Genomic DNA, 64,599 nt, shown 5'->3' on the forward strand with positions numbered 1-64,599 from the left:
TGCACTCGTATGACTGAAAAATACAAGGATGCATAGACATACATAGTACGGTATTATACTATTATATTAAAATTGAGTATGAAATTCAGTCCCCTCCCCTATCTTTGGATAAATTTTCTAGAGCTGATGGATTGATACTCTGCAAAAGCCAGAAGGGTTTCTATCAAATTTCACAGCTCATTCTTAATCCCATTGGGTCATTTTTTAATTTAATGGTACTTTTAATCTAGATTCTAAATAGAATTATAACAACCCAACCCAACCCAACCCAACCCATAATATAATATACAATTAAGAATCTTGCTTAATCAAAAGGGAGATTTTCTTCATGGAATTGGATCAGGGATAGGTCACCCTAGAAACAAATGCCATGCCTAAGATTTGGGCTGCTCTTAAATTGCAAAAACAAAGTTATATTACACACAAAGATGTTAACTATTGCTACGAATCATGAATTGTCCCCCACATATGAACAATTAACCATATACAGAAAAGGCATTCACTAGTGATAAATAATCAACTAAACAAAAGAAATAATGAAATCAGTGAGTCTGCTTTACTAATTCTGCTCCAAACCTTCTACTTGCCTATCTTGTTTCTCTCCTTTTTGTTGGAAATCAACCAAAGACACCTTATTCAAGGGCCAAGGTTTGAAGCCTCCTCTAAGCATTTCTTCAACCTCCTCGAATTGCAATCCTTTGGTTTCCGGAACAAAGAAATAGATGAAGAACAATGCAATGAAAGCAAAGCAACCAAACAGCAGAAAAGTTTTGGCTGAGCCAAGGGCATGGGTTAAAGTTAAGAATGTTTGGCTCACAATGAGGTTTGAAATCCAATTAGCCATTGCTGCCATTCCACCACAAAGGCCTCTATATTTCAAAGGGTATATTTCTGAATTTATGATCCATGGAACAGTTCCCATCCCTGGTGAATAAGCAATGATGTAGAATGCTAAGCCAAGTAATGCGACGACGCCAAAATTGCTTGGGCATCCTCTAGTGAACCATTCGCGATGCTCCCCATGACATTCGCTTTTTGTAATTGTATTCGAAGCTAGACATGCACCTGGTTTAACCTGAATATATAACAAAATGTAATTGAGTAATTCGAAAACCATTCTCCCAAACATAAATTAGTTCACAGTTTGTTAATTAATACAAAATCTTAGCTAGAAAGGAAAAACTTACTTTGCTAACTCCATTAGCACAAAACCCACAAACTGAAGAAGCCTTCAAGCAACTCATGCAGTTCCAAGACGATGCATCATTGGCAGTCAAGTAACTTGAACATGTAGCATTCAGGCCAAAATGGGAGGACTCTAATTCACTAACCATAGGAGCATGGATTGCAGCTTGATCAAAAACCACGAACAACATCACAAGAGAAGCCACCATGCCAATTGTACTGATAATAAGCAATCTCCTCCTCCCAAATCTATCTACAAGGAATATCAATAAAATGGTACCAACAGCATTGAGACCTGATGTAATGAGAGAAAGCGCTAATGCCGTATTGTTCGAAGCAAAGCCAGCCAACTGAACTATGGTTGGACTATAATACATAACTGTATTGATACCCACAAATTGCTGAGCCACTTGAATACCAACCCCTGCGATAAGTCCTCTGCGGACTATCACATTACTCCATGCATTTCTTACTTTACTGAAAATGTTTCCTTTGCCAATGGAAGATTCCTCTGCTATTTCAGCTTCAATTGATAACCGCAAAGCTTCTACTTCACTGTCTACATCTTCAGGGTGATATATTTTCCTCAAAATTTTGACAGCTTCTACTTTTTTATTCTGTAGAAATAAGAAAGAAAATACATAATAATAATAATAGAAGGATATTCATCCCCCGCTCCCCCAAAAAAAAACCTAAGCATTTGGTACGAACCTTTCTATAGAGCCACCTAGGGGATTCTGGAAGTAGCCACATCAATATGAATTGAACAAAAGCTGGAACTGCTGCAACTCCAAGCATCCAGCGCCAGGTTCCCGGTACCTATGTATATAACAAAATCCTCCAAAGGATGGTTATCCAAGTAAGAGAAGGTATCATCCAAAGGATGGTTATCCAAATTGAATTGATATATATAGTGGTTTTCGGGTAGCATACCTTGGTGAAACCAAGATTAAGAAGGTATGACAAAAATTGGCCTCCTGTTAGTAGCAAACCATTTGTGCTAACAAGGGCACCTCTAATTCTAGCAGGAGAAACTTCTGAAATATATAGAGGTGTAGTCATGGAAGCCATTCCAACTCCTAATCCCACAAATATCCTCCCCAAAAGTATCACCCATGGAGCCCAAGCAAGAGCCATAATTACTGCACCAGCTATGAACAAAACATCAGCTATTAAGATCGAATATCTCCGTCCAAGCTTATCATTTGTCAGTCCACCAAGTGCAGCACCGACTATAGCTCCTGCGACGGCCATACTGACAATGGTTTCCTGCCAGCAGCACATAGATGAAGTGAGAAGTTATAACCTTCTTTTGATTGCCTCTTGTCTTATTAAGAAAAGTTATTTAAGTGTCATTTTCAAAAGCTATCAATATCTCTATGAAATGACAGGATTTACCCTCATTCAAGAAAAAAAGTATTATACTAAAAGGGAAAAAAAAAAAAAAAAGGTTGAGAAAGAGAGAGAGAGAGAGAGTTTTACTTGCAGAACTGTACTCCTATCGACAGATTGAAAATCATCTCGAATAAAAAGAAGTGCACCAGATATGACTCCTACATAGAAACAAAAAAAAAATGAGAGCTTGTTCAAATTACTGTTATCCATACAGGACTATGATTTGAAAAAAATCAAGTGAGCTTAAGTAAGTTGGGTGAGAGATACCACCTACTTTAATTACCAGAAAATTCTGAACTGGACAAGACAAATTATGTAATAGAATATGATACATTTTCTACTGACTTCGAAAATCAAATCAAGCTATGTTTTTTTTTTAATAGATCATATATTAAAAAGAATGAAGAGAACCAAAAAACAAAAACAAAGGGCCTAAGCTACGTCCCAAAAAAAAGCAAAATGTTTTCCCCACCTTCGGCAATGCCATTAGCAGGGAAAAACAAAAAGCCAAAATAATAAAAGACATAACGAAGTCAGGGATAAACCAATCTGAATCTCGGTCCTGAGCATCTAAAACAAAGTCATCCTATATTGAAGACCATTAATAGAGAGTACAGAGGCAAGTTAATATTTTTCCTTTCTTTTTGGTTGAAGGGATCAATTGCTTCATTCAAAGAAAAGAAAGAGCCTACAAAGAAATCACAATGTCCATCAACCAAGCGGAAACATCTAACATAATAAGCCCCAAGGTTGTAAGAATTTATTGAAATATCAGAGTGAGCAACAACAAATAAATGGTTAATTAGCACACCACTTAATAGACACACCAACAAAAATAAATAAATAGAAATAAAGGGAAACAGAACCCTAAAAGGAATGCAGCTAGCCCTTGCACCTAGACACAAAGGGGAGTAAAATGACTGCCCCCATCCCTCATGAAAGATGGAAATCCAACCCCTGTTGATGCTTCTGTGCACCATGCTGCCTTTCAAGGAACCCTCTCCCATAAATAAATTCCTAAAAGTTTTAAACCTATCTCCTAGAATTTTAAAGCTTAATCAATCAATCTAACTTTTTTCCCCTTTTTTGCTATAGAGTATACAGACAAAGTGGAAGTAAAAAACTTGTAACAAATAAGTTATGACCAGAGATTTAGAATCAGAAGAAAATTAACAAACATATATAATGCAACAAAAAATATAAAAATTTAGGTGATCAAGAACAGTTGAGAATACATATATATACCAGTGTCATAACCAAAGAGGAATCCTCCAATGCCTGCCGATAGGGCGAGATTCATGATGTAAGGCTGCTTCCAAGCTGTCAAACAACATTCTCTGAATTCTGTTTTATCTGGTTTTTGAACTCCACCTTCCACCATTGCATCCAATCTTTTTAAGATAAAGAGACACAACAATAATCCAACTTTTAGATTAAATTTTTATACAAAAGAAAATCGAGAAGAAAGTTTGATCTTATATCTCCGGAGCATAGTAATCCTTCACTAGTAACATCCAGACCTAGAGCCCTCTGGTTTTGTCGCCGGATTACTATGCTCCGGCGACTGCGATGCCGGCATCAAATGCTCCCCTGCAGATTCCAAAATTGGCTGGCTTCAACCAATTTCTACAAAATCTTCACTCCAACATGGCCAGAAAGGTGGCCAGAAAGGAGAGTGCGCCAAAGAGATTTTCAATTCTCAAGCTTTTGTTTTGCAGATTAATGGTCCCATCTTGACCTTCATTTAAATCCTCTCTCTCTCTTCCTTGTTCTCTTTGTTGCCCTGCCTTTTTTTCCCCCCCTCCTTCCTCCACTTCTATTCACAGAACTTTAAACAACGAAAATTGGGTCTTTTTTAAACAAAGCAGAGAAAGCATTATTTAAAAAAGCAGACTCATGCACATGGCCACCCTCCAGTCTGCGCAGCCCTCTTCCCTATTCTCTTCAAAGACGCCAGCCATCAGATGAGATGCCTTTGAAGTCTCAGATCTATTGCCAACGAAAGTGAGAGGAACCGGAATGGGTTTAGGGTTTCAAAATTACAGGTGGAAACCTGTAACTTGCGGTTAAACGTAGTAGCCATATGCTCCACAACTTCCGGTGAACGACCTCTAATGTCCAGCGATTAAAATCCTGGCCTTAGATGCTGGTATAACTAATCGGCTACTGTGAATCAGGGAAAAAAACTTTTTAGGGTTTTCAAAAAACAGAACTAGCTGCCTCTTGCTGATTCTTCTTCTTCTAATTGATAATAGCCCTTACCAAATTAAGTTAACGAGACTCCAGAACGCCAAGAAGGGAGTGAAGAGGGTGGGAAGTGAGAAATTCTCTAAAACAAGATGTACTTTGGTGGAGATCCAGCGGAAAAAAGGAAAAAATTGTGTACTTGTATCGCTTTTTTGTTCTTAATCCTATATTTAAACATTCTTATTTACGCTCTCACTCCATTAATCATTCCTTCTTATTAAATTGCTTCTTCCTATTCACATTTCTGAAAGTTGAAACTCAAAGAGACTCCATTGTATATTTGTATTTGTCGAAGGAGAAAGCAATAGGAAGATTCGCTTACTGAAGAACCGCTTTATTCTTCTCTGCAACATCTCTTCGGCATTTTGATTTAGTTTTTGGGGGTGGGGCTGGGTTGCAGGAAGGATACAGGTCGCTGGAACATGGTTACCACTCGTCGGAGATCTAAAGGTCACTCGTGAGCTAATTTGGCCATGGCTGGCGCTGATAAGCAACGATCAAAGGGGATTTTCCCCTATTTTCCTTTCTGGTTCCTTATTTCACGTTTAGGATTGAAGGGTTTCAAACCCTAATTTGGGGAAGAAGATGAGGGCAATTTGGCCATTTAAATCAAAATTCTAACGTTTAACGTCTACAATTAACCGAGCGGGTGTTTTTGTTACTTGGTTTGGAAAGCAAGGGAGGTACATGGAATTTCCCAAACTTCATGGGTAAAAGTGTACATAAGTCATACCTCAGGGGAGGTACGCGATATTTTCCCTAATAAAAATAGGGTGAGAAGGTGGGAGTTATGACTTTTCCAACTCTTTGTGAGAGACCCTCTCACATACACGGCTGTGATATACGGCTTGCACAGCCGTGTATGAAAACTTTTTTCAATGAAAATAATTTAATAATATATTATATATATTTATAAAAATATTAAATTAATCGCATTTTACAATTAGATAGTAAATTATCTAGATATTATTCAATCTCAAATGAAACAAAATATTTTACATGGTTAGTCTTATCCATTCATGGATAATTCAAAAAACCCAAAAAGGAAGAGATGGCTTCCGATAAAAGAGGGAAAGAGGGGATTGGGCTCCTGCTGAGAAGCCCCGACCCAGACGCCATGCACGTCGGGATCCAGAAAGACGGGGAAAAAGGAAAACAAAATAGTAGTTAAGGGATAGAGTCCCTCAATTAATGGAAAAGAGGATATCTATATCTATATATATATTTTCAATAGATCTGACTATCTGTGAATCTGTACTTTAAAAAAAAACAAAGATGAATTTCATTGATTTTCTACTATTGTAGTATCTAGGGGGAGGAAGATCTGGGTTACGGAAGGCAGAGATATAAACGAATGATCAAAATTCCGAATCCGTTTAGAGGTATCCATATTCGGCCAGAAAATATTCAGATCCGATCACATTTGATCCGTATCTGATCCAAATTCCGTCCATTTACATCCCTAGTTAGGAATTTGGAAATGAAAACATTGAGACTTTACCACATGTATATAAGATTGAATTTCAATTGGTAGAGATTTCCATCTTAAAAAAGTTTAGTTGTCCGAGGATGGGCAGGTTAGTGGAGTGTCTCACCCAGTCACCACAGCTCCGTAGAGGGGAAAGAGGGGAATATGGATAATTTGACAATAAAATGGGTGATTTTTTTTTTTTTTGATGATAAAAAAGAAATTTATTAAGCTAAAGAGAAGGATAAACATAAGTATTGTTTGTTTCTTGGGCCTTTTTAGCTAAGTTAAACACCACTGGTGAACAGAATGGATCCCCCAAATTGCTAAAGCTCAAATCCTGCCCTATAGAGTCAATATCCAAAAAATAGTGTAAGAGCGGCCAAGGCCAAAGCTTCGTAGTTGGAGATGGAAGAAAATCAGAGATCTGCCGATCCCAATTCTATATGGATACTATATAGGTGGGGTCCAGTTCCTCTACTTCTGAAGTTGGTACTTCCATCCTATTTCTGGGAGCTCATAGTGCACCACTTGGCTTGACATGCACCCAACGGTTGATGTTAAAAAAACTCAAAATATTTTGAAAACCACATGAGATGGTTGTTTGAACCACCTTGAACCCCAAACCAAACCCATCAACAATCCGAGCTCATTGACCCATTTCGTTTTCTCGAGCTCGGCACCGTTGGATATCGCATCTGTCAGGTGTCGACCACTCCACCCCTAACTGCATCACACTGCAGAGGATTTTTGGGAACCCAACTGGGTTAGGAAAAATTATTTGCTCCATTTCCTATCCGATCCATTTTCCCAAGTCCCTCTTATAGGAGGGGATGGACCCCACCCGGACAATGTGTTCAGGCAAGCAGTAGAGGAATTTTTATCTCTTCTAATTCTGACACCCTCCAATTCCCCTACAATGCCTCACATGAGAGCTGAAATGACCACTTACCCACTACTTGGACACACTTCCCAAGGCAGTGGGTAAGTGGTCATTTCACTCCCATGTGAGGGATTGTAGGGAGTTGGAGGGTGTCAGAATTATAGGTGATAAGGATCCGGCAGTAGAGTGGTCATTCCCATCACCACTATTAGAGGAACTTAGGGAAATGGACGGGTTAGGAAAATGATCCGTTGGCTTAGGGAGTCCTTTTTCCTTGGATAAAAAGGAGGTCTTAAATCTTCATATTGACCAAATCAACATGGAATCTCTCTCTCTCAGCCCCAAATTAGATACCAAATAAGTTATCGATAAAATGCACGATTGAAATGAGTAATGATGACCATGGTTCTAAGCAGCAGTATCGCATATTCGGTATGGATTGGTTGTATCAATTCAAATATTAGCCGATCTGTATCGATATCAATCAAAATGGCTACAGAGCATGGAATCAAAACTCGACCAAAACCTATCGAAACCACCAAATTATCTTGGTTTCGACAGGTTTCGAGACGAGTTATGAAGGGAATTTAAAAAATCCATAAACTCGACAGGTTTCGATGGTTTTGGTCCAAGTTTTGACCAAAACAATGGTTCGATCGAAACCTGGTCGAACCATAACTTCATTTGGTCGGAATCCACCAATTTGCATCCCTGCTGCTCCTTCTTATCCTTCTTCAAAAACAAACAGAAAGAAGGGACTATTTAAAGTCGAGAATAAAATCCAGATTTTGAATTTTTGAATAGTGGTTCCTTCTATTTAGGTTATAGGGGGTGGTTTCACAATCTGCAAAGGCAATGTTACTCAAAGATGACCAATCTGGATTCACATATTCACAATACAATCTGGGAAGAGAAGACATCTTGAAAAAGAAGCCATTTTTTCACCCAATTTTAAGAACCCATATCGGATTCTCTAACAGACGAAACCTTTGTCATGTTCTATGAAGCCAATTTAGACTCAAAACTAAGAAACCACATCGGGCCATTAATCTTTTAAGAGTTAACCAGGCCCACAACCCGGTTAAGGCCTAGATCATCGTACCCGATTATAGCCTGAGATCGATGGAGTTCGTTCTGACCTGACATGATTATCTAAACGGACGATCACAATTCAGGGCTTGAAGTTGATTAAGCATAGTTAGGTCCGGCCAAAACGAACCAAACCCGCCCGGTTGACACCCCTTAATAAGGACATCAGTACTGGTCGTGATTTAACATGTGGTGTACATATTATTTGGATAATATGTATAATTTAGGGTTCATTTACTTTAAAATTATGTGAACTAAGTATTTATAATACCACTTTAGTGTCTGTATCAGCGCGTACATTAGCAAGCTTGGGTCAATAACCACAAATACCATTTTGAGTGATTTTTTGGTGAAATTAATTCATAGATTGTGTTGGAAATGTCAAAAAAATATGCAACCTGCAAAAAATCAGACCTAAAAAGCCTTTTTTTGGGGGTCGAAACCTTGGTTTCTCCATCAATGGGAAAAAATCCCTGGTTTCGACCAAAACTCAGTCTTGACCAAATCGAAACTTGGTCAAAACCTAAGTTTTTTTTCCTTCATACGGAGAACCCATCAGGCCCCACATGGATATTATCAACCATTCTTACCCCCTCTCATCAATGTTATTGCAATCTATTTGCACAACATAAAATGCCTTATCTTAGGGGTTTAACCTGTGGTTTAAGTGCATGGTATTGGATTGGGGATAGATCACCCTGAAAAAAAATACAATAGTGATACAGATCGATTCGGATTGGACGATTTTGCTCTTGGTTTTCCTTAAAATTGATTGTTTTGACAACTTTAACCTTGATCTGTAACGTTCCACCGATACAGGCCGGATCAACTAAGTATCGGGATACACATTCAATGAGGGAGGGAAGGTATGTGGGATTAATTGATAAAGCCAACCAATGGGTAAACACACTAGCAATGTAGGTCCCAATAGAAAAATCTCCACCGCTCTCCCTTGAGCTCGCTTTGTTTGTTTCGGCGTAAAATTTTACTTGAAATTTTCACTTGTAAAAATTTGACTTATAAAAGTTTGCTTGTATACAAGTTTTCCAATGCTTGTTTTTTTTTTTTTTTTTTATAGAAACAAACATTGGAAAACTATTCAACATGTAAAATTTTACATTTACGAAGTTAAATTTACCGCATAAAATTTTATCCGAATTTTTCAGGTAAAATTTTACGCTGAAACAAACGGAACCGTTAAAAGTTATATTTTGAAACTCTTTTTAATTTAAAATAAACCAACATCCCTTTTCTAATGGTTAGAATATGAGACACTTTATAATGGTACTGATTTCTTGTGTTTAATATTCCTTGATTATGGATTTCATGTTGGATGGAGTTGGTTGTTCTTGATTTGCATGGATTCCAAGATCTTAAAACACAAAGAAGTTAATTATTTCCACTAATCATGAATTATTCCCCAAATATGAACAATTAACCATATACAGAAAAGGCAGTGACTCGTGAGAAATAATCAACCAAACAAAAGAAGTAATGAAATTAGTGAGTCTGCTCCAAACTTTGCACTGTCCCCTTCTCTTCTTTTTCTTCTTTTTGTTGGAGTTCACCCAAACAGACCTTATTCAAGGGCCAAGGTTTGAAGCCTCCTTTAAGCATTTTTTCAACCTCCTCAAATGGCAATCCTTTGGTTTCCGGAACAAAGAAATAGATGAAGAACAATGCAATGAAAGCAAAGCAACCAAATAACAGAAAAGTTTTGGCAGAGCCAAGGGCATGAGTTAAAGTTAAGAATGACTGGCTCACAATGAGGTTTGAAATCCAATTAGCCATTGCAGCCATTCCACCACAAAGGCCTCTATATTTCAAGGGGTATATTTCTGAGTTTATGATCCATGGAACGGTTCCCATCCCTGGTGAATAAGCAATGATATAGAATGCTAAGCCGAGTATTGCGACGATGCCAAAATTGCTTGGGCATCCTCTAGTGAACCATTCACGATTCTCCCCATGACAGTCGCTTTTTGTAATTGTATTCGAAGCTAGACATGCACCTGGATTAACCTGAATATATAACAAAATGTAATGAGTAATTAGAAAACCATTCTCCCAAACATAAATTAGTTCACAGTTTGTTAATTAATACAAAATCTTAGAAAAGAAAAACTTACTTTGTAAACTCCATTAGCACAAAAACCACACACCGAAGAAGCCTTCAAGCAATTCATGCAGTTCCAAGACAATGCATCATTGGCAGTCGAGTAACCTGAACATGTAGCATTCAGGCCAAAATGGGAGGACTCTAATTCACTAACCATAGGAGCATGGATCGAAGCTTGATCAAAAACCACGAACAACATCACAAGGGAAGTCACCATTCCAATTGTACTGATGATAAGCAACCTCCTCCTTCCAAATCTATCTACAAGGAATATCAATAAAAGGGTACCGACAGCATTGAGACCTGATGTAATGAGAGAGAGCGCTAATGCTGTATTGTTCGAAGCAAAGCCAGCCAACTGAACTATGGTTGGACTATAATACATAACTGTATTGATACCCACAAATTGCTGAGCCACTTGAATACCAACCCCCGCGATAAGTCCTCTGCGGACTAGCACATTACTCCATGCATTTCTTATTTTACTGAAAATGTTTCCTTTGCCAATGGAAGATTCCTCTGCTATTTCAGCTTCAATTGATAACCGCAAAGCTTCTACTTCACTGTCTACTTCTTCAGGGTGATATATTTTCCTTAAAATTTTGATAGCTTCTATTTTTTTATTCTGTCGACATAAGAAAGAAAATACATAATAATAACAATAGAAGGATATTCATCCCCCGCTCCCCCAAAAAAAAACCTAAGCATTTGGTACGAACCTTTCTATAGAGCCACCTAGGGGATTCTGGAAGTAGCCACATCAATATGAATTGAACAAAAGCTGGAACTGCTGCAACTCCAAGCATCCAACGCCAGGTTCCCGGTACCTATATATATATAACAAAATCCTCCAAAGGATGGTTATCCAAGTAAGAGAAGGTATTATCCAAAGGATGGTTATCCAAATTGAATTGATATATATAGTGGTTTTTGGGTAGCATACCTTGGTGAAACCAAGATTAAGAAGGTTTGACAAAAATTGGCCTCCTGTTAGTAGCAAACCATTTGTGCTAACAAGGGCACCTCTAATTCTAGCAGGAGAAACTTCTGAAATATATAGAGGTGTAGTCATGGAAGCCATTCCAACTCCTAATCCCACAAATATCCTCCCCAAAAGTATCACCCATGGAGCCCAAGCAAGAGCCATGATTATTGCACCAACTAGGAACAAAAAATCAGCTATTAAGATCGAATATCTCCGTCCAAGCTTGTCATTCGTCAGTCCGCCAAGTGCAGCACCAACTATAGCTCCTGCGACGGCCATACTTACAATGGTTTCCTGCCAGCAGCACATACATGAGATATAAGGATTAAATGATAAAGGGTGTAACTTTAAGTCACCAAGGTGGTGAAGCGAGAAGTTATAACCTTCTTTTGATTGTCCCTCGTCTTATTAAGAAAAGTTATTTAAGTGTCATTTTCAAAAACTATCAATGCTTATGTGAAATGACAGGATTTACCCTCATTGAAAAAAGAAATGTGTTAACACTAAAAGGGAAAAAAAGTGAGATTACCAATTTTGTTTACAACAAGATTAGATTTTCCCAATAATAAGTGGGGTATGTATGAGAGAGAGAGAGAGAGATTTACTTGCAAAACTGTATTCCTATCAACAGATTGAAAATCATCTCGAATAAAAAGAAGTGCACCAGATATGACTCCTACATGGCAACAAAAAACATGAGAGTTTGATCAAATTACTGTTATCCATAAAGAACTAAGATTTGTGAAAAATCAAGTGAGCTTAAGTAAGTTGGGTGAGAGATACAACCTAGTTTAAGGACAAAAGATCTCTGTTCGGGATTGTGGCTTACGCCAGCATTTCCTTTAGTCTATCACTCTCCTCCCCATATGAAAAGACACTTCTGCCCCCTTGTTTTGAGGATGACAAAGATAGACACATGGGAGTCCATACTCCCGGACAGAAACCTACTTCCCCAAGTTTAATTACCAGCAAATTAATTCTTGACTGGTCTAGACTAATTATGTAATAGAATATGGTAGATTTTCTGCTGACTGTGAAAATAAAATCAAGAAAGTTGAATTGAAGACTGATTTGCGTAATCTATTGGTGACCACCCTCTGTTGAGGACCATTAAGAGGATAGGCCTTGGTGCAACGGTTAAAGTTGCTCCAGGTTTGAGACTGGAAACAGCATCTCTGTGAAAGCAGGGGTAAGCTACGTACATATATTATGACCCTCCTTAGACCCTGCAGTAGCGAGAGCCTCGTGCACTGGGTATGCCCTTTTTTTAGAGAGGGATTGATTGCTCCATTCAAAGAAAACATAGAAATTGTAAAGAAATCACAATGTCCATCAACCAAGCAGAAACATCTAACAGAAATAAGCCCCAAGATTGTAAGAATTTAGGTGATCAAGAAAATTTTGATATGTACCAGTGTCATAGCCAAAGAGGAATCCTCCAATGCCTGCAGATAGGGCGAGACGCATGATGTAAGGCTGCTTCCAAGTTGTCAAACAGCATTCTCTGAATTCTGTTTTATCCGGTTTATGAACACCACCCTCCATTGCATGCAATCTTTTTAAAACAGAGAGACAAGTAATCCAACTTGAATAAACTATTATACAAAAGAGAAGAAAGTCTGATCTGATATTATCTCTCTTGAATAAAATCAGATCCTGGTTTTCTCTGAAATGTCATGACAGAATGCCCTTCAATTTCATGAAAAAATGTAAAAACAAATGATCCAATTTTGGTCGATTCATGCTGAGTTTTCTGGTCTGAGAACCAATTCTAAGGTTCTTGAGACTGATGATTACTCTGGCTTTTGAAAAAAGTAAAAGGGCAAAAAGAAAAAAACTAAAACTCTAAAAGAAGTTAATTAACCAACTACAACTCAATTTATAAAATTAATTCCATCATAACAAGTAATAAAAGAAAAATAAAGAACAAAGAAGACATCCAGGAACTAAACTAACAATCTAGAAATGTTACCAGATCACAGACAGGGAGATATGAGAGTTATTGAGAGCTGTGGATGATTATTGTTTATACATACATTCAATTACAGAGGTAACCTTGATTACAGAGAGAAGGTAGAAAGTATGGATAATGAACTCTAATGGATATCTTTAATAGAGGTGGAGAGAACTACTTGTACCTGATTTAAGGGTGAGACAGACTAACTCTCCAAATGTTTACTGTATGTCCAAAAAAGAGATGTTTCTCTCCAATAAACTCTCACTTCTGTCTCTCTTTATCTCTGTTCTGTGTAATATCATTTATTCTCTTCTCTATAAATGGATTACAAAGAGAGAAGAAGATATGTTAATTGGAAAGTTAGGATGGGTTGAGTTGGTGAAGAAGATGTGTCTTCTTGTTTTCTTCATCAAACACCTTTGATACAATTCATCAAACACCTTGGATCCAATTCATCAAACACATTTGATCCAATTCATATTTACCTCTTAAGGATTTAATTTGATTTTAAGAAAACTGAGAGAGCCATTAATTAACCTAATCACCCACCCTTAATAAGAGGAAGCTACTGTTTCATGCAATACTACTGTTCCAGGTTTCTTTCCATTTTTCACTTCCTCATCCTTAGAACTCGTCACTTCTTTTCCACATGTCTTTTCCATTTCTGGCTTTGCCTCAACCGCACAGTTGAGTGATTGCAGTCATTGCACACATTCAAGCAGTTCAGTTTCCCTATATTCGAAGCGAATAATACTCCGTTAATGGAGAAGAGGATAAGCTTTCCACCTCACTCCCACTGGAAAGAGAGAGAGAGAGTGAATGACGGTTTTCGTAAACTTGAATCTTGAACAACTAAATGGAGTATTACGTATCAGCCACAACGTGGCAGAGATGAATGAGGAAATTTATTGCACATTTTGGACTTATTATTGGATTAATGATCATTTCACAAATGGACCCACCTGCATTATAATTCCAAATTACCATTGTTAAAAAAAAATAAAAATTAGACATGTATAGGGATATAGGATCGTCTCCATAGAGCCCAGCATGTTCAGGAAGCATCCAGTCGTTGGGTTGTGCCACACATATCTCTAGCCTCTAGGCATGCGCCAAGATGTTTGCAACACAACTCCATGGCCCACCCTTGCCCTAGGTGCTAAGCTTCCTGGAAAGGAGCCGGAGCCTAGATTACGGGAAAGGTATTTGTACACTGGAGATTCTCTCATCAACTGCATCAAACAAGGTGTGTAGGAGCTTTGTCATTTTGGATTGGCATTTATGTTAATCTGACTGCATGTTATGCATGTGGTGCACATACACGGCCATGCATGAAGGAACAAATTTGGCTTTCCTACTACCCCAAATCATAGGCGCAAACTTGGAAGAATCCCTTTCCCTCTTTGGGTTTACAAATAACCTCTTAGATTTTAGTATTATCCAAAATACCCTTCTGGATTCTAAATCGACACCTACAATTGGGGCAGTAGGAACATAGCTACAACCCGTGGCAACAATCAATTTTCGTCCGTGCATGAAAACTTTTACCATAGATTATCCCAAAAATTGTATTTTGCAAGTTGTAAGTACCGTGGTCCTTTGCGATGAGGGTTTCCTCAGTCTTATTGACGACAGGCTATTGGGTCTGATAAAGTGGGGTATCGTTTTGACACCTCATCATGGGGTAGGGGTCATGCTTCATAAAATATTAAAACAATGAAGAGTCGCCACCTAGGTTTAGGGCCTAGGACCCACAAGATGTAGCCCTATCCATTATGAACGGAAACGGGCTACAGAACTCCATATGGTTTGGTCAGAGATTCGGGTAAGGGATCAGGTTACAAGCATGAGAAGGTGTTAGGCACCCATCTTGTCCGGCAAGAGCCAGTCTTTCTGTTATAGATGCTAAAAGGAGAGAATATTCTCTCTATATGAAGTTACATAATGTACATTATACATGCATTTATAGTATGTACACTAAATGATAAATCACAAAAAAAAACTACATTGTAAATGATGGAAATGTACTAAATGTACCTCTATGCGAGTGTACCTCGGATCTCAACGATTCCCTGGCTCAGGGGAGACGGATGAATGGGCCAACACGGGCTTTTCTGAACAGAGTAACAGCTCTTTTTGAATGTTCTTTGGTTATCTGTATGCGGACAGAATAACGGTTGCGAAGAAGATTTTCGCTATCCGTACACTGACGGGATAGCGAGATAGAGAGGTGGGAACCGCTCTTTTATTCAAGTGGGTAATCGACAGATCTACCCATACATTCGGAGTCTCGCTCCAACGAACACTCAAGAGGGGAAGAAATGGGGGAAAAAAGACTAAAAAACGAGCTGGGAGGGTCTCTTTGCCCGAAAACCTCTGATTTGGGGGGAGGGGGACCCTCTTATTTATAAGGAGGGAAGCCCCTTCAAAGGCCATGTGGAGACCACCATGGCGTCGTGGTGGCCCCTGCCACAGTGTTGTGGCTAACATCAGCCGGTCGACGTCAGAAACCCCCCGGCACCGTGATTTTGTACTTGGGTGTCGTGGGGGGCCTCCACAGTGCCGTGAGGAACTGTCACAATGCCGTGATCGGTGAGATTTCTCTCTTTTTCACTTTTTTGGGCCAAAATGGGCTTTTTTGGGTGTTGGGGTGTGTTTGGGCGCATGGGCCCTGTCTTTTTAGGTCTGGGAAGGGAGGAAGGTGTGGCGTTCATCGTCCGTATCTCGTCGTCATCATCGCCAAGGGGGGTGACAAAATTTAGTGTCTACACAAGTATATAAAAAATTAGGGAAAAAGAACTCTGAGGAGTGTGGCTTGTCGCCACCACTCCCATGAGTCTCTCTCTCCTCCCTACATGAAAAGACACCTCTGCCCCCTTGTTTTGAGGAGGAGAGATATAGACACAAGTATAGAAATTGCTTTCTTAAAATTAAAAGAAAAGGATTATGGAATAGATTTTCTCCTTTATTTCTCTCCTTCCCATTAAAAAAATTCTCCGACGACATGATCAGCCCAAATGCCCAATGTATGCTATAATAAAAAAGATCTTCCTCACTCTTACAAATGCGTTTTTAGTTTTATCCAGATGTGCCCAAAATTTTGTGGATGGGTAATGGTTTTTGGTATTGTTATCAGACGATCTGTATCAATATTGCTAGCCACTGATCTCAATACTATGTCGATATCGTATCAGTGAAACGGTACAGACCTGGAGTAAAACAGTAAAAAAAAAAATCCAATTTTTAAGTAAATCAGGGGTAAAAGAATAAAAAAAAATCTTATTTTTTAGGTAAACTAGGGGCAAACTTATCTGATTGATCTGTATAGATATCGTATCAGTTATGGATGTAATCAATACCCAATCTGATACCGTGCACCAAACCATGGAATGGGTAGACCCGAAACTCCCCTGCCTACATGCCTAATTTTACCCAAATGAAGTTTTTCAGGTGTCAAAATTAAGTTTGAAAAATCTAGGAACTATGCAAGGTACATGGATATGTTCATATGACTTAAAAATACAAAGATGCATGGACATACATAATTGGATATTTGATTAAAGAGAGAATGTTCTATGTGCCGCAGTGCAGCCTGCACCCAGGCACATGGGCAGTCTGTGCAGGGGGTAGGGTTGTCATTGCACCCACCCCCATGTGCCTGGGTATAGGCTGCACTGCGGCATAGAGAACAACACCCCTTGATTAAATTTGAGTATCAAAATTTGACACATGGCTAACATATAGGTGTAGAACTCATCCAATGGTCAATTGGGGAGAACCAACTCCACATGGATTACAATGTTGGACCATTCACATAGGCTCTGTTTGGTTGCAAGGGGAATTAAAGGGAAAGGAAGGAAACTTTTCATACTTAAAAAAGGAATTATTATAATCATTACCCCATGTGACATCATGTGACAATATCAAATAACTCTAAATCATTCCATATTTGGTTATTAAATTCCACTTTACTTTGCTTCTAATTTCCTTTGGTTTAAAATAAATACCAACAACTACCTAGCTCAGTTGGTGAGCCGTGGTGTGCTTCATGCCTATGCTCACCAGGAGGTCTCGAGTTCGAGTCTCCTGGCTGGTGGTACCTTATCCCCTCCCCGATTCAATCTCCCCTTATACAAAATATATATATAAAGCTCCCAATTGCACAAAAAAAAAAATGTAAAATAAATATTACATGTAAAATGTATATTTACTATTTATGGTAAGAAATTGAAATAGTTTATACAATTACATGGGGTAATGATTACAAAAGTTTCTTTTTTAGGTTTGAAAATTTTTCCTTCCCTTCCCTTTAATTTTCCTTACAACCAAACGGAGCCATAGTTCATTTGCCTGTTCCAAGATACAAAAGGGGACGACAAGGTGAATCACCCACATATGTTCTTCATAAATCACAAGTGGTAACAAGTACCTTTGTTTCCAAGGTGATTTTTAGGATTTTTAGCTGTTGGATAGATATTTCAATGGTTGGACTAGTCATATGTTGAATTTCAGCCTCAAAGTCCAGTAGAAGAGATAACAGCATAGTTTCTAGATTTCCTGTACCGACAGAAGGTGACCCAGTCCGACAGAAAGTACTAAATATTCAAGGGCTAACTTCCCGGTGGCATACATCTACCTATACTAGTCTGATTCATCATTATAATATGTTTTTGGAAATGGGTGACCGAGATCTTCAAGCTTCCGGTTCAGCTACATCGTTCTTCTGAAATTTCCTTCATTTTCAAGGCCATTCGGGGTTCCAAAGATTTTTTTGGATTTTGAATTTTAACACACTTTTTGAATTTTGACACACTTTTGCGTGTTCGTAAAGTCGTTTTAGAGCTTGTAATCTTCATCTTGAATTTTATGAAATCAACTGTTTCTTACTTATTTTCATTTATCTTCTACTTTGTGGATTTGAGGGTTCATTTGAGCTAAAATAATTTCCTTCATTTTCAAGGCCATCCGGGGTTCCAAAGTTTTTTTTGGATTTTGAATTTTAACACACTTTTTGAATTTTGACACACTTTTGCATGTTCGTAAAGTCTTTTTAAAGCTTGTAATCTTCATCTTGAATTTTATGAAATCAACTGTTTCTAATTTATTTTTATTTTTCTTCTACTTTGTGGGTTTGAGGGTTCGTTTGAGCTAAAATAATATCTAACACGCCCCCCCCCCCCCAACCCCCAACCCCCCAAAATACTTCTCGTGCGTCAAATTCAATTAGTCATCCTTCAGTTTAATGACATACCACTATGTTCATGAATTGTTTCATGTTGTTTTCAAAGCATGTGAGATTATGGAATTCATTTTGGCACCCTTGGGCGTTGAAAACAACAATATACTTAAGTGTGTTTTTTTTTGTGGGTAAATGACACCTAGGGTATCTAACGTTTAAACAAAATTATAATTTAGACTTTAGATATCCAATGTTTCACATATTGCGTTTGGTTGGGATATCTAAATCAGATTATAACAAAATCAGATCAGTTATAATCTCATTATTCAATTTTTTTTCTTTTTCTAATTATACCCTTTTAAATAAATATTTTATTTTTTAATATAAAAAACAATACCCACATCACCATCCCCTCATCTTCTTCTTCGTCTTCCTGCAACCCCACCGACCCCAACCCTACAGTCGTTGGAGTAAAAGGAGGCCACTGTAGTTTCTGCAAATCATCAAGTGGTTCTTTTGGAGGTTTTAGTCAGCTCTTCAAATCATGTAGTTTGATTTTTTATTTTATTTTTTAATCATCACTTGCTAAGGAAAACTGAGATTTTAGAGTTTAGACAGATAGAAATCTGGAGTCCAAGACTATATGAGGTGACTTATTGGATTAGGGTTTCCTCTTCAAAGTGGAAGAGGAAAAGAAAGTGTGAGTGTGATTAGAACGAGGAATTTGAATTCCTAGATATGGTGAGAGATTGGAAAGAAGAGCGAAGAAGTAGGAGGAATGGCTAACTAACTGGAAAACAACACAAATGGGACGATTGCAAGGGTGCGGCGGTAGGAAGAATAGGGGAGGGGCTTGAGGAGGGTGGGGCAGGAAGTTGCAGAGGTGAGCGATCGATGGCAGCAGGGGAGGACGAACAGGGGTGGGGTTGTGGGAAAGAAGGGGTGGGGGGGGGGGTGGTTTGGGGAAGGAAAAAAGGGCGGGGTAGACGGTGAGGGTAGGGCGTGATGGTGGGATTAGGTTGCAACGAGGATTAGCGGCAGATCAGCTTGAATAATTATGGATGAGATTTTGCTGCTACACTTGTAGGACAAGGCTGGCAGCGAAGGAAATGGAATCTTAAAGGGTATTTTAGAAAATACAAAAATCTAGAAAAGTATTTATGAAGCCCAAGGGGAAGTGAATTATTCCATTTCCTTGGCTGCAAGCCTTGTAGCAGGAACACGCCTTGTAGCAGGAACATTCCTATTACAAGTATAGCAACAAATTTTTTTCGAATAATTATCACCTCCAATTCGTGGGTACTTCCAATTCCTCAAATTCCTTTAATAGGGGGAGTGGACCCCACCTTGGGCAATATTTCGGGTTGGGGGTAGGGTGATCATTTCTACCCCCATGTGAGGAATTGGAGGAATTGGAGGGAATAACGATTCGATGGGTTTGGGTTGAAATCGTTATCCCCTCCAATTCGCTGCCCCCTTCAAGTCTTCCAATTCCTCACATGGGGGAAGAAATGACCACCCTGCCCTTTGCCCAATAACACTGCCCAAGGTGGGATCCACTCCCCCCTATTAGAGGAATTGAAGGTGCCTGCGATTTAGAGGTGATAATTATTCGTTGCAATAGGGGCTTTGGATCAATGGGGTTCAAGGAAGAAGAAGTATTAGAAGAGGGACGGTGATAAGGGTTCCACATAGGTTTTTTTTATTAAAAAGTAAACATAATTATTCAGAAGCGTAAAATTGGAAAAGAAAAAAAAATGAGTAATCAGATTAATTATAATCAGATTTAGGTATCCCAACATAATATGTGAAAAGTTAAGTATCTAAACTAAATTATTTTTTTTTGGATGAAAGTGTAATCACACAAACCACACACCAATCCCAAAAGATATCTAAACTATAGTTTGTTAAAATGTTAGGTGCCCTAAGTGTCATTTATCCTTTTTTTTTTCTTTTCTTTTTTTAAAAGTGTAATTACACAAATCACATAGCATTCCCAAAAGGTTAACAAACACTTAAGTAGATTATTGTTTTTCCCTGCCTAGCTGCTCCCTTTGTAGGAAAGGATAGGAGTGTAATCCGTTTTGCTCAATAGACTATCTTTCTACCCAAAAAAAAACTAGATTATTGTTTTCAATACCCAAGGGTACCAAAATGAATTTCATAATCTCCACCCAAAAAAAAATTGAATTTCATAAGCGCACATGCTTTAAAAAACAAAAGCATTGAGTCAATTAATGGATTTCCAATACGGCAATACCCATAGCACATGACATATTGTCTATGTCCACATATTGCTTAAATTTTGTTTTAAAAAAAAAAGTCAAATTTGCTTAAAACTATTTGAAGAATTATCATTATTGAAAAATAAAAGAAAGTAAAATATCCATGAGAAGGGCCCCACGGTGATATTGAGGGTTAAAACGACTACAACAATTTCATTTTTTGGATCTACCGATTAAAGTTATTGGTCTAGTTTTGGATTTATCGATTAAGTTATTGGTCTCCCACCGGTTCTAGAACCGATAGATCAACTAGAAACCAGTATAAATCCTTATCCTAAACTTATATACTATATAATTCTTAAAGACTTAAGATTATGATAACTAAGGAACCGGACCGATAACCTAAAACCGGACCAATTGACACCCTTAGTAATGACCAGCCGCCAATTTGTACTTAAGGCTATGTTTAGATGCCAAGAAAATAAAAGAAAAAAAAAATTATGATGATGCAATGATTGATTTATGTCTCTCTTTCTCTCTCCTCAAATTCAAATGCACAGAAATCAACTGGTAATTTACAATGAAACACCGTGTGATCAAAACTGTTTTTTTACGGAAACAATGATCAGAATGCTAAGATCTCCTTTATGTTCAAAATATTACGAAAAAAATGAGAAGATTCTCTAAGCAAGCAATATTGATGAGCGATGAAATGATTTCACACATAGACAGGTAGTGAAGTCATTTCATATTCTCTCTATTTTTGATAGAATTTTCTACTTTTTTTTTTTTAGGTAATAGAATTATCTACTTTTAAATTTTAACCAGATTACTTTCAAATTTCAATGCACCTAATGTCGTGTTTTCAAGTTCTGATTCTTATATTATACGCAAACCCCGAAATAAATTTAAGGGAGATTTTCTATCATTTCTTTATATATTTGACCTATATTTATTCAAAGTTTAAACTATACTACTTAAATTGCTTTTCTGATTCTTCCACACAAGCAAAGTTCCACCTCTTTTTCCTCTATTAATTCTTAATCCCTAAACTAACCCTGCTCCCATCTCCTTCGACAGCCCATTCTGATGACACCCGACTCCCATAGCCTCCTGTCACCCCCGCCTTCCCCTTTACCGTGAACCACCCCTCTCCACAACTCCTATCCCAATCTCTCCTCCCCCCCCCCCCCCCCCCAACCCCCCCGGCGTGCGCTTCATCTCCACTCCTCAGGCTCGATTTGTTCTGCAATTGCACATGATTCACAATTTGGGGGCTTTAGACTTGATGAAACAAAACATGCTGAGGAAGAAAGCCATGATCATGGGGGCTAAATTTCTCCTTTTTGTTTTTGGCTCTTCATTTCAATCTCCATTACTACTTACATAAGAACAAGAAACTAACGAATAAAAATAAGATAAGTCCATCGTCCACGGTCCATTAGATTACCCCAATGCAGAGAAACATTAGGTGAACAATGAACAGGGCCTCTATTCTGGCAAACTCGAATTTCACAGCCCCTGCTTCGTACCAAACTGATAAATTAAATCACCTTTTGATTTGGATAATGGAGGTTACAATCAGTTGGCACATTGCAAAGACCGTAGAATTGTTAGTTTATAGTTTCAGGTTCTATGAGCTCGACTTCCACAGCTTCTACTCAAACAGTACTAAAAGCCTCACCATAATATTCACGCAAAGGGTGGATGAAGGCAGAGGCTAGGTCCGAGGGGAGATGGGGATTGGTGCCCCTGTAGTCTGCCAACAATACAAGAGACCACAAAGACGGTGGAAGATAAGAAAGCAGAGAGAACCCTAGAATCAGATCTCTGCTCTTTGCGTCAATCTTTGAAACCCTTCCCCTCCCAAAAAAAAAGATGTATTTTAAGTTGATTTTACATTCTCAGAAAATAAAAATAGTAGTTTTTAACGCTCAGAAATGCAAAATCGACCTAAAATACATACTCAACACAGCCTTTGAGAAGGTAAAGCAAGGCAGGACAACTTAGCTTGGTCGACGAGGTGGACCTTGACAAACTAGTCTACGACAGTGGCAAGATGAGAAGTGGCAGCGGGCGGACGATGAGGACTATGCTGTGGAGGCTGTGGGAGGGACGCAGGGGTAATTTAAGGATTTAGAATTACATTACCAAAGGGCAAAAAGGCCTAACGTTTGCTTTATCTAGAGGAAACTTTCCCTAAATTTAAAATGGACTAGACTCTAAGGAATCAAAAAGGAACAACATAGCGCCACAACAGAGGGGCTGATATCAGGGACAACGTTGTGAACTATCTTCTTTAATTTAAGGTAAATTTACACATACCTCCCTGAGGTTTAATGAAAGGATATTTTCAACCCCCAGGTTTGGAAAATTCTGCATACCCCCCTGATGTTTGCAAATGATAACCGATTGTCCATTCCGTCAGTTCATGATTAACACTATTAAAAAATAGACTTGAACTGACAAAATTGCCCTTACGCAAATTTTTTTAAAAAAAAAAAAAAAAAAACACCTGCAATTCATCTTTCCCAAACGATTTTGGGGAAGATGAGTTGTAGGTTTCAAAACCCTTTCAACCCTTATCGAAATTAGGAAAATTTTCAAATCCACTCCACCTGCAACTCATCTTCCTAAGAGGAATCTCATCAGGAATGAAGTGAAGACATGAAAAAGAGAGAATTTAACAACTTCAAGATTGCCATGCTTGACACAAAAATCAAAACAGATAGAAGTAGGCCAATGTCAGATTAAGAAATAGAAGAAGCTTTCCAGAAATTAGAGATTAAGAAATAGAAGAATCTTTCTTCTTCTTCCTCGATGAAAGACCAGGCGGTAGCTCCAAACCTCGAAGAGAAGAACTCCATGCTATGAGGTTCACTCGAGCGAAATTCTGGACTCAAGTACTAAAACCCTTCTCTATTGGAACCAGCCAACAAACTTGAGGTTCAACAACCTAAAAAATCAAGGGGTTAATTTGACAGGAAAGACTTGGCGGAAGATAAAGAAGAAACGGTTGCCATTAGCTATAAGGTTTTCTAAGCAAAGGATTTGGGAAGGTCAATCGAAGCGATCGCAAAGATTTCAAAATTTGGAAAATCCAAAGCAAAGATTGCATTTTTCGTCCCTTTTCCTTTCAATTTGTGGGAGAAAGAGAACAGAAGAGAGCCCAAAAACCAAGGAAGACTTATCCCTTTTATGAAATTCGAGATTCCTGCAAATATTGGAAAACCACTTAGCTAGTAAAAATTTACAATGTCAGATCTCCAGTGATGCTGCCCTTTTCGCCGGTTAAAGATCTCGGCTTTACAGTTTTTGGCTCAGATCTCTGCTTCCGAATGGAATGGGACTTATGGTTTGTATCGAAGGATACAAACAAACCGTTAAGGACCCACTTTTTGTGAAGGGAAAATATCTTCTCCCACGGGATCTGACCCTCTGGAATGGAGAATGACATTTTTTTATTTTTGGTGAAGATGGAGAAAGATATTTCAGACAATGATCTTGAATCCAGGATAGAACGACTGCTTAAATAGTAGGTGGCGATGGTGGAGCAGCAATTTGTTTAGGTTTTAGAAGAAGAAGGAGAAAAGGTAATGAAGGGGTGAAGAGATTCAATTCATTTATTTAATTTTGGATGCTCCCAATTTTAATGGTTTTTTCCTTGAATTAGTGCATCGACAGAGCAAAACCTACATATCATCTTCCCCAAAATCGATTGGGGAAGATGAATTGCAAGTGTTTTTTTTTTCAAAAAAAATTTCTATAAGGGCAATTCCGTCAGTTCAAGTCTATTTTTTAACAGTGTTAGTCATGAACTGACGGAATGGACCTATCTGTTACCATTTGCAAACCTCAGGGGGATATGCAGAATTTTCCAAACCTGGGGGTTGAAAATATCTTTTCATTAAACCTCAGGGGGGTATGTGTAAATTACCCTTAATTTAATTATATTTTTTCTATTAACCCAAAAAAATAATAATAATAAGGCACAACAGGGAGGCTGAAGAAATCTTTAGGTAATCACAGGAAACACAGTTTCATTTGGATGGTTAATCAGGGTAAACAAGGTCCAAACATACAATATACACGCATGTCCTCTATAAATAATAAATACTTATTGGTATAGCTCTTTTTTTTTTGGAGGGTTGGGCTATATTCACAGGTATTATCTACAGATGCCATTTATACTAATATATTTACAATTTATTTAGTCTCAAAAAGAAATTTCCCTAAGATAACATCATAAAACACTAGACAAGCTTGCCAAAATTAGAAAGAAGACATGCCTTCGGCTTTGGTCTAGAAAGTGTCTTCTGGCTTCAGGAAGTTGTAATATTCCAGTTGACTCATCTCGCCACCGGTCACCGGATCAAACTGACATCGATAGAAGCTGCACATACAATCACATACCATCACATACCATCAAATTACTCATCTTTGAAGGATGACAATAACATTTCAAATGTTAACTTTCTTTCCTCGTTACTTGCCAAGGGAAGTTATATATTTGTTCTCATTATTTGCCCTTAACAAAAGTTGCGACCCGGTCAAGGATTCTGGTATCTGTGTCAGGGGTCAAGTTGGTCAAGGCCAATCTGGATTGGTCCAGATAGGATTGACCATTCCGACAATGAAAAAGGGCCAGGGAATCACCTGTTCCAAAAAATTTTATATCCATTGATACCTGTATATGGTATACCACTTGAATGCAAGTCTTCCGCTGGCAAACTTGGGTTCTAAAAAATAATCTCATCAAAATGTAAGATGCCCATCCTATTTGATCTGGCTCTGAATTCTTGATCCTAGGATGGCCAACTCACTTGGCAAGGCAAGATGAGTTGTCAAATTGGGCCATGTGGAGGCTGATAATGCCGATCAGCCACACATTGGATAGACAGGATGATACCCTCTAAAGTTTATCTTGACATATGCCAAATTTTGTGCCTCTCAGAAGGCCTACAATACATTGGCCTTTTCCCTTGTATTTTCAGACATCCAACTGTTTCTCCAAATAAATTCCTCTACAATTTTTATTAGTTCCATCGGGCTTACATGAGTGTATCAAGTTGGTGCCCAGGTAAGGTGTCATGGGGCTCTAGCAGCGTTACACTAACCATGGAATTTTAATAATTCAAAGTATTACCTTCCATCCATGCCGAGTACAACGATTGTATCCTTTTGATGGCCAAAAGCAACAATGTACTGAGAACCTTCATGCAGGCGGAATTGCGCAACTGACCATTCTGAGCTAAAATACTTAGGCAGCACCCCTGCACGTATAAAATCCAACCAAGTTTTAGAAAAGCTTTCGGCTTCATTGGTTCATTATTATGCTAAAAAAGGTAAAAACAAAAAAAAGTAAAAATGATAATATACCCCCCCATGATACTCAGTTTATTAGGGATCAACAAAGATACCATGAGTTTCTCAAACAGGTAAACAGGTTGTATAACCATTCCAACTGAGACACTTAATACATATTTTTAATTATTCTATTAGAATGATTTAGTAAAAGTAAAGAAATGTTACCTTTAATGAAAGAAAGTGATGAACCACTTGATGCAGCAGCATTATTGGGACCAGATACAATGCGTGTATTATCATTTCCTGGAGATCCTGAATTAACCTTGAGATTGAAAACATGAACAGTGCCCTTGTCACTTGACACAGCTAGCCACTCTGCAGTAGAAGAGAAAGCCAAACTGTAGATCTCTGCTCTATCAGCACCCCTACGCACCTGCATCATATATCCAATGAATCAAAAAGTAAAGGGAAGGTGCATTAAGCATGTAAAAATATACCGAATGATGAAGACCAACATTTGGAAGTATGAACTTCCTTTACTTCCAAAGGAATCATATGCCGAAAGCACGCATAAACTAAAAAGAGGGAAGCTACCACAATTATCTGTCCAAAGTCAATAGGGGCTCCAAGAAATGAATTTCCAAAAAACAGCCTCAAAATGTTGTATATGCTCCCCTCGCTGTTCATTATTAAACTTTCTAGTGGGCAGTTGAAAAGTTTAAAGTACTCTACAAGATTTCTAGATATCTAGTAAGAGTTGGCTCTTATCTACAAATTAAACCATTTGGAACAATGTCCTGCAAAAACTTAGCCCAAGGGTGACAATGACCAAGGATTGTCCAATGTTATATTACATGACAATGCAAGTCTAAAATTGGAGATTTACAGCAGTGGAAGGCCTAATTTTCAAGAAACCCACCAAAATTTTGTGAATGTGATGCTGTAAAATAATAATAAAAGAAAGGTGTTTCAGGCTCCTGCCTTCAGTTTATAAAAGGTGGCTTGCCAAGGTGACAACCAACAAACACATACCTTAAAACGATTAAAAAGGACGACCACAAATAACCCCACCAAAAAATAACTCGATTCAAAGGTGTCTAACCTAAAAGCTGCTTGATCAAGGATTAAATGCATAGGCAGACACCAGTCAGTTTGCAGTTACAAGTCTCAAAATATTGGTCCCACAGCCACAATACAGGAACTGCAAACTGATTCAGATTTTTTTTTGGTAAGAACTGATTCAGATTCATCACCAAATAAAACTTGTTTTATTAGGAATAAGTCCAGGGTTGGGTTATATACATGTTGGACCTTTGGTCCCATGGGTTTTCTATGTAATAGGCCCCTTTTAGGGGTCTAAAGTATGGGTAATTAGGTTGCAGACGGGATTAGCTGTTTTAGTTCCATACTTGGTTTTATTTTGGTGTTTTTGTTTTGTACCACCAACAGAAGGCAAAAACCAAAAGATACTAGTAGTAAACTAGTAATCCTTTTGATTAAAAAATAACAATATTGAAGTGACCAAAATCATATGGACAAAGAAAAGATTTTTTAGGAAGGATATATTGTTCATAATGCAGATCCTGGGTTTAGAAGACCCAAATCAGATTGCTTGTGGCCCACTAAAACGTGCAATAGCCAAATAGTAAGGAATGATGGCAATTCTGTAAATATGTGGAAGTTCATATAACCAATGGCAGAATTATAAATAAACATAAGTCTATAATAAGATGGCAGTATCGTAATTAAAAGGAATCTCAAAGGGGTAATTGGTAGTTTTAAATGGGTGATAGGATATGAAAGAAAATAAGATTTCTTGTAAGAGGGTAAACTTCGAAGGGAAGGCAAAATTAGGATAAAGTTGAATTACCCTAAAGGAGGGTATTTCTGGAAGATGAGGTTTAATGGATTAAAACATAAATGAATCGACTGTCTCCTTCAACCTCACGTTAGGAATAAGAAGAGGCAGAAAACCAGATTCGATTTTGAGCGATGGAACTCATCGGTACCGCCTTAGACTCACCTGAAACTTCGGTGGAGGTCGAAAACTGAAAGACTTGCTGATTCCACTCAAATAGAGACCTAAAGTTTGAAGGAAATGAAAACTGCAACTCAGGTCCAGCAACAAGTACGAACCAGAATTTGATTTCTGATTCAATTTTAGAGTAGAGGTGATATCAAGGCATTTTGTTCTAAGGCTTGATTCACCTCAGGGTAGGGAACCTTCAATCTAAGCCTAAGTAGACTTGCTGATTCCACTCAAATAGAGACCTAAAGTTTGAAGGAAAAGAAAACTGCAACTCAGGTCCAGCGACAAGTACGAACCAGACTTGATTTCTGATTCAATATTACAGTAGAGGTGATATCAAGGCATTCCGTTCTAAGGTTTGACTCACCTCAGGGTAGGGAACCATCGATCTAAACCTAAGCTGAAAAGGAGAGGGTAGGGAAGGATCAATTATCAATATGGCTGGTTGCAGGTGTTGCTGGAACAAAGGTAAGACTAGGTGCGTTTCAGGGATTCAACGGGAAAAGTAGGGCGAAGGAATAATAGAAGGAAGAAGGGAAGAAGAAGAAGATTACAGGGGAGGGGAGAAGAGGTGGTCACACGACCATTGTTTTGTACCAATCGGTACCACAAACAACTCAACAAAATTCCATTCACAAATCTACCCAGCAAATTGGGTTACAATCATATTTATGTAAAAAAGAAATTAAGTTTCCTAATTGAAGTCTAAAACACAAATAGAGTTAAAATCTACTAACTAAAACAGAAACTCGATAAAACTCAAATTGCTAATTCCCTAATTGCTACCCAAATACAAGATTACATATATTTTCCAAATAAAATAATTCCTAAATATCCTGCTGAACCTAAGAACCCACTTGGACCCGGTTCGTCTTCATATGAGTCCCCCAGCGGGTTTAGCCCAGTCCAAAAAATTGCTCCTGCATTAGTTCATTTATTGTTCATTCATCTTTCTAATAGATATTTGCATTTTGTTTTTGGCCATTAAACAGAGTATATTCGTTGGTATTTTTAAACAAAAGTATACAATATAAAAACAGAACTATTTTTCCTCAAAAGAAGCTAAAAAAATGCCATGCTTGGCTGTACATATATATGCATGCAAGTCCACAAAATACCAATGCCTGTTAATGTTTTGATTTTAGCATTCAAAGAGCATGTTTTTATTTTTAAACAACAGAATTTTTTCAAGATAGAAACAGAAAGGACAAGGTCAGATGGTGTGACATCAATATGACCAGGTTTTTTTTTCCAAAGCAGGGGCTGGCTCAAATCGGTGGAAGTCCATTTTCTTGTAATCATGTGGAATCAGCCGGAGATTTGCTCATTCTTTTCCTTTTCCTATGAGTTCTAATAACATTTCATGCATAAATTTCATATCTTAGGACCAATTTTTGGTAGTTTCAGTGGTGCTTTGGCACTCTAAATCCAGAAATCTGAATAAGACTCAAGCAACAGTCTCATGCTAAAGTTTGGATTCTCTGAATGGAAAGCAACCTCAGAACATTTAAAGATTATTTTATGAATGCCAAGGAGCTTCTTATGATCTGTGGGATGTCAGTTCAAAAAATTATGAATAGAGTTTCTGCTCGCTTTTTGAAGAACAATAGTTTGGATCTTATCAGGATGTAGTTTTCGTTTGAGAATATGTTCTATCCTTATTTAGGCTTCAGCCTATTGGTTCTGTTGCAGCCCAGTGGTGATTTTTTGGCGCATTGGCCCTTCTGCCTTCTTCTTTCCCTATCCCTCTACTCAATTCCCTCCCCCACCCCCAATTCCACCTCCCCCAAAAAAAAGGCTGCCATTAACATCCAAAAGTTTCTTCAAATTGATGCATAATAAATCGTTTAGCAGAACCAATAACCAGAGAGAAAAATGACTTCCGGGAAAAGGAACCAATAATAGCACATATCAATGGGCAATGCCGTTCTTTTCCGAGATTGTTCTCGAGAAAATAAGAATACAAAAATATAGAGAAAAACAATGAACAGAAGAAACAGTTAAACTGCTACATACCTCTTGAAGAAGAGTTCCATCCAATGTATTGAAAATCCGAACCAGAGTGCCCTTGGTGCTGGCTGTAGCGAGCAATTTACCATCCTGGGTGAGTGCGAAACACGCGATCCTCGAATCATGAGCCGTGATGAACTTTGTTCTCTTAGACGCATAATGCTCAACCCTAACCTGACCCTTCTGCAGCCCAGGGCAAACCAAGACAAGTGAACCAGACACCTGTGACACCGCACAAAGCCCCTTGGGATTGGCAATCGTCTCAATTTGGTGCAACAGCTTCAGGTCGGCGAAATTGTACACAAATATCTTCTGTTCCAAAACGACAATAATACGATCACGCCGAAGCCGTACGGCACGGACCTCAGATCTAAATGACAACTCGCCGATGCAACGGCTCTGGTGATCATCCCAAATCATGACCTTGTTGATCGGGTATTGCGGATCAGGTCCGCCCCCGACAAGTGCAAGAATATTGCATCTAAAGAGCATCTCCACAACACCAATACCGCCTCCATGATCGAAGTCTCTCCGGAAGATTTCACGAAAAGGATCGCAGTTGTAGATCCGGAAGCCATGATCTGTTCCGGTGGCAAAACATCCATGGTCCTGATTAAAGGAGAGGTGAAGGAGCGTGGGAACAGAAGACGCTGACGGAGACAAATTTTCATGGAGATTGGGGTTAGCGCTAGGGTTTTGAATGAAAGGAGAGGTGGAAGAAGGGGAATTGAAATTGGAAGGAGCTTCCGCATCTTCATCTCCATCTCCATCTTCGACGTTCTCTTCCGTTTCATCTCTTCGTTGTTGCATAGCAAAAGGAGGCTCTACTGCAATCTGAGATTCGTCCGATATCATGGCGCGTTCGTCTGAGGGAAGAGTGAGAAAATTCGAATTAGAATTAGGTTTAGGATTTGACTCCGGAAGCGGCCATGGAGGAGAAGAACAAGCGGAGAGAGCTGCCATGGATGGAAATTGTTACGAAATTATGAAAAGGTTTCGTAGAAGAGAGAGACTCATAACCATCGAGAGAGAAAAAAGATAGAGATAAAAACGAACACAGCTGCCTTCAGATGTCAGACTCCGGAACGAAGGAGTTGTATAGTTCGCCTCTCGCAAGCGTAAATTACGATTGCATCCTTATTGCTGATGAAAATGGACAATGTGTAAGGGGGTCCTTTACTTCTTGGGCAAGTATTGATATTTCGGTTTTTTATTGAGGGTATTTATGTAGTTTCGATATATGAAAACTGACGATGATCTTCTTCTTATTGTCAATCTAGGAGAGGGTTACCAATACGCTAGTTTGGGAAGAATTTATACGTTACGCCAATGGTGGTATAGATAATGGAATCAGTATACGAGATCCACATTGTTCCTGGGAAAAATAAATATGACCCATGGGAGGATGGGAATATGATGCGCTTATCTTGGCGGCTTTGTTACGCTTATAGGAGATCGAAGGACAGGATTTTCATCCTTTTGTGGTGGTGCTAGCTGAACTCTTTTTTTCTTTTTGTTTTTTTTTTAAATTTCTTCTTCTTATTATAATCAAGTTTTTTTCTTTTTTTTCAATCTTTATTCTTTGATTTGGGGACAAGAAACATGAATGGACGTGGGAATGGAGCATTGATCCGTGTCAGAGTTGGAATCAATTTAGGCTGCGTTTGGCATGCATTCTTGAAATGCATTATAGATTGATAATGTAATTCAAGATTTCATATCAAATGCAGCCTTCGTTTTACACTCATATATAAAAAGGCAGCAAAGTCAATTTATGTGAGGAAAGAGATAGACACAAAGGTACTAATGTATCCTACCTTAGCGGTTCAAAGAAAAAGTTGACACAAATGTGCTATTGTTTCCTACCCTAGCGGTTCAAAGAACATTTTCTTTAAACATTTAAACCCATTATTTCTTTAAAGGATGTGACTTCTTGCTAGGCTGCATGTCCCCTGTGCCAGTGCAAGGTCAATAGGATCACGCACATGGGCATCCAAGGGGAGGTGCGGGGTGGTCATTTCATTGCCTCATATGAGAGGCATAGGGGAACATTGTCAGGCAACTCATTTCAATTTCTCAAACTCAACATTTTGTGGCTCTTTGGCACCTCATTCTGTGAAGATTTCAATTTTGAACCGTGGCTAAAGATAATTAATTATACATCTATACTTTAAAAGCATTTGGAAATTGAAATCATATAGTGGATTTCTTGAAATTAAGGTGTGCGTTCCAAGAATGAATACCAAACGCAGCACGTACTAGTTTCCAAATAATATTTTATTAAGGGCAAGAGATCATTGTCTGATAGCGCAGCCCCTACACCAACACGAGGGCCAATGAAGCACGCACAAGGACATCAACATGGATGAGATTTATTTAGGGTGATAATTTTGCACTACCCTGTGTGTGGGCGCAGTTTCACGCAACCAAACAATGTTCTTTTTCCCTTTTATTAATTTTACATTATGTGGGCACAAGTTCACGCAACCAAACAACGTTCTTTTCCCCTTTTATTATATAGGAGGAACCAACCAGCCCCCCTCCCCTCTTCCCAAAAGAAGTGGTTTTCTTGATAGGATATATTTTCACATTGACTTTTTGTTCCATAGAATAATTTGATAATTTTAGTCGTTTGATATGTTTTTAAAGAAAATAAAAAATTAAATAAGCCCCATGTCAAATTTAATGGTCTCATTTAAAAAACATTCTCTACCACATAAAACAAGTTTTAAAATGTTATATTGGCACATCAAAAGGTCAAATTAGTCCAAAATTTTACCACTAACAATACAATAAGATGAGTAACACATTCATAGGATTTTGAACCATGTGTATTTTAAAAAAAAAATGCATTGTTGAATTTATAAGGATTAAATGATTTTTCTAAACTTCAACAAAAAATAAAATGATTTTTATAAACAAAACAATAGTTTTCTTAACACAAGCAGCCTAGTGTTGTCAGGTGGCATGTATAATGGGTTGAAATTTTTTGGATAGTAGACATGAAGGTCCCTAATTACATGTCAAGTTTCAAATAAATATTTTTTTTCCTAGTTTCTATACATATTGAACCCTCCAACAAAAAAAAATTATATCTGCGACCCCAAATTACAAGACTTGTGTGCTTAGAGCTTATGGAATGACTAAAGTACCCATAGTAATGCCTTTTATTTTTGTGACATGTTATGTGAATTTATCAATCTATATATGACAACCATAACTTTCTTTTTTATGGCAGAGAGAAATTCTATTAAAGAAATAAAAAGGGTACAAGATTGTCTGAAACACAAGTATTAAGTTTTTCTACTCTCGCAGAATTAGCCATATTATGAGTTATACTTAAATGATCCATACTCTGTTTATCACAGACACTTAGAAAATGGCATAAGAGCACATTTAATGTCCAAGAGAATAGTAAAATGCTATGAAATTTCTGTACATTCGCCCATTCATTCGATTAAAGCCTCGCAATCGGTCCAAAGAACAACATTTGTGGCCCCAATTTGCTTTCTTTTGAAGCCCTTAGAGTATTCCCCTAGTTTCGGCTTCTTAAGCATTCCCAACATAACCGAAGTCAATAATAATATTGTAGATACTGAAATTTTGCCACCGCCTTTGGCAATGATGACAACAGGACACGGATGGAAAGCATCGCACCCATACCCCCCTTGACAAACCCTGAAGCCCAAAACTGAGCCCCAAACTGAGCCCAAACTGAGCCCAGGAAAAGCCCATGGAACACGGCGCTGTGAAGGGCTGTCCATGGCGCCGTGAAGGACTATCCACAACGCCGAGGAAAAGGACAAACGTCATCTGGGTGACGTCATCCACGGCACCATGGAAAAGTCTCCTACGGCGTCGTGGTCGTCCCCCACCGCGCTGTGATCTATGGGACACCCCTATAAATTGGAGGGCCCCCTACCTTTATTTTCATGGAGAAAAAGCCAAGGGAGACCCCCCCCAAGTCGATTATCCACTCCCTTTCCCACTTTTAGACCATTTCGAGTCGTTGTGATACACATTTCTCCAACAAATGGATAGATCCTTCGATTATCCCACTTGAGCGATGAACGTTCCTTCCCTAACCTAGCCGTTACTCCGTTTGCATACGGATAACGAGAATCTCTTTTATAGTCGTTATTCTGTTCGCGTACGGATAATGAAGAACATCCTTGTCAAGTCAGGACTCTGTCCAAAGAACCAACGGTGATGCGCCCATCCATCTCCACCTGAGCCAGGGGACCTCTGATGTTCAAGGAATTCTTGCGTGAAGGGTATAATCGTTGCAATGTAGTCTTTTGTGTTTTTCTATTTTAGTGTATATATGGTAAATAGAATGTATCCAAAACAACCACTTTAAACATACTTTATGATGAAAGAATACTCGACATTCAACATCTAGAATAGAAAGACCGATTCAATCGGGCAAGATGGGTGCCTAACAGCTTCCTATACTTGTAACTTGACCCCTTACCCGATCTCTGACCAGATCATATGGAATCTTGTAGCCCATGTCCACTCCCGTGGGATAGGGCTACCCAATCGGGTTCTAGGCCCTAATCCTAGGTGGCGACTCCATCCTTATGAAGCATGACCCCCATCTCTACATTAAGCTGTCAAAAATAATTGGACAAAAAAATCCCTATCATCCTAAGGCCAGGTGGAACCTTGACCCCTGAGGACCGCGGTACTTACAAATATTGACAAAAGTTTTCCTATAGGCAATAACCGAGTCCCATTCTGCTTTATATGTTTCTTTAACAAAACATCCATCACATATAAATTGTGTAAGTACCAAGGTTGAACAGCTCATAGCATGGTATTCTGTAAGGCTTAATTCTTGATGCATGGGAGGAGAGAGGTCAACAAATGGTTGAAACAAATTCGGGTCAGCAATTCATTTGTCAACATTCTTCATAACCAAATAAGGATTAGGACATCATTTATTTCTTAAACAGTGGTTCCTAGCAGTCCATAAGAAGTAGCATGTCATGGAAAAAACCAAAAAAAAAAACATAAGATCTTACTTTGGCAGAATTGATGAATGGATCAAATTTTCAAACAAATTTGAGAGAGATGTTGCTTTGAGGAATTGTAGTTCTTAGACCTAGTTTTCTTGTTGCCCAGATTCTGTTGGAAAAAGGGCAAGACAAAAAAGGTGTGAATCCCTTTTTTTTTTCTGGGCAAAAACATAGTTGTCATCAATATTAAGAAAGTGAAATAACTTATTTTAGTAGTTAGGCCACTCTTAAGTAATCTCCACATAAATAATTTAAATTTTGGATGCATATTGAATTTCCATAATATGGATCAAACACTTGAAAGACTTCTCAGAGAGAAGACCACCAACAGAGGCTCCGTAATATTATTACAAGATTGCACAAGCTGCGATCTTAGTAGTTAAGATTACATTCTTGGTAAAGGGACAAAACAAAAAATCATCATGAGAAATCAAAGCTAATGGAATCTTAACAATAAGAGAGGAAATGGAATATAGAAAAATAGAGTTAATTAAAGAAAGATTCAATCTCCTTCCCACAATCAAGTCCCCAAATTTCTCCAAAGAAGGAATAGGGTGCATGTTGCTACCAATATATATTTGAATCCATCGAGGAATACAAGGGTATTCTCATATGTCAGTGGAAGTTCCAGAACTCACCTTCCAGCAAATCGATTCTCTTAGTTTCAGAACAATATGAGAAATACTATTCCACACCCAAGAGTCCTTTTTTAGCTTAGTATTTAAAGCCCGAAGAATGGAATTAGAAAAGTATTCAGCTTTAAGAATTCGACTCCATAAAGAAGCAGGGTTATTTAGCATTTGTTATCCAAGATGGAGTAATAAAGCATGATTATAGACAACATTTAATCTAAAGCTTAATCCCCCTTCCTTTTGAGTTTACAAATATCAAACCAAGAAATTAGAGAGACTTTTCTGTGCTCCTGAGACTCCCCTCGTCAAAATTGACTACTGATAGCATCTGAATTGGAGCAAATGGTTTTTGAGAACAAAAACTAAGACATAAGGTAGGTTGGAACCAAACTAAGGACTAACTTAATTAGGATTGAACATCATGCCTATGATAGTAAAGACAACTTTCAATTTGCGAACTTATATAGAATTTTATTAACTATTAGACAATGCAAGTGCCTACTTTTGGCACGAGAAATCAACAAAGGAGAGCCCAAATGAAGAGAAATTAAGGACATATCTTTCATTCCTAATTGAGTACAAATTTATTGACACAAGAAAGATGGGATATTTTTGCTAAAGTAAACCTTACTCTTATTTGAAATGATATGCTGACTACCATGATCTTAGCATATCATGAAAGAGTTGAAGAATGGCCTGGATAGATCTAATATCATCTATATTTGCATGACAGAACACAAAAGTGTCATCCGCAAATAACAAATGCAAAATTCAGGGGCTGACCTAGCAATTTAATGTCTTTGAACATGTTAAGGATCCTATAATAGAACAAAAGACGGGGAAAAACCCTCAACCAAATTGAAGATGCAAGGATCGAGAGGACACACTTGTCTAATACCTCTAGAGTGCTCAAAGAAATTAAAAGTTGCACCCTTGAGTTTGATGGAATAAGAGACAGAGGAAAGAAGAACAATAACTAAATCACGCAATTTATCCAAAAATCCAAGAATTCAAAGAGAGCTCGAACATAATCCTATTTCAAACGATCAAATGCTTTTGACATATCGAACTTAATGGTTGTCCAACCCTGTTTCCTTTTGTAATGTCACGTGTAATGGATAATCTCATGAACAATGATGAAATTACTGAAATTTATCTTCCTTTAATAAAGGCAGGCTAGAAGGGGGAAATGCAACGTCCCATTAGCCCCTGAAGTCTTTTTGTAAGAAGTTTAGAAATGATTTTATAGGGAACTATACAAAGACTAATTGGATGGAAATCCTTCAAGGCAACAACCCTCTTTTTTTTTTGGAACAAAGCTATAAGAGTATGATTGGTTCCATGGGGAACGCTAAAGAAATAAAAAAAATTATGAACAAAAATGAGAACATCAAACTATACTAAATCCCAGTATTTGTAAAAAAAGAAAGCAAGGATACCATCATGTCTTAGAGCTTTATAGGCTCCAATACATAACCCAACATTCTTAACTTCCTCTATAGATGGTAAAGAAATTAACAAGTCATTTTCTCATAAAGGAGATTATCAAGCAGAATAACGACGGCAACAGATGAGTGTCGTTGGAGTTGGAGGTAGAAAAAATAGAGATGAAATGCCAAGCAAAGACGTTAGCAAAAGAGGGGATAACATTAATAAAATTTTCATCAGCATTTTAATAAAATCAACCAATCTAACCCGTTAATTCATTTTAGTGATGGAATGGTAAAATCTGGTATTCCTATCCCCTCAATCACATATAAGTGTCGACTTTTGAAACCAAAATAATTCCTCAACTTCTAGTACCCAGTTGAAAGGTATTAGATATCTTTGAAGTTTTGAACAGAACTTCAGGTGATGGGTCCTATTGTGGGTGAAAACCTCTGATGCTCGGTTCGCCCACGGATGAGCCTGTAAAAACCAAGCGATGAGCACAAGAGAGCCGGTGTGGCTCCGGCCAAGGACTCTCCGACGCTCAAGTCAGGTCTCCAATGCAACAGCGTAACTACGTAGTGAAAGCAAGATGAGGAATGGTGCTCCATACCTGGGTATTTATAGAGTGAGGATGAGATGAGGCGGTTGGGAGAGTCCTCGTATGGTAGGAGTCCTTCTTTTGGAAGGCTCCCTCGAGTAGAGCGGAGTAGAGAGCTATTTTCGGGGTCGGGCTCTTATTAAGGTAAGAGTCCATGCAAAGTGTGATTTCGTACTGCGCTGGGATCGCGGCTCGATCCTTATCCCATGATTCTCGGGATGTGCTGACGCGGCCCCGCGATCCCCGGTGGGGCGCTATAGTAGCCTTTGTGGAGGAGGGCTCGACCTCGGAGGTCGGCCTGGTCGGGCGGCCTTAACAGTCACCTCGGCCTGGGAGGTCGGCCCGAACGATTGGTCTTGGCAGTTAGCTCGGCCAGGGGTTTATGGTTGACCTGTGTGAGCTCGGCTTGAAGCTCGGCCTCAGCCACCGGCTAGCTTGCATGAATCTGGCTCTGTCAGGTGACTTATTGGAGATGGGGTCGGCCCGATTTCTTGCTCGGCTCAATTCGATTCTTGGACTGAGGTCAGGTCGGTAATGTGGCAGCCTTTGATAGGTGGGGTGTTTTATGCCTCATCACAGGCCCCCCCACTCATCAGGGGTCGGCTCAACACTGATGAGTGAAGTTTCCAGGTCTGCTTGTCAGGAAGATTTTTACGGCCGAGCCGAGCTTATTTTTGTCACGGATTTGACGCTGCACGGTCTGACGGTTGGGTATCAGTGCCACGTCAGCGGAGTCATTATGGCAGGCTCGGGAATTCAAAACGTCCTTTGATCTGGGCCGTTGAATTATGCTGAGCTCTGATCGATCGTTGGATCAGTTCAACCCAAGAGTTATAAATAGGTGACTCCTAACTATTCATTCTTCACTGCTCCAAGTTATTGACTTCTCGGTAAGCTCGGATTCTTTAGCTCTGTAGCGCTCGGTGCTTTCTGGTTCGTGATCAGCTCGGCCTTTGCTTCGTTCGCGCTCAGCTCATCCTTAGCTCTTCTTCAACCAGTAAGTCTTCTCCGCCCAGTATGTCAGTTGGTAGTAGTCCCATGGGCGAGCTGTTCGTCGGGGCGGCAGAGGGCTCGAGTCCGAGCCAAGAGCTCCCCGCTCGTTCTCCCACTATAGACCTGTTGGGCTCAACTTCGGATGAGCCCGATGTAGTGGAGCCTCGTCAGGCCGAGGTGGCCGAGCCTCCGTTGCTCCTGGAGTTCAACCATGTGGCCCAGCCAATCACCGTAAACCGAGCCAAGAACTCTGGGTCGTCCTCATCCGATGAGGAGTCAAGTGAGGGAGATTCGTCCGAAGTGGGGGTTGGCTCGATCAACTCGTCCGCTGACGCCCCTGAGCTTGAAGAAGGGAATGTCAACACCGTTCTGAGCACGATCACGGATGCCGACCTCGACTATCTAAGGATTACTTATGCCATCCCCGAGGATATTCAACTCTGAGCTCCTAACCCCGGGGAGATGGCCTGCTTCATCAGGCCCGGTGAGGTGGCTTTATACGAGACGCCTTTCAAGTATGCGTTCAGGCTCCCCTTCCTCGGCTTGGTGGACCAGAACTTGGACCACTTCCACCTATCCCCTGGTCAGCTGGTGCTGAACTCTTGGCTGGCCCTGTACGACTTCTACGTCCTATTTTACGAGATGGGCCGAGGTGCAAGCATGACACTTTTCTCTCGGCTCTTTTTCTTGAAGAAGTCTCCAGAGAAGGGGTGGTACTACTTCAGTCGCCAATCTGGGAAGAGTGCGGCCCTGGGCAGCCACAAATTTTTGGTCGGCACGCTGACCTTCAATAAGTATTGGAAGCCTCATTTTTTCTTTGCTTCCATTCCAAACAGCCCTCTCCGAACCGAGTGGAAGGAGATGAACTGGAACTACGTCAATAGGGTACTGCCCCTAACCGAGAATGAGCTGACCTCGCTTGATCTAATCCCCCCGCGTCCGCCCTTTGACGTCCTTCGGCTTCAGGACAAGGGGTTTCTTCAAAGGTGGCACATGACCCCTGGTAGGAGCCCGAGCCGAGCCCATTTTCGTTCCCGAGCTGACCTCTTTAGTTAGTCTTTATTTCTTTTTTAATTTGTTTTTGACGTTTGGTTTCTCTTGCAGTGGTCGACCATATTCCCCCTATGGATATAGCTCGGCTAAGGGCCTAGACCCTTGCGGACTGAAGGAAGAAAAATGCAGAGAAGAAGTCCCGGGGTGAGTCCTCCAAGGCCCCCAAGGGCAAGGCCGTGTTGCCCAGCCCGCCCGACGCTGTGGTCGGCCTTGAGGCCCAAAAGAGTACGGGCCCAGCGGGGTCTCCAAGGAAAGGGAAGGGCCGAAAAGGCGAGAGGAGCCCGTCGAAAGTGGCCAAACGTCAGAAGCTCTCGGTCAATCTGACGAGTGGTGGTCTTCTGCCCGTGGCTTCTCCCCCCAACATTTCCCGCTATGTCTTAGGGAGGGCCTCAGCCAGCAATGTTCCGGTGAGGCCGACCTGGTGCCTCTTCCCAAGGGACTCGGCATTGACGTCAGCTACGCATGCCAAGGAATGGCTGGATGTAGGTCGACTCCCGGCCGACAGGGAGAAACTCGAGGTGCTGTCAGACCCCGAGCTCCTCTTCACCCTGTTTCAGGATTTCAACATGGTAAGTTTTATGCTCGACTCTTATGATTAGATCCGACCTGTGTAATCTGTCTTGAGTTTTGTTCTCATGCTTTTTTGTAGGGCTTCACCAAGACAGTGGAGACTATGCTTCGCTTTGAGCGGCTCTTGACCGAGAACCACTCCTTGGGCGTCCAGTGCAAGAAAGCCTACCAGGATGCCCAGGATGCCGTTCAGAGGCGTCGGGAGACCCAAGAGAAGCTTACTGTGGCCGAGGCCGAGGTGGAGAGCTCTAGTGCCGAGGTGATCAGGCAGAAAGAGAAGGTCTGGGCTCTGCAGGCTCAGCTCATCGAGGCGAGGAAGAAGGCCAAGGAAGACTTGGCCCTAGCTCGGGATGAGGCGATCAGCGACTATCTCCAATCGAAGGAGTACACTGATGTGTGCCATGAGATCAGGAAGCCTCCCTTTGCCGAAGGTTTTGAGGCAGGCCGGGCTGATCTCTTGACCGGGATCAGGGAAGTCTATCCCGATCTCAATCTCTCTCGTTTCAACGACGATGCTACTACTTTTGCCGGGGAGTTGGGAGATGAGGAGGGAGCCGAGGTCACCCAGGCTCTGCCCATTGAGAAACATACGTGGACCGACCTCTTCATCCTTGACGCTGAACCCCAAGACCCCTTGCCGAGCCTACCACCGCGGATGTTGACGAGGTCGCCTCCAAGTCCACCGTCGAGGAGATTGAGATGTAAAAATATTTTTTTTTTTTTTTTGGGTGATCAAACTACCCTCATTGTAACCATGCCGAGCAGTCGGCCTGTACTGAATAAAAAATCTATTTTTGCCAGAATTTGTCCAAGTGTTTTAGCTCAGCACTCTTAACCTTCTCTTCCTTGTGTATGTTGTTCCATTTGGGGTTGTGGCCGAACTACCGAGTCGTTCCGCTAGCCGAGCTTAGGGACTTGTCTATTTTTTACCCATGCTTCACGTGGTCGGCGGCTCGGCCATGCCATGCCTGAGGTCAAGGTGATTTTTGCTTTGGTTAGTTAATTCGCCATTCCCATCGGTCCGATTGGACAGGCTATCATATAAGCGGACGCGTGGCCGAGCAGCCTTCCTGGCCGAGCGTAATGCCTTAGCTTAGTTTCAAACTTTATTAGGCTTGACCAAGGGGGGAGTTTTCTCTTGAGAGGTCGGCCAGGTCTATGAGGATCGGTCTTACGACTTGGTTGCCGACCTATGAGGGTCGGTCTTTGAGGTCGGTCAGGTCTATGAGGACCGATCTTATGATTTGGTTGCCGACCTATGAGGGCCAGTCTTTGAGGTCGGCCAGGTCTATGAGGACCGGTCTTACGACTTTACTGCCGACCTATGAGGGTCGGTCTTCGAGGTCGACCAGGTCTATGAGGACCGATCTTACGACTTGGTTGCCGACCTATGAGGGTTGGTCTTCGAGGTCAGCCAGGTCTATGAGGACCCGTCTTACGATTTTACTGCCGACCTATGAGGGCCAGTCTTTGAGGTCGGCTAGGTCTATGAGGACCGGTCTTATGACTAGGTTGCCAACCTATGAGGGTCGGTCTTCGAGGTCGGCCAGGTCTATGAGGACCGGTCTTACGACTTTGATTTAGGAGCTTGCAAATACGTTAAGTGGCGGAGAAAGACTTTATTTAATTGAATCAAATGTTGGGCCTGAAGCCAAATACACGCATGCTCAGTTATTGAAAAAATTTCTTCAAATTTTTTGAGTTCCAAGGTCTCGGTACCTTCTTGCCCCCCGGAGTCTGCAAGCGATATGTCCCGGGGCTAGTTTGCTTGGAGACTATGTACGGGCCTTCCCAGTTTGGTGCTAACTTTCCTTGCTCCCTTGGCTGGGATGCACTAAGCTTTTTGAGGACAAGGTCCCCATGACGGAAGTGTCGCTCTTTTACTCTTGAGTCATAGTACTTTGCCATCCTCTGTTGGTATGCCGTGTTCCAGAGTAGTGCATTTTCTCGAACTTCGTCGAGGAAGTCCAGGTTGGCTCTCAGTCCATCTTCATAGGTCTTCTCATCGAAGTTGAGCACTCGGTACGACGATGCCATAATTTCGACCGGGGCGAGGGCTTCGATCCCATAAGTGAGGCAAAAAGGGCTCTCCCCGGTTGGTGCTCTTACTGTCGTCCTATATGCCCATAGGACACTTGGGAGCTCTTCCACCCATCTTCCTTTGGCCTCATCTAACCTTCTTTTAATGCTGACGAGTAATGTTCGATTGGACACTTCTACTTGTCCATTTGCTTGTGGATGAGCTACTGAGACGGGTCGGAAGTCAATGTAGAAGTGTTCACAAAACTCTCGGAAGGCCGGGTTATTGAATTGCGTGCCATTATCTGTGATGAGCACTTTCGGTAGTCCGAACTTGTAGATGACCTTGTCTCGAAAGAATTTCTCCATGTTCTTCTCGGTGATGGTTGCAAGGGGCTCGGCCTTGACCCATTTGATGAAATAATCGATCGCCACTACCACGTACTTCCTGTTTCCTGTTGTCGGGGTGAAATCTCCGAGAATATCCATTCCCCACATAGCGAAAGGGATTGGGCTCAGCATTGAGGTCAGCTTTGTTGCTGGTCGGCTCGGGATTGGTGCAAACAGCTGGCACTTCTCGCATGTCTTCACATACCTCATGGCCTCTTCTTGCATTCTTGGCCAATAGAATCCTTGCCGAAGTATCTTGTATGCAAGAGCTCGGCCACCCATGTGACTCCCGCATATTCCCTCATGCACCTCGGCCAAGGCATACTCAGCTCCCTTCGGTCCAAGGCATCGGAGAAGAGGGGCCAAGATTGCTCTTTTGTAGAGCACTCTGTCGATCATGGTGTACTTGGCAGCTCGGATCTTGACCTTCCTTGCTTCGTCTCGATTCTCCGGGAGCAGGTCATTCTCCAAGTAGTTGACAATGGGGTCCAACCAGGTCGACCCATCCTCTTCAATGTGCTTTACGCTTTCTTCTTGTAAGGAGGGATTCTCTAAGATCTCTATGTACACTGATCGGCTCAGATATTGGAGGTTGGCCTCGGCCAACTTTGACAAGGAGTTAGCCGCGGCATTCTCTTTTCTCGGTATTCGAGTCATCTCAAAGTGCTCAAGTTCGGAAATTAGGTCTCGTGCTCGGCTCAGGTAAGCTATCATCCTTTCGTCTTTCGCCTCGTAGTCTCCATTGACCTGGTTGACCACGAGGTGGGAGTCTCCTCGCACCTTCAACCGCTTTACGCCCATTGCTTTACTGACTTGAAGTCCGACTAGGAGGGCTTCATACTTGGCCTCGTTGTTCGAGGTGAGAAACTTGAACCTCAGGGCATATTGGATCAGAAACCCTTCGGGGCTCACCAGGATTAGGCCGGCCCCGCTTCCTCCGGAGTTGCTTGAGCCGTCGACATTCATGGTCCAAGTTGGGTCGATCGTAGCCCCGACCTCTTCTACTATCTTTTCTTCCCCGACTTCAAGGTCGGGCCCTATGCATTCGGTGATGAAATCGATAAGGGCTTGTCCTTTTATCGTCGTCCTCGGATGATAGCTTATATCGTATTCACTTAGCTCAACCGCCCAGGTGATCAACCGTCCCGAAACGTTGGGTTTGTGCAATATCTTCTTGAGTGGCTGGTCGGTCAGTACCGCGATCGGATGAGCTTGGAAGAACGGTCTTAGTTTCCTTGCGGCCATAACAAGAGCGAATGCTACTTTCTCAAACCCAGAGTATCTTGTCTCGGCGTCGACAAGAACGTGGCTGATGTAGTATATGGGTCTTTGAGTTTGACTTTCTTCCCTAACAAACACCGCGCTGACCGGTATAGGGGTAGCGGCTAAGTAGACTTGAAGCTCCTCTTTTGGCTCGGGTCGGCTGAGAAGAGGCGGGTTTTCCAAATATTTCTTCAACTCTTCAAAAGCTTCCTGGCATTCATCCGACCAGATGAAGTCCTTCGGGTTCCGGATATTCTTGAGGGCCTTAAAGAACGGTAGGCACTTGTCGTCCGACCTTGACATGAATCGTGCCAACGCCGCCACTCGTCCGTTTAGCCTCTGTACTTCTTGGATCGTCCTTGGAGGGCTCATCTCTTGGATGGCCCTGATTTTTTTCGGATTGGCTTCGATGCCTCTGACAGAGACCATGAAGCCGAGGAACTTTCCCGAGGTCACGCCGAATGCACACTTGGCGGGGTTCAACTTCATTTGGTTCTTCCTCAATACGCCAAAGGCTTCTTCCACGTCGGCCAAGTGGTGTTCGGCCTTCAAACTCTTCACTAACATGTCGTCCACGTAGACTTTCATGTTTCTTTCGATCTGCTCGCGGAATATATAGTTCACGAGCCACTGGTATGTCGCTCTGGCATTTTTCAATCCGAACGGCATGACCTTGTAGCAAAAATTTTCTTGGTCAGTTCGGAATGCCGTGTATGACTCCTCCTCATGCATCATGATTTGGTTGTAGCCGGAATACGCATCCATGAAACTCAGCATCTCGTGACCTACCGTGGCATCGATCAAGAGGTCGATTTGAGGTAGCGGGTACTCATCTTTTAGACAAGCCTTGTTGAGGTTGGTGTAGTCGACGCACATTCTCCACTTCTCGTTCGGTTTGGGGACCATGACAACGTTAGCCAACTAGGTCGGGAATTTTTCTTCTCGGATGAACCCTGATCGGTAAAGCTTCTCCACCTCTTCTTTGATCGCAGTTTGTCGATCAAGTGCGTAGTTCCTTCTCTTCTGCCGAATTGGTTTTCTACCTGGATCTACGTGGAGCCGGTGTTCAGCTATATGCCTGGGTATGCCCGTCATGTCGGCAGCCGACCAGGCAAAGATATAAGCGTTCGTCCTTAAGAAAGCTCCGAGCCGATTCCTTTGATCTTCATTCAGTAATGATCCGAGCTGGACCACCTTTGCTGGGTCATCTTTGCTGAGATGAAATGGGGTCAGGTCTTCCATGGGTCGTCCTCTCCTCTCGATAAGCTCATCCCGCTGATCCTCGGGGAGGTGTTCGACGCACATTGCCATTCCTCGGACATTGCCTTTGTTTTGCTTGACAAAAGTAGCATAGCACTCCCGCGCCTTCTTCTGGTCTCCTCGGACCTCGTCGACACCGTTCTCGGTGGGGAACTTCATCTTCAAGTGCGTCGGGGAGATGATGGCTTGGAGAGCGGTCAATGAAGGACGGCCGAGTATGGTGTTGAAAGCCACTACCGACCGTACTACCATGAATTTAACATGGATCGTCGCCTGGCATGGAGCTTTCCCAATCGTGACCAGCAGGTCGATTGAGCCCTTGATGGTCGCGGCAGCTCCCGAGAACCCGTGAAGTGAGGTGCCTTCTGGCTTGAGCGCTTCGTCGCCAAAGCTAAATTGTCGGTACGCGTCTAGTGACATAAGGTCCACGGATGCGTCGGTATCGACCAATACACGATGGACGAGTCTCTTCGTAATTTCTACCTACACCACTAAAGCATCGTCATGAGGTAAACTTATACCTTCGAGGTCGGCCTCGGTGAAGGAGATCGTCGCCGCTGGCTTGAGCTTCTTGGTGGGCATCTTGCCAACTCCGATGAACCGTGCGTTTGCCTTAGCCTTTCGAGTAGTCTCTTGCCCGGGCCCTCCGAGGATAGTGTATATGGGAGCTCCCTTGTCACTGCTTGGCCCGGACCCATCCTCTTTCTTCTCAGCTCAGACTTTATCTTCATCTCGTTCGACTCGCCTATTTTCGGGCCTCGGCTCGGCTCTTCTTTGATCCTACTCTTCAGGCCACTGACCCCCACACTCTTCACGGTCTCCTTTGACATATCGCTTCAAATGGCCCGCTTTTATCAGCTCTTTGAATTCTCTTTTCAGCTGATAACAATCCTCAGTGTCGTGACCGGTGTCCTTGTGGAACTGACAATATTTGTTCGGATTCTGAGATGACCCCGCTTGCATCAATCGGGGTCGGCGGATGTACTCACCGTCCTGTATTTGCATCAAAATCTCCTTACGCGAGGTATTCAGTGGGATGTAATCGGGGCTCCGAGCTCGATCCGACCTGTCGGTTCGACGATCCATCCTGGGCCATTTGTCTTCCCTACGGTCGTCTGTTGTCGGCCTTTTCTTGTCGGGGTGGCCTTCGTTTCCCTTCCGAGCCTGGAGGACCTCGGCTATATTTGCAAGTTCATTGCATCTCTTCAAGAGCTCGGCCAGGTTTCTGGTCGGCTTCTGGGCCAAGTCCTTGATGAGGTCCATGTCGATAACCCCGTTGCTCATAGCCATATGGGTCGTGGCCTCATCCAAATCCTTGATGTCTAATGATTCCTTGTTGAAGCGGGAGGCGAAAGCTCGGATTGACTCGTTGGGCCTTTGCTTCACGCTGAGGAGGTTGACCGTTGTCTTCTTGTGTTTCATACTACTCTGGAAGCGCGTGACGAAGGCTCGACAGAGTTGAGCGAAGCTTGTTATGGAGTTCAGCGGCAACCAGGAGAACCATGAGGTCGCCGCGCCCTTGAGGGATACAGAGAAGGCTCGACAAGAAACGATCTCGGTTCCCCCATACATGGTCATCATCGCATTAAAGTAGTTGATGTGATTCGTTGGGTCGGTCGTCCCATCATATTGGTCGAATGGGGGGAGGTTTGAACCCGATCGGTAGCGGCGCGGTCATGATCTCAGGAGGATATGGGTGACGCCCGACCAGCGAATAGGCGTCTGGGGTCGGTTGTTTCTTCAACCCGTCCACTTGCTCCACCAAGTCTCGTAGCCATCTCTCCAGCTCGATTTCAGGTGCTCGGCCAACCGGCTCATCCACCCGATACAAATTATTTTGCTCGCTCGGCCTAAGTCGACCATTTGGCTCCTCAGCCCGAGGTCGGTAGGCTCAGTCATCCTGTTATGGTCGACCGTTCTGGTCAGCTCGATCTGCGCCATCCTTCCTTGTTCTTCTTTCCTCCTGGAAGTTGGACCCACGGGGGCTCCCCTGTTGTTCTTCTCGGGGAGGCGAGCTTTGACGCCGGGGGGTATGATGAGATCCTTCTCCTTGTCTCGTAGCGCGTCTTTCATTCGGCTCTTTCCCTTGTTCTCGGACTCTCCTCGGCTGTCCGTCCTCTCCGAGTCGTCCAGAGAATACCGACCTCCTCGCTACCAAGCCCGCTGGTTTGATTTCCTACCCTGTTCCCGGGCTTCGACGATGCTCTTGCTCATCCCGTCGAGCGCCTCTGCTAGGGCGCGAAGGAGGAGTCTTCTGACGAGACGGGTGTGAGGACGCGGCTCGGCTAGGCTCGGCCCTACGCCGACCACCATTTTGCTGTAAGTTTCTCTCTGCGCGGATCGGGGCTGGAGGGGGCGCGACCAGTGGTTGGCCCATCAGCCCGCCTCGGGCCATCTGGTTCATGAAGGTACGCAGCATCTCGTTGGTATGGAGCATCTGCAACTGCAAGTCCATAACTTGTCGATTATTTGTCGGAGCTTCGGGGTCCAAACTCTCCGGTAAGGGCGGCGGTGCAGGTAGGCCTAGCCCGCCCAAGTTTGGCTCGGCCTGTACCCGGTCAGTCGCAGCTGTAGCTAGCACATCTCCCCCATTCCCACCCTCTGGTGGGGGAATGGGACTGATCATGGTGCCCATGATGGGCTGCGCACCCCCTACTCGAGGGGGTCTTCTATTTATCCCGTACCGCCAGGCTTCGGGGGGCGGTGATCGCCTCGTCTGCCCAACGGGCTGTGGCTCGTCTGTACGGGAAGTCGAGCCATGCTGCCCTGATCTCGTGTGCACCATTATTGTTGCTCTTGAAGTTGGTAGAAACGACGATGGCCTGCTGATGTCGTTCCCATAAACGGCACCAAATCTGTTGCGGGTGAAAACCTCTGATGCTCGGTTCGCCCACGGATGAGCCTGCAAAAACCAAGCGATGAGCACAAGAGAGCCTGTGTGGCTCTGGCCAAGGACTCTCCGACACTCAAGTCAGGTCTCCAATGCAACAGCGTAACTGCGTAGTGAAAGCAAGATGAGGAATGGTGCTCCATACCTGGGTATTTATAGAGTGAGGATGAGATGAGGCGGTTGGGAGAGTCCTCGTATGGTAGGAGTCCTTCTTTTGGAAGGCTCCCTCGCGTAGAGCGGAGTAGAGAGCTATTTTCGGGGTCGGGCTCTTATTAAGGTAAGAGTCCATGTAAAGTGTGATTTCGTACTGCGCTGGGATCGCGGCTCGATCCTTATCCCGTGATTCTTGGGATGTGCTGACACGGCCCCGCGATCCCCGGTGGGGTGCTATGGTAGCCTCTGTGGAGGAGGGCTCGGCCTGGTCGGGCGGCCTTAACAGTCACCTCGGCCTGGGAGGTCGGCCCGAACAGTTGGTCTTGGCAGTCAGCTCGGCCAGGGGTTTATGGCTGACCTGTGTGAGCTCGGCTTGAAGCTCGACCTCAGCCACTGGCTAGCTTGCGCGAGTCTGGCTCTGTCAGGTGACTTATTGGAGATGGGGTCGGCCCGGTTTCCTGCTTGGCTCAATTCGGTTCTCGGACTGAGGTCAGGTCGGCAATGTGGCAGCCTCTGATTGGTGGGGTGTTTTATGCCTCATCAGGTCCATATTTTCCAACAGTTGAAATTGAAAAACAAAAAAAGAAAAAGAGATTCTTTACAAAGAGTCAGGTTCCCAAATGCCTCTTTGTTTTATTTTTTTAGGAAATTCATAATACCATTAACCTTAACTATAAGGTTTGAATTTCCCAAAATATCTCATTTTGAAAAATAAATAAATAAAAGAATATATATGACAACCATAAAATTATAAGAATTGAACAAGAGTAGGACTTTTCATGGGTAATTCTAACACATTGAATGATATTTTTGTTTTTGGATACTTTTGTCCTTTTATAAATCCCAAGAAAAAAAATGCTTTAAAGAGGGGTTATGATAGATTTTGTTTGGGGTGTAGATATAAAAGTTAAAATTTTGGGTTTTTCACGAGTCTTCTATTGATAGTTTTTTTACAATATTCCTCACTCATTCCTCTTGTCCCCCCTCTCCAAACAAAGAAAAAAAAAATAGAGAATGCATATTCAGTGGATTCAAGGTATTCAAGTATGGGATTGTCTAAATGACACATTTATAGGTGTATTTAGGACTAATTGACACCTTTTGTTTGATCCTTAACTAGTTCTCATAAGTTTTTTTAAGTAAGGGGTGAAAAAAGTTTTCAAACAGAATTTGAAAGTGATTTATCATTATGTCATTATCAAAAGTTGTGATTGTCTTGTACATTTTTTTGAATGCACATGTGAAATGACATGATTTACCCTCACTGAAAAACTAAAGTGTGATACTAAAAGGGCAAAAAAAATATGGTTAAAAATTATTTGACACATTCTGATGTGTCATTAAGAAAAACCCCATCAAGTATTAAGTTCAAGATTGGACACGTAGTCTTATCTACAATAGAGAGTTTTAAAGCGCAAGTTGCGCCAGACACATGGGGGGTGGGCAAATTGACCGCCCCGCCCCTCTAAATGGCAGAAATACTAATCCTATATGTCTGGATGCAGCTTGCACTACGGCACAAAGAACATCGACCCTATATATATACACACACACAAAAGAGAGAGAGAGAGAGAGAGAAAGAGGGATCAACATCATGAATGGAGGAGTATCACACTATCACATAGCAATAGATGGGTTTTTGACAACCAACTTGGATGTAGCTTGGGTGACAAAGACTTACACATGATGAACAGGATCCACACACAATACAAAAACATATTCCATCACCTGTTGAGTTCTACTTGAACTTCGATACCCAGGACTCCAGCATCTTAATCACAGATGGTAGTTATAACCCAACCTCAAAACAGGGAGGATGGGGATATGTCATAATCCACAATCATGAATTATTTGCATCGTCTATGAATTATGGAAATGCAGGGACAACCCAGAAACAGAGCTCAGAGGACTCAAAGAACGAATCCAAAAAACACTTTTACTGGAATGCAGGAAATTGATGATTTGGGCAGATTCTAAAGAGCTGAAAAATTGGGTGACTTACCCAGATGCACATCTGTGGCCTTGGGAACTTTATCATCTCCTTTTTTATATTAAAACCTTTTATGACTTATTTCAATCTGTAACTATTGTTAAACAATTGAGACATCTTATTCAGCCAGCCCATAATCTGGCACATATATTATGCTAGGACAGAACAATTATCATCGGATTGTATGACAAATAATATTGCTATTATGTTCTAATTAAGTTTTCTTTCATCAATATATATATATATATAACTATCACATATCCGTTAAATATCAAATTTGAAATTCAAATTCATATGGTCCACCTTATATTGTATATTTTTCCTGTTGATGTACACAAAAACAACCCATTAATGGGCGATTGACATGTGGTAGAAAACCACTCAAAAGAAATAACTACACCAAAGCTAATATATCCCATTCAAAATCGGATTCATTGGTAGTAGAACCTTGACATAGGAAACGTAGGTACAAGATAAAGCATTCAACAAATCATCAAGCTATTGCTCTTTTTGTACCTCCTCTTACTGTTGTTGTGGTTTACAATCCACTCGGGTTGAGATGATCCATATTCCAAATCAGGTTATGGCTCATGAAATGGTGCAAATTAATCTACATCACAGGATCTTTTTATGCCACGTGTCACACAAGGAAAGTGGTATTACTGGGAATTGCCCGATTAAGGAATTGATGAGGATTTTTATCCGAGCCACCATATACCGAAATTCCTCTTGGCCTGTAATGAGGCCCATTGGCCCAGGGTGTTAAATGGTTGATTCGATCCGGTTTGCCTTTTATGGCCTACCAAGCGGACTTTTTTATCCACTTTTCCTCTCATTCCCCCCCCCCCCCACCCACCCATTCAGACAGTGAACAAATTCCTCTTGACCTGTTATGAGGTAGATGAGGCCCATGGGTGTCAAATGCTTGGTTCGATCCGGTTTTTTACCGGGCTGAACTGATATTGGGTTGGATTGGGCCAATCCGAAGCCAACTCAATAAGGGAAGGTTCAATACTATATTTTATCCGGTTTGATTTCTTTGTTTTTTTTCAAGTTTTTATCATTTTTTATATCAAGTTTGGTCCGGTTCGATTTTGGTTTATCATATATTTATATATATATATATATATATATATATATATATATATATATATATATATATATGTATATATAAACAATTATGGGATAAAATGGGCTTTTCTGGTTTTTTTGTTTGTATCACTTTTTTTTTATTGGTTTTGTATGGATTTTTGTCCGGTTTTTAGTTTTGATCCGATTTTTTCTTGGTCCGATGTAATCCATTTTTCAACTGATTTCATAATACACCAAATCAGTCTGGTTCAGATTTGTTGTATCAGGTTCGATCAGTCTGATCTTTTTTTAACGTAAACAAATGGACGGTGCCCTAATTTGCTGTTTTCTAAATTGTTTTTTAATTTGCCTTTTTTGGTAATTATTCATGTAATAATAAAATGTGATGTTTTCAAAAATCACAAAATAAATATGAACCATCTATTTTTATAAATTTTTTAATCTAAACCGTCTATTCTCATGCAAAGTTGGGAAAATAATATATAGAGTACTAATACATATGATTGTATATATCCGAGATGTGTGTCAATACAAAAGAGGGTATTTGATTGTATTAAACTCTAAAGTTTGACATGTGCATAGTTAATTTTTCTTGGGAAAATTGCATTTTCCATGGCTCCATTAAGATAAGCTTAGAGAAACGATCATTGAATAGGTAGATGTCATCAAATATGGATTTCCATCTGTGTGAATTGGACTGGGTTCAGGCTCCATTTGGTTCAAATTTTAATTTACCCAACTTCGACCCAACCCAATTGCACTCTTAGTTCCATCAAACCATAAGGTTAAGGGTGTCAATTGGTTCGGTTTGATTTTTTTTGTTTTGTTTTTTATTCGATTCAAGATATAATATGTAAAAATCGAAACCAAATAATTATTCCTAACTTCAAAACAAAACGGGACTGAATCAGTTTGGTTTTATTTGGTTTTTATTTTTTATTTACTTTTTTTTGCGGTTTCATTTGGTTTGTATACAGTCCAAGATAATTCGGTTCAAATTCGATTTGAGTGGAAACAACCTAATGAGACAAATATAGTTAGGAAAGAAATAAAACCGATTTGAATTTTCACTTTTAGAAACAAAACCGATTTGAATTTCCTATTCGATTCGTATTCAAACTGCAAATTTCGATTTCAATTTTTTATTCTGATTCCAAATTGACACGAGCCGCACATAGAAACTTTTAGAATCGACACTCAAGCACGGTCGTGTGTGCACGAAACCTTGTGCCATAAAAACTAGCAAAAAGATATATGAAATTTGGACTACTTATAGATCGGATGCAAGCCATTTAATTGAATTTTGATCCAACATATATGTAAAAATCCTCTTCTTATCACTTGAATGGGAGAAAATAAAGAAAAAGGAAGTGAAAGTGTGGATCATTGGGCCATTAGAGGAGTGCTGCTCTTTTATTTATTTTTTTCCTTTATCACTCACCAAACTTCTCTAATTACTAAACAAAAGATTTACACAAACCAAACTTCTCTAATTACTAAACAAAAGGTTTACACAAACTTGTTTGGGTTCCACGTGGAAGGCGGAAATAATAAAGCACACATCAAATGTAAGTAGCTAGATGTGGAGACTTATAGGTATTTTGACACCCTCTCCTTAACGGCTAACTTTTAAAGATGAGTTCTACTGAAGTTCCCTATAAGTGGTATTAGAGGCAGGGCACGACAACTCCAGCGTGCTCCCAAAGATGCATAAAAATCTTGCAGAGAAGATCTCAATCCCCACATATGCTCCCGTGTTGAGGGAAAGATTTTTAGCTTTTTATGCGAAAGCAATTATAAAGAAATTATCTGACATCATATATACGGACTTAGGCACCCTCTCCTTAATGGCTAGTTTTTAAGGATGAATTCTACCTAAGTCCCAAACAAGTGGTATCAAAGCCAAGGTTGTGACCATGCCAACATGGCAACCTGGTGTATCTCCAAAGATGAAGTTTAAAAATATCTTGGTTGCTCCCACTTGGATAAGAAGATTGTTGGGGTTCCACACGAAAGGTAAAGATAATCTCACATTGTAACCTAAAGTAGAGACCTATAGGTTGTTGGACACCCTCTCTTTAACAGCTAGCCTTAGGCAATCCTTTAAAGATCTATGTTGCTCCTGCGTGGTGAGAGATATTGTTGGGGTTCAACATAGAAGATGAAAATAATAATCTCACATTGCATGTGAATAACCGATGTGAAGACTTATAAGGTACTTGGGCACCCTCTCCTTAACTGCTAGCCTTCGGTAATCCTTCAAGATTGTTAGTGTATATGAGGGGTGTTAATGTATATGGTAGGACCGACTCAATATTAGTGTATATGGTTGTACATGTTTGGCACCGACTTTGACTTTTGTACAGAGTTATTTATTATCTTTTGGACTCAACTCTTGTATATATATCCTATACTATAATGAATGAAATACGCAGAGTTTTACACATTCTAACATGGTATCAGAGCTATGGTTACCCTGTTCGTCCAGAGAGCTCCAGCCCCTCTCTGCCACTTCCACCTCCACTGTTGTCTCAACCATTTTCTCTTTCCACATGTGGCAAGTGAGAGGTTCTGTTGGTGCAAAGGTGGTCGCGGCAAGTGAGAAGGTGAGTGTTGGATGCGGCAACTGAGAGATAGAATTTTTTTTTTTTAATAATTAAGGCTGATCTTAGACATGGGAAATAGGACATCAGCCAACGGCTTTGCACAAGCCATCGATGGTGAACTTTGGATAAGACAGGGCATCAGGCGGACTGCTGATGACAGCGGTGAAGATAGCAACGGAACAAAACCATGCAATAGCGGAGATCCGTGCAAAGGTGAATCCCTTTGCAGCGACAGACAACAATCAGGCGATCCCAAACAGGGATGGCAACAAGACAAACCCCAAGGCTGGAGCTCTATGGACTGACAATGAAGTCAATCCCAAACAAAGATGACAGCAAGACCGCTCTATGGAAGCAGAGCTTTGACAACAAGATGATGGACAAACGGATCCCAAACACGGAATCCCAATCAAGACAAATCTCATACATGGATTCTAAGGATAGACAGTCGGTGGACAGATGTCAAACAGGGATGGCATCAAGACAAGACAAATCCCAAATCGAGACTCAATGGATAGTTGATGGCAAGACGATGGTAATAGACGACAGGTTGAAGGATGGCAACGTCAGGTGATGGTAATGGAAGTGCTTGGAGGACGAAACCGCATGTGGAAAGAGAAAATGGTTGAGATGACAGTGGAGGTGGAAGTGGTAGAGAGGGGTTGGAGATCTCTAGACGCAGAGGGTAACCATAGCTCTGATACCATGATAGAATGTGTAAAACTCTGCGTATTTCATTCATTGTAGTGTAGGGTATATATATACAATAGTTGAGTACAAGAGATAACAAATAACTTTATACAAAAGTCAAAGTCGGTGCCTAACATGTACAACCATATACACTAATATTGAGTTGGTCCTACCATATTAACACCCCTCATAGACACTAATACAAGATATTGCTCATATCTCTTCTATATTCAATTTTCTTCCTAGGGATATTAATGGTATTGCTTACTCTTCAAACGAACTTGATCTTTGTATTAAGGATGCCTTGTGTTCCTCATGTCATTTTTCTAAATGAAAATATTCTTCAAATTCTACTCCTTGGCTACTTGATCCTTGCATTGGCTACTTAATATCTGCACTAGGATGCCTTATGTTTTTCATGTCATTCTTCTAAATGAAAATGCTCTTTACCGGGAAAAAAAAAACAATTGTTTGCCTCTAAGTTTATTCTACAAAACAATCCAACTCAATATCGTGATAGTCTTGGGAGTGGATGTTACATGTTAATATGAGTTAAATCTCTATAGATGATACCCAATGGCCAATGTCGAGTAGTTTGAATTTGTTTCATAAAGTAGGATTCCTAATAAATCCTATTTAAATATCATTCGAACTAAAGTAGCTTTTGGATCACTTGGCAATGTGTATCAGTGCCCAAATTTAGTGGCTCTATTTTCATAATCCACATGTCATTTTAATGTTTTTAGAAAATCACTTTGTTTCTCGAGATGAAGTATAAGAACCATTGAAAAGAAAAAGGTGAAATTAAAAGCCTTGCACATGGTGGGCATATGGTTGAGATTTAAATCACACACACATACGACATCTATAGAGAAACAACTTTAAGTTCTTAAGATCTATTTAGATATTTATTTGTCATATTCTTTAATCATAAGAAGTCGCAAACCATTTGAAATTAAAGTGGGAGGAATCCATATCTTCATCTATTACCTCTATAAAAAGAATGAATTTAATTTTCATTTTTTTTCCTTTGCCAAAACTCAACCCATTAATTTGACACATGTTTTCTAGACTCTAAAAAACCACATGATTAGAATTCTACTATTTTAATATTATTATTTTGTTGTTGTTAGTATACCAATAATATCGTTACTTCTAAAATATAATTTCCAACATATCTACTTCTATAAATTTATATCTAACATATTCTATATGCATTTACAATAAATAAAAAAAATGTATCCTATATCCCTAATCACAGTATTTCGAATATTTTTTTGCATATTTTATACATATCAAAATAACATTAGTCGTTCAAAATTTACCGCTTGTTACACAATGGTTGATTCAAAGTTTCTATATAATGGTTTTTTTTTTAGGGAGGGGGGTAAGGCCATAAGATATTCTGGTTGTTTATATATTCATTTGACCAAAATATTAGGGGATGATTCACCTATGTTATTAGGTTAATATTCATGAAAACTATGAAATGATACAATTCAATCATAGTTAGTTTAATTATTATTTTGTACCAAAAAAAAAACACAGCTTCTTATGACGTAATTGTGAAAAGATGTCGCGGTCAAGTTTGGTTTGTAGTTTGATAGAAAAAAAAGTATTCCCATAATCAACATTAAGCCTTAAATAGGAAGACCAAAATAAAGGGATAAAGTTCTCTGCACTGGGGCGCAGGGTGCACCCAGACACATGGGATGAACGGAATGACCGGTTGACCCCCCGAATGATCGAAATCTTGCTCTTTTCCCACCCCATGTGTCTGGGGGCAGTCTGCCCCAGATGTGCTCCCGGGCAGAGAACATCACCCCCAAATAAAATACCACATAAAATTGAAAACTTTTTTGTAGAGAAAAAAAATAGATCTACGATTCTATTCTATATGAAAAAACATATAAATTCTATTAAATTTACCAATATGCCATCAAATCTATGTTGAAGCACATTGATTAAAAAAAAATTGGAAAATATTGTATAGATAATTCGTCTCTATTTAATGGAAAAAAGATCATCTAGAATTCTATATGGAAGCTACCTTTTCCTAAAAGTTGCTATAAGAGTAAGCCACCTAGAAAAGGCAAAGCTAGATTGAAGACACACCCATGAATATGAAATTCAACCTTTAAATATTCCTCTTCTATTTACCTTCTTTTATCATGTAGTGAAGCATATGTTTACCTTCTTTATCATGTAGTGCAGTAGTGCAACAATGGATTCTGGTGAACTAACAGACTTCGAATATGCGTAACAGACAATGTTTGTGATTTTCTTTCTTTATAGTTTATATTTCTTTCTCACAAAAAAAAAATTTATTCATAAAGTTCAAAAAAGTTTTTTTCACCTAGTAAAAATATATATTAAAGGACCGACAAAGGAGGCCGTGAGTATTAGGGTAATGGATATGCACTAACATCATTATGAGAGGAGGGTAGTTCCAACTTCACAGGGGATCAGTACTACTACCCCTAGATGGAGTGTACTTTTCTTTCACCCACAGTGGAGGAAAACTTTCTCTACTCAACATTGCCCCCACTGCTCCATCAATGAATATGGAGATTTTGTTTCCAAGACCTTGCTAGAACCAGTTGAGGCCTTATCGACCAAAGCAATTCTACATAGTCTAACCAAAACAAGTAGTTTTTTTTTATTCCTTTTCTCCTATTCTCCTTGACGACTCCTCCCCCATCTCACCCCCTTAGATGCAAGGGTTTACTAATTCATAGAGGATATAAAATCCCAATTTCAGTTTTTTTTTTATTTTTTTTTATAGAATCCCCATTTTAAGTCCATAGCTTGATCTTTATTTCTTAATGTGATAAATTGATGTGTAGAATATTAATGTCTCTGGTTTTATACTTCCTTTTGATATATAAAAGAGTATACCTCCTGCCACTGCAGGGTCTGGGAAGGATCATAATATGCGCAGCCTTACCCCTCTACTGTCACAAAGAGACTGTTTTCATACTCGAACACGTGACCATTTGATCATAATAGAGTAACCTTCCAAGGCCCACCCTCATTTCCTTAACAGGTAAGCTAAGTTTGGTGGAAATAACCCACCTCCACATGGCCAAACAACTATGCCATCAACAACTAGATATGTTATTACTTGGATTGTCCATGTTATGTCAAATTGGAAAAGGAACATTGCACTGCCCTTCTCTAGATTCCTTATAATCTTCTCACATAATAAATAGTGGGGGTCCCACACTGATACACTCTTCTATCTTGACCATGTGGACCCCATATGGATGATATTATTTTCAAGTCCCTCATTGGTTAACGTGTAAATTCAGATTCTTACTTTTGTGATTCTTTCTTTTAAGTATCCCCCCTAGTAAGAAACCGATTTATTGAGAAACATCTCATGAACAACTTATAGCTTGATGAACATAGATCTCATGGAGCCATGGAGTGGAAATTGGCCATTCCGTCTCACACGAGATTGACAAGGCCTTCCTGGCTAGGGCTATCAACAATACCATTGCTAGTCCTAAAAATACAAGAAAAAGAACAGGCATGACAAGATGCAACTTTCCTAACTATATCATGGCATGATTGGAGTAATATGGAGATGAGTAGAATCAAGATTCGCCCTTCTTATTGAAGCTATGACTTCTGAATTGTCAGATTCAACCTGATTTTGCTCCAATCCCATAGATTGGGCATGAAGTAAACCTGCCCAAACTGCCATGGCTTCACCAACTACGGTAGATGTAAAGAACATCTTTTCGGAAACAACTACAATCTATACTCCGAAACTATCTCTAAAAATGAAATCAATTCCCGCAATCGAGCTATCAGGCTGAATAGAAGCATCACAATTTAGTTTAATAAAATCTGCATTCAGTGTTTACACTTTTGAGTGTTGTGGAGAGGGAACAACAGATGCAGCAGCTCCTTGTACCCTTCCCTCTTTCAATGCCTGCTGAAATTCAACAAAAGGTGCTTGGGTATATTGTATCACTTCCTCCAGAGTCCACTGTCTTCTATGGAAAACCTAATCATTGCGGGCTTTCCATAACCCCCAACATATAAAGGATGCAAGGGAGAATGATTTCCAAGCACCGGATTTGTTTGCTGCAAAAATATCATCTCAACCTTTAATCCAAAGATAAGTTTTAGGATCCGAGATGTCAGGAAGAGAATAGGAGAGTAAGCTACCAAACCAAATCGCCCTTGCAAAAGGGCATCCAAAAAAAAATGATCAACGGATTTCATCTGTTCGTTACACTTCACACAAGACGTATCCAGATTAATGCATCTTCTAAGCAATGCCTCATTGGATGCCACTCCTTGTGCACAAACACACCATGGAAAACTTCGAATTATTTGGCCAAATTCTTTTCTAAACCACATCATAAATCACATCTTAATTTTGATCAGAGAAATAATTATTAATGAGTTTGGTTACCTCACTAATGTTACAATGTGTGTGGTTGGGAAAGTGGGTTAGAGTTTGTAGAAATACCTTTCTTGAGTGCTAATAAGCTATAAGCTTTCACAATCCAAACCCACCTATTTCTTCTTCCCACCTTTGTATGGACACAAAGTATAAAGCATACACAAGAAGAAAAAAGAAAGGAAATCTATTAAAAATTAAGAAGACTGTTTACATTGTTCATATCAACACAAAGCTTTTTTGTTTCAAAAACTAGTGCTCCAAACTGATTTATGTTACATTCAGTTTAAACATCTAAGGGTTCAATCAATGGAGGAAAACATGCAAGATCTCCCTTCTTCCTAAATGCTCCACAGTAGACAGAGGAAGAAGGAGATGGAGGAAGTTTACCAAACGATTAAGCAATTATATGGAAAGATATAGATAAGGATCAAACTATAAGGTTCAAATTACATACAGAGAAAGAAAGAGGTTCAGAAAACAAATGGAAAAATCAGAAATCAAAACCACCAGCATCGTCATAACCACCATCATACGCAGCGTCAGAAACCATATCCCCTATCAAAAGCCCACCAAGCGCTCCTCCCAGCAACCCAGCTCCCAATCCCATCCCAAACTTATTCTTCTTCGGCTGTTGTTGCTGCTGCTGCTGCATCGGCGGGTACCCGTAACCCGGCGCCGGTGGATAACCATACCCTGGTGGAGGCGGTGGGTTTTGATAAACCCCCTGTGGTGGATACCCATACCCTGCCACCGGCTGCGGCGGATATGGATACGCATTTTGTGACGGCGGAGGATAACCAGATGCACCTTGCGGAGGATAACCAGAAGCCCCATACGGAGGATAACCAGAAGCCCCCGGCGGAGGATACCCACCGCTACTCGTCCCTGAGGACGCAGGGTAGGCGGTGACGGGTTCATCTCCCTTCGATACGGTCGGTGCCGGAACAGTAATTTTGTCGCCAAACTTGTAAGAGAAATTCAATTGGCCTTTGGGCTTACCAGAAGATGTCCTGACCTGATAGCTAACGAATTGGGCGGATTTTTCATCCCCTGCGTTAGCGTTATCGAGGAGCTCCTTGACAGGGACGTGTACTACGCCGATATCTTTATCGGAACCGATACTGCGATCACAACGGAGTTGAAAGATGAGAACAAGACCGCCCTTTAGAGCCGCGTCTTCGTCGATATTGAATTTCATCTGGAAATTCCATTTAGGATTCGTTCCACCGTCCTTGTCGATCGGAGTTTTCTGCTTCGTCAGGTTATCGCCGCTGAGGTTAGCAACGAGGTAGACGTCCATCTTGCCGAAGATATTGACATCTTTGATATCTTTTGCAGCGATCACGGTGATTTCTAATGGTCGGTATTCCATTTTTCTGATTCTGAAACAGAGAAAGAAAAACAAACAATACGAGAAGAACTCGGTGACGATGGGAGATTTATAGGGAGAGAAAGGGTTTCAGTTTAAAATTTAAAGGAGAGAGAATAGAAACTGGGAAATTTCCTATGTTATCTAATGTTTATGAGTTGGACCATGTTTTCGAAAACAAATTACGTAAATTGCCATCCTTTTTTTTTTGGGTAAAAAATAGAGATTTATTTGAATATGCAATAACTCAATGCATTGGGAGCAAAATATCTCTCGCAACTAAGGAGTGGAAAGTGGTCAAAGTATCGAACATAAAATTGAAAAAATTCGAATCAAACTTAAATCATACTAAATCTGACAATCATGTGTCAAACTGTATTACCGAGATAATGCACGAATTGAATGAGAGTGAATAAAATTAAATCAGATTCGGGTTTAGATTATATAATTATTTGATTTCGATTTGTATATATTGATATTTTGAATCGAATTAGACCAGACCAAATCAATTGTCACCCAATCATAATCTTTCAATGCTCATTTGAAGTTGGTATTTATGGGAGGGCAATAGTATAAATTCATTGAAAATAGTTAAAAATCCTTTTCAATTCTCTAAAAGTGCAATGTGAATTTTGAGAATTTTGGATTTGAGAGCTCGAATTTTGGATTTGAGAGCTCGATACGTGGAAGATACTAAATCCAATGGTGATTGTTTTTTTTTCCTCAAACTCACCACAATAGGACCCTCATTCCCAAACCGCACCGCACTTCTTGGGAATTGGGGAGGATTTTTTCCCTTGGTTATCAGGCGAGACAGAATACAGAGACATGTACAGTGAAGCAATAATCTTCCATTTACTAAAAAAAAATAGTAATATTCTTTTCTTTACCAAAAGTAGTAATCTTCCTTCGCTATTGAAAGTTCCAAATTCGTTCGTAAAGGCTAAAGGCGACAATTCCGTGTAAAATCAGTGTTTTATTTTTTTATTTTTTATGGAACCGTGTAAAATCAGTGTTGGTAATTGCGTTGTGTTCTGTCAGCAACTCAGCTGTGATATTCCCGTCTGACGTCCGTAACTGAATCCCACTTGATTTTACTTTAATTAGTTGGAACCGTATCGGTGGACGTATCGGTCACGGGTACTCCCGCTCCGTATCAATATCATATCGATATTTTTTTTTGTTAATATATCGTATCAATCATAACGATACAATATTGATACCTTCAACAGGCCCATATGATAATCTTTAGTAACTCACCCAAAGTGATCGAAGAGAGAATCTCTTCAACCATTGTAATTTGAAGTTATGGTTGGACTCTAACTCCCATCCTTTATTGGCGAATATCAAAGATATATTTTCTCGTGGTTGAAGAGATTGTCTTTTCACCTTGCCTGAGGGAAAACTTGAATATACAGACAATTTACCATTAAGAAGATTGATATGATGAATTGGTATACCTTTCTAATTCACGGTTGTGCATAGTACACAGTCATGCTTTCAATCGTTGGATAGACATGATCGTGTATAGTACACGGCCCTTCATCCCCATCCAATAGTTGCAAACATGATCATGCACAATGCACAGCCATGCATGAAACCTTTTGCCATTTAAAAAAAAAAAAAGGCAAAAAAATATATAAAATTATGACTACTTAGAGATTTTTTTTTTTTTTGGACTATCCTACTCAAAGGCCCATAGGCCAACTACAAGCTAAGGGGAAGGCTAAGACAAGCCCACAATCTATAACTAGGGGGGGGGGGGAGGGGGAGGGGGAGACAGGTGCCTTTTTTTGGCACAATATGCAATCCAGGAGAATCGATCCCTTAACCTCCTGGGGGGCATGCACCAACTTGCAATGCCACCAACCAACTGAGCTAGCAGTTGTTTGCACTTAGAGATTGGATGCAAGCCATTTAATTGAATTTTAATCCAACATATGTGTAAAAATCCTCTCTTTGTCACTAGAGAAGTAGAATGGCATAAAATAAAGAAAAAGGAGTGTGGGTCACAAGGCCATTAGAGTGTTGCTTCTCTTTCTTTCTTTTTTTTCACTCACCAAACTTCTCTAATTACTAAAAGAGACTTTACACAAACTTGTTGGGGTTCCATGTGAAAGGCGGAAAGAATAAATCACACATTGTATCTATGTAACTCAATGACGAGACTTATAGGTACTTCGACACCCTCTCCTTAAGGGCTAATTATTAAAAATAAGTTCTACTTAAGTCCCCAATAAGTGGTACTAGAGTTAGGGCATGACAACTCCGACGTGCCTCCAATGATGGATTAATCTCTCATAGAATATCTCAATTCCCACATATGCTCCCAGGTCAAGGGAGAGATTTTTAGCTTTCCACGCGAAAGCAATTATAAGATAATTATCTGATATCAGATATAAGGATTTAGGTACTCTCTCCTTAATAGCTAGCTTTTAAGGGTGATTTCTATCTAAGTCCCAAACAAGTGGTATTAGAGCCAAGGCTATGGTTGGGCCAGCATGGCAATTCGACGTATCTCCGAAGATGAAGTAGAAGAAGATCTTGGTTTCTCCCATATGGATAAGGAGATTGTTGTTGTTCCACGTGAAAGGTTGAAATAATAATCTCACATCGTAACATGAAGTGGAGACTTATAGGTACTTGGACACACTCTCCTTAATGGCTAGCCTTAGGCAATCCTCAAAGATCCCTATTGCTCCTACGTGGAGGGGGATATTGTTGGGATTCTATGTGAAAGATGAAAATAATAATTTTACATCGGATGTGAATAGCCGATGTAGAGACTTATAAGTATTTGGGTACCCTCTCCTTAACAGCTAGCCTTGGTAATCCTTCAAGATATTGCGCATATCTCTTATGTATTCAATTTTCTTCAAAGGGAGGTTAATTGTATGGCTTACTCTTCTAAATGAACTTGATCTTTGTATTAAGGATGCCTTTTGTTCCTCATGTCATTTTTTCAAAATATGCTTCAAACTCTATTCCTTGGCTACTTGATCTTTGTATTGGCTACTTAATCTCCGTATTAAGGATCTCTTGTGTTTCTCATGTCATTCTTCTAAATGAAAATGTTCTTTACAACAACAACAACAACAAAAAAAAAAAGGCAATCCACTACTATGTGCCTATGAAGTTTATACTATCAAGCAGTCCAACTCAATGTTCATGATAGTCTTGAGAATGGATGTCACATGTTAATATGAGTTAAATCTCTATAGATGATACCCAAGGCCAAGAAGTGTGAATTTGTTTCATAAAATAGGGTTCCAAATAAATCCTATTTAAAATCTAAATTTGTGAGGTGCTGCTATACCTCTCGCACTCAAGCTTGGTGAGGTTTATCACAGGGAAGGCCTCGAATGGGCACAATGGGGAGGGGAAGCCCGAGACGGAGAAGAAGTGGAAAAAAAGAAAGCTAAAACAAGGGTAGAGAAAGACAGAGAGAGAGAGAGAGAGAGAGAAGAGGGAGAGTCAATAATTACCGGTTTTCCTGTGATAACCGGTAAAGAAACAAAATGATGTTATAGGGTATTTTAGGAAGTTTAGTTATATTTTCTTGTTGAACGGGAAAAGAACTAACTAATCTGGGGATTAGGTAAATCTTTTCAAAATCTAAATTTATGGATGTAAAACAAATTTAAATTATAATTATCTTGTAATTCTTTTTTTAATCTCGTAGATCTAAGAAATTTCCCCCCCAAAAAAAAGGGCAATCAACTACTATGTGCCTATGAAGTTTATACTATAAAGCAATCCAACTCAATGTTCATGATAGTCTTGGGAGTGGACACCGCATGTTAATATGAGTTAAATCTCTATAGATGATACCCAATGCCGAGTAGTTTGAATTTGTTTCATAAAATAGGGTTCCAAATAAATCCTATTTAAAAAAACATTCAAATTAAAGTAGCTTTTGAATCACTTGACAATGTCTAACAGTGCCCAAATTTAGTGGCTCTATCCATATCATCATCACATGTAAATTTAATGTTTTTAGAAAATCACTTTTTTTCTCAAGATGAAGTATAAGAACCATTGAAAAGAAAAGGTGAAAAAAGCCTTGCATATGGTGGGCATA

At 40.4% G+C, this 64,599-nt stretch overlaps 4 protein-coding genes across 4 annotated transcripts; all 4 read right to left on the reverse strand.

Moving 5' to 3' along the window:
• Positions 1–559: 559 nt before the first annotated feature.
• LOC122659512 (inositol transporter 4-like) lies at positions 560–2,774 on the reverse strand. Its single transcript, XM_043854615.1, has 5 exons — positions 2,668–2,774; positions 2,119–2,454; positions 1,897–2,004; positions 1,188–1,802; positions 560–1,075 (listed from the first exon to the last, which is right to left on the reverse strand). The coding sequence occupies exons 2-5, from the start codon at positions 2,437–2,439 to the stop codon at positions 560–562; spliced, it is 1,560 nt and encodes a 519-aa protein (XP_043710550.1). The 5' UTR covers positions 2,440–2,454; positions 2,668–2,774.
• A 6,992-nt stretch (positions 2,775–9,766) lies between these two features.
• LOC122660184 (inositol transporter 4-like) lies at positions 9,767–12,982 on the reverse strand. The gene is made up of 6 exons (XM_043855383.1): positions 12,784–12,982; positions 11,977–12,047; positions 11,330–11,665; positions 11,106–11,213; positions 10,397–11,011; positions 9,767–10,289 (listed from the first exon to the last, which is right to left on the reverse strand). Exons 1-6 carry the CDS (start codon positions 12,914–12,916, stop codon positions 9,768–9,770), a joined length of 1,785 nt encoding a protein of 594 aa, XP_043711318.1. The 5' UTR covers positions 12,917–12,982; the 3' UTR covers position 9,767.
• An 11,898-nt stretch (positions 12,983–24,880) lies between these two features.
• On the reverse strand, positions 24,881–31,087 carry LOC122659761 (autophagy-related protein 18a-like). Its single transcript, XM_043854892.1, has 4 exons — positions 30,085–31,087; positions 26,265–26,472; positions 25,879–26,005; positions 24,881–25,125 (listed from the first exon to the last, which is right to left on the reverse strand). Exons 1-4 carry the CDS (start codon positions 31,039–31,041, stop codon positions 25,035–25,037), a joined length of 1,383 nt encoding a protein of 460 aa, XP_043710827.1. The 5' UTR covers positions 31,042–31,087; the 3' UTR covers positions 24,881–25,034.
• Positions 31,088–59,535: 28,448 nt separating this feature from the next.
• Positions 59,536–60,547, reverse strand: LOC122657694 (protein SRC2-like). The gene has a single exon (XM_043852482.1). It carries the CDS (start codon positions 60,519–60,521, stop codon positions 59,640–59,642), a length of 882 nt encoding a protein of 293 aa, XP_043708417.1. The 5' UTR covers positions 60,522–60,547; the 3' UTR covers positions 59,536–59,639.
• Positions 60,548–64,599: the final 4,052 nt, after the last annotated feature.

This window comes from Telopea speciosissima, chromosome 4 (genome assembly GCF_018873765.1).
Source record: "Telopea speciosissima isolate NSW1024214 ecotype Mountain lineage chromosome 4, Tspe_v1, whole genome shotgun sequence".
NCBI classification, from domain to species: domain Eukaryota; kingdom Viridiplantae; phylum Streptophyta; class Magnoliopsida; order Proteales; family Proteaceae; genus Telopea; species Telopea speciosissima.

Coding starts and splice junctions, on each gene's coding strand:
- LOC122659761 (XM_043854892.1), bottom strand. CDS start 31,041: ATGGCAGCTCTCTCCGCTTGTTCTTCTCCTCCATGGCCGCTTCCGGAG. Junction 26,006..26,264: donor ATCACTTTCTTTCATTAAAG/GTAACATTTCTT, acceptor TTATACGTGCAG/GGGTGCTGCCTAAGTATTTT. Junction 25,126..25,878: donor GTACTCGGCATGGATGGAAG/GTAATACTTTGA, acceptor TTGTATGTGCAG/CTTCTATCGATGTCAGTTTG.
- LOC122659512 (XM_043854615.1), bottom strand. CDS start 2,439: ATGGCCGTCGCAGGAGCTATAGTCGGTGCTGCACTTGGTGGACTGACA. Junction 1,803..1,896: donor CTAGGTGGCTCTATAGAAAG/GTTCGTACCAAA, acceptor TTATTTCTACAG/AATAAAAAAGTAGAAGCTGT. Junction 1,076..1,187: donor GTGCTAATGGAGTTAGCAAA/GTAAGTTTTTCC, acceptor TTATATATTCAG/GTTAAACCAGGTGCATGTCT.
- LOC122657694 (XM_043852482.1), bottom strand. CDS start 60,521: ATGGAATACCGACCATTAGAAATCACCGTGATCGCTGCAAAAGATATC.
- LOC122660184 (XM_043855383.1), bottom strand. CDS start 12,916: ATGGAGGGTGGTGTTCATAAACCGGATAAAACAGAATTCAGAGAATGC. Junction 11,214..11,329: donor TTAATCTTGGTTTCACCAAG/GTATGCTACCCA, acceptor ATATATATATAG/GTACCGGGAACCTGGCGTTG. Junction 11,012..11,105: donor CTAGGTGGCTCTATAGAAAG/GTTCGTACCAAA, acceptor TTATGTCGACAG/AATAAAAAAATAGAAGCTAT.